At 44.0% G+C, this 72,089-nt stretch overlaps 1 protein-coding gene across 3 annotated transcripts; it reads right to left on the minus strand.

The window, feature by feature from the left end:
- Nucleotides 1-15,708: 15,708 nt before the first annotated feature.
- On the minus strand, nt 15,709-42,806 carry CDC42EP5 (CDC42 effector protein 5). Of its 3 annotated transcripts, none has more exons than XM_083162695.1 (3): nt 42,664-42,806; nt 41,918-42,272; nt 15,709-19,100 (listed from the first exon to the last, which is right to left on the minus strand). In XM_083162695.1, exon 3 carries the CDS (start codon nt 19,085-19,087, stop codon nt 18,164-18,166), a length of 924 nt encoding a protein of 307 aa, XP_083018821.1. In that variant the 5' UTR covers nt 19,088-19,100; nt 41,918-42,272; nt 42,664-42,806; the 3' UTR covers nt 15,709-18,163. The 3 variants fall into 3 exon arrangements, with proteins under 3 accessions (XP_083018821.1, XP_083018822.1, XP_083018823.1); XM_083162696.1 differs by lacking the exon at nt 42,664-42,806 and adding an exon at nt 42,558-42,573; XM_083162697.1 differs by lacking the exon at nt 41,918-42,272.
- Between the last annotated feature and the right edge of the window lie 29,283 nt (nt 42,807-72,089).

A 72,089-nucleotide genomic window follows, 5' to 3' on the forward strand; every position in this document is an offset into this window, starting at 1 on the left:
GATTACAAATACTTCTGGAGCTATTAGCAAATCACTACAACAAAAATATCTATTCAAGGTCTAAGCTGCAGATATTACAATATGCTCTTGGTGGCATATATAGATACAAAACGAATGAAGCATTTGCTTATTGGTACCGCTGCACTATTTAATTGAGCATGGCTGACATGGACAATGAATTCACAATACTTGATCATTTTCCACGTCCCCTCGCAGCAAGCCCCACGAGGGGACGCGGAAAAAGATCCCCCGCGAGGGGACAAGGATTACTTGACGTGTATTCCGCGTCCCCTCGCCATGCTTCGGGATCGTTTTCCGCATCCGCTCGCCAGGCTTTATAAAATCAACTCCACGCCGACGTGGATAGTGGGGGCTTGAACAGGTTGGGAGGACACGTACCGCGTACGCTCGCCATGCTTCGGGCTGACTTGGATAGTGGGGGTGTGCAAGGATGGAATAGCATGCCAATCGGCAGGAAGTCGCGGAAAATCAGGTGAAAAATATGCAGCGAATTCGCATTGCGGATCGAATCGGCCGCAATATCTTATGCGATTTAGATGAAATAGGGCACCATGATAATACACAAGCACCATAAAAAAAAAATAAGAGAAGAGGTGGATCAGTTTGTAAGTAATCTCAATTCATTAACGCACAGTTCAGATAGATTGATGTTTAACATTTACAGATATATCAGGGACTAATCTAAGGAACTGTCAGACGCCCTTTTTACTGTAAGGAAAAACTCAAGGACACTAGTTTAGATTAGAGGAAAGAAGATTGTTCCCTTAGAAGAAAAGATTTTTTACAGTGGCGGGCAGCCAAACTGTGGAACTCTCTTCCTGTCGGCAGACACAATAAAAATGTTTAAAATAAGGTTGGATAAACATCTATTGGTTAAAAACATACAGGAGTACAAGCAACAATCATGGTCTGTCCTTGAATATATCAGTGTACACTACGTATAGCAAGGGAGGAAGCTAATACACCAAGGTTGAACTGGATAGACGCAAGTCTTTATTCAGCCTTAAATACTATGTAACCATGTAATGCACAGTTCAGACAGATCGTATCATTTTAAATAAATGTATCAATTGTCCCCATGTTAGGATGTATTATTTAGCATGTGGACAGTCAGAGCATGATATTATATAGCAATGTGATCTGAGCCCGCTCTGCACTTCCAGAGATCTTACAGGTGCTCCAGCTGGCCCCAAATGTGAGGGCTGGTGCTGCTAAGTAACGCAGACACTGGGATCCTTCTGTGCTTAGTGGCTGGACCTCTGGGTGTGGAATTGCTGGTCAGTGTGCTGGTCTTCTGCTCCTACTGCATCCCAATTAGCAGCTCTTCCACAGGGGTGAGTAACAATGCAGGGTGCATGGATATCTTCTGACTAGGGAGAAGTATCAGACAGTGCTGCTTCCATCCATTTGAACCCAGTTTGCTGCCATTGGGTAAATCATTTATTCATTAGTCATTGCAATGCTATACATTTAAATTGCACAAATAACCAGATAAACCATTTCATGTGTCTTAATATCAGATTTTCCATAATATTTGCTATCCTAATAAAAAAAATATTTTTTTTAATAATAAATATACAGAAATGTTATCATATATGAGCGCCATTATACTCCTTTTTGATCATGTACAGTTGTGGTATTTAATATATTTAGTTTAAGTTATACATACATTGTCTATTTACTGCCAGATCTAAAAAAAAACTAAAAAAAACAGTACATCTTGTACATCATAAAAGTACATAAAGCTATAAAAGATCACTCCCTGGATTACAACTCCCAACCTCATGCATCTTAAGCATTGACATATCTCTTTAAACCTAGAAAAAGTTGGTGGGTATCCTCTACCAGCAGTCTCCACATGGGGCTTCTACAGTATATATTTTCATTAGGAATATATATCTGCATAGTAGCATTTTATTATCTCTGGTGATTTATCACTCACCAGTACTTTTTGAAGCTTAGTGCGTATACTAAAAGATCAGCTTTGCCATCAGACCTGAATAACCCCATCCGTCCGAATTCTGCTCTTCTCTAGATTTACCTTTTTATCTATATTATCCTTTGGATTGCAGTATCATCTGTATGTGGCTTAACCCAAATTTACTTATCCTCTCTAGGGCCCTTATTCTGATCGGATCGGTACGGCCCGCGTGCGGCCGTACCGCCGATGTTTTTACTCTGCACATGCGCAGAGGTGAATCTGCGCATGTGCAGCCCCCTTCGCCGCAGACGTATTTCGTCCGCCGCAAAGGGGGCGTATAGGGGCGTGAGAGGCATCATGCCCTCATTTCCCTATGTGTACGCCCCGCGTTTCATGGGCGTTCCCATGCAAACGCGGGGCGTATGCATGGTAATGAGGCCATGACGCAACTCATGGGGGCGGAAAGCTGACGTCGCCGGATGTCAGCTTTCAGCCCCCATACAAGCTACCACACGGACGATTGTCCGTGTGGTCTCAGCTTGCGGGAGCTGCCGCGGCGTGCGGACCTGCCTTCGATGGTCGACGACCATCGAATGCAGGGGGCAGCTCCCACCATGGTGGAGGCGTAGCCTCCACCATTTTTATGCGGATCGCCAGCCGTCCGTGTACGGACGGCCGTGGCGATCCGTAGGGTGGGCGGGGATTGGTTTGTGCGGCCGGAGCCCCGTGTGCGGCTCTGGCCGCACCAACCAGAATAAGGGCCCAGATCCTCCACCATCTGTTAGCCCACTTTATTGAATGTATTTCTGCCACTTCACCTAATGTGTCCTCTTGCCACCTTAAACTCAATCTTCCAAAGACCAAGCTAATTATTTTACCACCAGCTAAACAGAAGCTACCTTCTTGACCTCTCTGTTGTTGTTACAACAAAACCCTATTCCTTAAACTCTGGACTATATTTGTCTTAGAGATTGCATAACATATCCAGAATATGCATGTATCGCATACAAAGCACTACAAACTATAATTTGTGCATTTCCTGCATTGATTATTGTCTCCTTAGTGGTCTTAAGGCCCCCATACACTATGCGATTTTCGGCCGATTTCATCCCTTTGGGCCGATAAATCGGGTGAAATCGGCCCAAAATCGCATGTGTTTGACATCTGATGCGCGGTCCGCGCGCATCGGATCACGGCGTCTGACCTACAGAACATAAGATATATCGGAATCTGAGCCATCATGGGTGCTTTTTAGCACCCACGATGTTCAGATCCGTTATATCTTTATATACAGCCCCCCTTACTAGCAGCGCCCCCCCGCATTGACGGCTCCCGGTGGAGGTAGTGCAGGCGGGGACCGCAGGCGTCGCAGAGCAGAGACCGTCGACGCAGCGGGAGAATAGGAAGAAATCCTATTCAAAAGACCGGGCGGCCGCTGATTGGCTGAGCTTTCAGCCAATCAGCGGCCACCCGGTCTTTTGAATAAGATTTCTTTCTATTCTCCCGCCGACAGTCTCTGCTCTGCGACGCCTGCAGTCCCAGCCTGCACTACCTCTGCAGGGAGCCATAAATGCGCGGGGGGGGGGGGGGGGGGGGGGGGCGCTGCTAGTAAGACAGGGGGGCGCTGCGGGGGACACAGAGTTGGCAGTAACAGAGCCGGGCAGGAAAAGCTGTCAGCGCTGGAAAAAAAAAGTCCATACAATGAATGGGCAGCCTGTGATTGGCTGAGCACTCTCTCAGCCAGTCAGCAATTGGCTGAGAGAGCGCTCAGCCAATTACAGGCTGCCCATTCATTGTATGGGCTTTTTTTTCCAGCACTCACAGCTCCCGCCTCCCCCTGCCCGGCTCTGTCACTGTCCCCCGCAGCGTCCCCTGCACGCTGCCTTAGCAGTGCCCCCCACCAGCAGCCCTGTTCTGCAGCCCCCCCCCTGCTCCCCGGGTTTACATGTGATAAATCGAGACTATTTATCACATGTAAAAAATGGCACATCAAGTGCCAATCTTATCAAGCTCCCCCGGGGAGCTGCCGGGGAAGCTCAGGGGGAAGTCGGGGGCGACTTGTCCTTAGGACAAGTCGCCCTAGTGCATGGGGGCCTTTACCCTAACCAGACAACATATTGTTACTGTAGATGCTAGCACATATGTATTAACACATGCGCCTAGCATCGCAGTGACGGAGGCCCCCCCCCGCGATACCTGTGATGTGGTGTGCAGGGGGTCTGCGCCACATCCCGGCTCAGCGTGGCTGTCCCCAGCGCTTCCTCCCCCTGCAGCTAGAAGGAAATCTGGCTGCTACATATGCTAGGGGGAGGAGGAGTAAAGTTTCACTGAGGACGGGAAGGGGGGTTGGAGTCTGCGGCGGGCGGCAATAGAAGCACATAGGCTTCTATAGGGTATAGATGGCGATACCCTGCCCTACGATGACGTGGTGACCGGGTATTCAAATTTTGAAAATGCATTTTTCGCTTAGTACATCCTGCTCTCAATGTTCTACTGTTGACTTGTTCCATCAGTTTGCACATTGGTTGCCTGTATTTTACCAAATTCAAAATAAAATATTCTAACATGCAAGCCCACCAATACAACTGCAGCAACAGACTTCTCTTTTGTCTCAAACATTCTTCCACCTCCACCTTTAACTCTGCGCAAGATCTACATCTCTCATCCACACTCATTTTGGTCACTTCAGGTTATAGTAATCTTTTTAAGCTACAACCACTATGGTTACATTTATTTACTTAGTTTCTATATAGTGCAGCAGATTCCGTTGCGTTTTACAATTGTAAACAGAGATAAAAAACAAATCCCACTTTTATACAAGACTTCCCTCTAGTCTGTAGACCTTGACTGAAGCTCTTTCTTGAAAAAAAAAAAACCTCTTTAGGCAAACTTTTCATATCACACACATAACCGCTGTATATTTTACCATGCATACCAACTTTAAAAAAATCTTGTCCCAGGACTCTACAGATTCTTAACTGGTCATGACCTCATGCCCACAACCCCTGGAGCATGATGTTTGCATCACACCCTTGTTTATTATGCTGAGGACTTGCCTCCATTGTCTCCTGGGACAACTTGGATGACGTGAGCGTAATCTAATCACTGCCGTTCTGCTAATGCAGAGCAGTGGTGACAGAGTTCCCCGACAAAACAGTATATAGTGATCACTTGGCTCCTGTCACATGCGGTGGGGCATGTGACACCACTGCACTCGTCCCTGCAGATCATAAAACAGGTGTACTCTTTCCATTATCAAACTACTCCCTGACCCACCAAACCAACATTGCTGTGTAACTGCATAATATAACCCACCAAACACTTTTCACCCTTGCAATCAGGCAAACGCAATATAAGACACACAACCCTTAACCTCATTTATTACGGATAGGTGCCCATACACGGTACAATTATTGTATGCAATTTGGACTAGATTGCATCTCATTGCATTGCAAAATGTATGCAATGCGATCTAGTTTACTTAAAAATGTTACTTAACCCTTTGAGTGCCAAATTAATTTGTCAAAATAGGTGTGAAAACTGCTAAGCAAACATTTTTATTCATCATGATGACCTGTAATGTTTACCTTATATAGGAAATGTCTATTTTCTTTTACACAACATTTGTAATTTATATAACAAATGTGACCAACACTGGCCTTTTTAACGGATATTTTGAACATCTCAGAGATGTTGGCCCTTAACATGGCCGATCTTCATTATGAATGAAACCTAGAGATGGTCTTTTTTTTTTTTACCCCTCAGTTGACAGTTGAAGTTCTAAAGAGGACAGATGGGGAAATTGCCCATAGCTTCTATACATCATATTTTGGATGAAACTTGATATATGCTAACTAGAAGCTGACTGGTTGAAGGGGCAACTACTTCATATGTGCTCTTTAGAAGGTTTGTTACATCTCCCTCTATCTAAGAAATCAGGAAGTTACACAAATTCCACACTGAAAAATAATCTTAATATACATAAAATTGCAAGTGTCAACTCTATAGAGTCTAGAACAAACAAGCAGAAAATAAAACCAATGAAGACTTTAGATGTTCAGTTAAGGTTCCTTTATAGTTCAAGTCAATAAAATGTAAGTTTTAATGTAAAAAGTTACAACTCTACTTGGGCACTGACTGGAAACAAAATACCATCCAATTGAGCAATTCAGTTTGTCCTCTATGTCAGGAATGCATGACCTAAGTGAGGAATCTGGTCAGGGCACACGTAAACCCTCAAACTTCATGTATAACCATCGATCATGGCTACAATACCTTGTTACACAGGAATAGAAAGGTTGTACATTACACAGATTATCTACATTGGTGAAAAGACTGAAGTAGTTTTTGTCAACCAAATATACCCACTGTGCTCTTTTAGTAATCTGCAGCAGATTCCCATTTAGGTTTCTCTTACACAGCAGACAGAGAATGGCTAACAGCTTGGCAGCCTTGTTTTGCCGTAGAGAGGAGTAAAAATTCTGCTTCTTAGTACAGGTTGAGTATCCCTTATCTAAATTATTCCGAAAACCATACATTCAAGAAAGAGAAAAAAAAAAAAAAAAAATGTTCTTACTAAAAGCCTACTGGGGACATCTGTAACCGCACTACTGGTAACTGGCACTATATATGTGAAAGATGATACTGTAATTGCTTGGCATTCAAATTCAGTACCCGAGATTGCACAAAAACTGTAAGTCACCCATATGTTTTATTACTCAGAAAACGACGCAATTGAAATAAAGACTCGGACACAAATAACTGGACTCGTAGACAATAAATAATGACTCAGACAACTGTATAAATTGGAAAATTAAGCTCACAGCCAGAATTTATTAAATCGAATGGCTGGATTGAATTAATTAATCAAAAGTGGCCAAGCAGCATGGCCCCTCGGCAATAGCTTCTGCAATAACTAAATAAATGGGCGTGACCATTACTGAGTAGCTCCATTTCCCCTAAATTGGCCTAGCCTTTGCCCATCCCTCAGATGTTGACCTGGTCCCCCCCTAAGGTAGTGACCGACTCGCCACTGTCACAGGGAAATGCTAGTCAATTTCTGTCACGCTAATCTCTTTTAAACCGAGGAGCCATGCTCTCCGCCTTCCACACTTTACCCGCAAGGCCCTAAGCCTTTGCACTTCTCCTTTTCACCTTGCTCTCCCTCCTTGCAAGGCCCTAAGCCTTTGCAAATCTCTCTTGACCCTCTTGCTCCTTACTTGCCAGGCCCTCAGCCTTTACAAGCCTCAACATGAACTTACACCACCAAAAAATTTTTTTCTTACTTCGGGTGGGTGGGTGGGAATACTTTACCTGCAAGGCCCTAAGCCTTTGCACTTCTCCTTTTCACCTTGCTCTCCCTCCTTGCAAGGCCCTAAGCCTTTGCAAATCTCTCTTGACCCTCTTGCTCCTTACTTGCCAGGCCCTCAGGCTTTACAAGCCTCAACATGAACTTACACCACCAAAAAATTTTTTTCTTACTTCGGGTGGGTGGGTGGGAATCCGAAAATTCAGCAAGAGGAATAATTTACCTCAGCCAGCTCTTAAATAAACTCCTAAGCCCCTCCCCCTGCTCTGCTATTACTGGCTGGCTGCTCTACCTCACACCCAATAGCTTTCCCTGACTGAAACACCAATAAACTATCAGCTAACTAATTCTTCATACAAAAACAGGGTGCTTATCTAATCTCAAGCTCAGGTAAGCTTTCGATTCTATTAAGTCACCCATATGTTTTATTACTCAGAAAACGACGCAATTGAAATAAAGACTCGGACACAAATAACTGGACTCGTAGACAATAAATAATGACTCAGACAACTGTATAAATTGGAAAATTAAGCTCACAGCCAGAATTTATTAAATCGAATGGCTGGATTGAATTAATTAATCAAAAGTGGCCAAGCAGCATGGCCCCTCGGCAATAGCTTCTGCAATAACTAAATAAATGGGCGTGGCCTCGACCACGCCCTGCGTGACCATTACTGAGTAGCTCCATTTCCCCTAAATTGGCCTAGCCTTTGCCCATCCCTCAGATGTTGACCTGGTCCCCCCCTAAGGTAGTGACCGACTCGCCACTGTCACAGGGAAATGCTAGTCAATTTCTGTCACGCTAATCTCTTTTAAACCGAGGAGCCATGCTCTCCGCCAAAACAAGGCCGACCAAAGAAGGCCGAAGTCCGCCACTTTAAACTAATCACCCTCCCCTATCCAGCACCCCCAAGCAAGGCTGTGACAAACAGCTTCATCCCTTCCCTATTCAAATGTACTCCATCTGCTCTATAGAGCTCCACGGCCTCATATTTAATTTCCGGGTGCTTGATCACAACACCCCCAATGCTCCACATAAACTTGGACACGGCTGCATTAATCTTCCTCCTTACCTTGTCCAAAGCAGCTCCTCCTTGTGTCCCTCTCCATACCCTCCTCGGAATTATCTCCGACCAGCACAATCTCACCTCGGGCCATCTTTCTCTCATGCCCTGAAGGTCCTCTTTTATTGCTATAATCAATTCAACGCCCTTGCATGACCCTAAGTCATTGCCTCCGGCGTGAATAACTAGCACATCTGGAGCACCCCATTTTTTCTCTGAGGCCAACAATAAATCCCAAATCCCGAACCAGGAAAGACCCCTAATACCAATCCATCTCACCTTACTATTCCCTGAACTAGTCTCATGCTTTCCTGCCCAATACACGTATGAATGTCCCACAATCCACACCCTACCCACCACATCAGCCGAACCTTATAACAAAATTATATAAAATAGCATTAGAACTTATTCTTAATTAACTTATGCTAAAGCAACTAGCCAAGGTAAGGAAAACTCAGTTTTTTAGGCGACCCAGATGGATGTGAACAACACAAAACCTCAGATTTTAAGAGGAAAAAAGTGAAACGCCATCCAATCCCCCTTGATAAAAGGCAGGCGGCTTATGGCCCTGGGTTACCTAAAGAACAAACTCGCCAGGAGCGCACTCTTTATAACCTATCTTCCCTAATGTAAGACTTAAAAACAGCTGATTTCCAACGCCCTAAGCGCTTTATCGCCTCTTCTGAAACGCCTGCTGCTGCCGCGCAAGTAGCTGCACCTATTCTAAAAGAATGCGACCCATACGCCTCCTCCGGTAAACCTAAAGCCACTAAACACTTATCAAGCACACTACAGAATTGAAATTTGGTCAGCGGCATCCCGTCCCTATGTACTAACCACTGAGCTCCCCCAATCGGCCTAACCGACTCAAACTTCCTCGCCATTTCTACTGGGCATATCTCCTTCTTCTCTTCTGCCTTTATAGAAATCCACCGCCCTCTTCCCAGCTGGTCTGTTTTTGACCTCTGAATCTTAACTAAAATAAGGTCTTCTTTTATTAAAACATTCTCCTTCAAGATTCCTGATGTCAAACACGCCTTACTCCTAGCAACTAACTCCCCTACCCTGAATGCCCCGAAAAAGGCTAAAACAAAAGCTAAACTGAACAAGGCTGCCTCGAAACCATCTAACGCTATTCCCGATACTGCTTTAACTAGGTCCTGAAGCAGACCCGGATCAATTGGCCTTCTCAAATCCCCTACCCCCTTTTGCTCCTTCGCCCAACCCTTCAATGCCCTGGACAACAGGAAAGATTTAGTTGGGTCCTTTAGGCCCTTTAGTTTTGAAAAATAAGCAATCCCCGCTAAAATACCTGACATTGCAGCTCTAGACCTTCCTTCTTCATGACATGACCAAACAAAATCCAACATGGCCTCCTCTTGACACTTACCCTCACCTAACCTTGCAGAAAAAACCGACAATTCGTTCCAAGCCGCTGAATACGTTCTCAGCGTACCTGGTGCCAATGCCTTCAGAGCTAAACCTTCAATGCCGGCTCTATGATCTGCCATAAATGAACAGGACAAATCACTCCCTCTGCATCTGCTGCTGGTGCCAACCTCCTAAATCTATCCCATTGAAATCTAGATAAAGCATCTGCAATCTCGTTTCTCACCCCTGGAACATGCCTAGCAGTAAAGGAAATGTTTTCCTGCAAACAACGCAAAATGAGATGTCTAAGCAAGCGCATTACCTCCGGGCAAACTGACCTCTGGTTATTGATCGAGTGAACGACCCCTAAGTTGTCACACCAAAAGACAATGCTATTATTTGAGATCTGCCCCGCCCACAATTCTACAGCTACAATAATTGGGAACAATTCCAAAAGTAATAAATTGCCCGTAAACCCCTTCAACCTCCACGAATCCGGCCACGATTCTGCACACCAATGCCCCTTAAAATATGCTCCGAATCCCTTTGCTCCTGATGCATCTGTAAACAACTGCAATTCCTCATTCTTCACCGGCCTCTGCCAAATCCTGACCCCATTAAAATCCTGCTCAAAGCAAAGCCACACCCTCAAATCCTCTTTCAATTCCCCCGAAATTATGACTAGATGATGGGGCTTTTTAGCCCCTACTGTGGCCCTTTCCAGTCTTCTACAAAAAACCCGCCCCATAGGAATAACCCTACAGGCAAAATTCATCAAACCTAACAATGACTGCAACTGCCTCAACAAGACCCTCTTAACCCCTAAAAATGACTCTAACTGCTCTTTCAACCTATCCACTTTGTCCCTTGGAAGCCTGCACATCCCCTTTCGCGTATCTATTTCAATACCTAAATAAGATATCTTTTCAGTTGGGCCTTCTGTTTTTTCCTCCGCTATGGGCACACCTAAAACCTTAAATAAGGCCTTCGTTGAAAAAAGCAACTCTGCACACACCTCTGTACCCGCAGGACCTATTAGCAAAAAGTCATCAAGATAATGAGTCACTCCCTGCTGCTTACACCCCGCCTTAATGCACCACTGCAAGAAAGTGCTGAAACACTCAAAGAACGAACAAGAAACCGAACAACCCATTGGTAAACATCTATCAATATAATATCTGCCCCCTAACTAAAAACCCATATACCTAAAAGAATCCAGGTGTAATGGCAAGATCCTGAACGCGGATTCTATATCCACTTTAGCCATAAGGGCTCCCTGCCCATAACTCCGCACTAGGACCAACGCTTGATCAAATAATTCATAGCTCACGCTACAAACCCTTTGATCTAACGCTTCATTCACTGATCCCCCTTCCGGGTAAGATAGGTGTTGTATTAACCTATACTTCCCCGGCTCCCTCTTAGGAACCACCCCTAGCGGAGAGATGCATAGGCCCGCTATTGGTGGCTCCTCGAAAGGCCCTACCATCCTGCCCAACTTCACTTCGCTCTCCACCTTTTTCTCGACCACCTCTGGAAAATCTCTAGCCGACTTTAAATTCCTAGCTGCTGATGCCAACACCCTATCCACTATTGGTAAACGAAAACCCAATGAAAAACCGTCTAATAAAAAGGCTGCCTCCTCCCTAAGAGGATAGAGCCTCAACCACTTCTCTAACTCCTTAACCCTAATTGGAGATTCCGCTTTGCCTAACGTTGGGTCCAGCCTCCCCTCTTCCAGCTGCCTGCCCTCCCCTTGAACAGTCTTTTGCTGGATGACCCCCTCCGCAGAGCAAGCATACATGCCTGTATCTGCAAGCTGCTCCTCTGGCGCACTGTGTATTGTTAAATGCGTAGCACTTTCCTTTCCCGGGTACATTGTACCCGGGTCTACTAAGAAAAGGCTGCTTTCTTACTGCACCCGACTCGAACAAGCCCCTCGTCTGCTGGGTAACTTCCAGCCACACCTCCACATCTTTGTAACCAAAACTATAAACCTTCAACCCATCCTGCTTTTTCCTAAACAGCTCATCATACTGCCTCCATGCATTCAGCTTACCTGACACATACATGCTATGGATTAAATGGAAGTATTTAAACATGTTTAAATGCTCCGCAGGTCTAGACTCCGTGTAACATGCAGCAAATATGTAAGCCCCCGCCAACCAGTTAGCGTATGACCTCCTGGCATCCTCGGCAGCCGGGCCCTTAGCCTTTGCCGCATCCAAAGCCTTCTTCGCCTCATGTGTTATGGAAAACATATCCACAAATCTCCCCCTCCTAATCTTGTCCCTAATTTTTGATCTCAAACCCCTCAAAATAGCCGTATTAGAGCAGTGAACCGCATCACCTGAAGCATCTGGGCCTACCCTGGCTGCACTACTGGCTACACTCCTAGAACCTCCTGTCTCCTTCTTCTTCCCTCTAATCTTCTGCGCAAAATACTTCATAATCTTACGCGGCCTACCATCCGAGCTGGATGAATCAGTAGAGCTGTCAGAATGAGAACCTGCCACGTAAAGCTGCGCCGCTTGCGCCTTCTCACCTGCTCCCGCTGACGAAGGCCCCGCCTGCTCTTCTGCAGCGACTGATGGTCCCGCGTCGCACGGTGCGCCCACCGCGACTTGACTTGCTGACTCCAAAGCCTCTGAAACACTACCCGGTCCTGCCGAAACAACCTGCAAAGGAATGCTGACAGAGGCAGTGTTAACCACATTCTCCCTTACTACACTTGACGCCGGCACCTCTCCGCTCCCTGGCGCTCCCCCATTCTGCTCATTGCCCTGCACCACTTGCTGCGCCGCCGCTGCCGGACTAGGAGGCCTAGCCCCTATAGAATGGGTTGGGGGAGGGGGTGGAAATTGATAAACGCCCTGCTGACCCCCAATGGGCACACCTTGCTGCCCGCTACCCCCATAAAAACCCACAGGTACCTGAGCATAGCCCGAATTTACCCATAGCTGCTGCCCTTGCATACTGGGGCCCACGCCCCTCCATGTCTGACCCGGGGGCTGGTACACTATCTGCTGCGGATTGCACCACTGAGGGCCACCCAACAACTGACCCTGCATGCCTTGCTGGACCGTAGCCGCATTAAAATACGGGGACCAGCTCCCGAACTGGACAGCCTGTACTGACGGTTGATTAATTGGAACCCCACTAAACCCCTGGGGCCCTGTGGGAGGAGCGACTGGCATCGGTCCCTGCCCTAATACCGGGGTAGCCGGTGGCTGTGCAAATACAGCTAATGGGGAGGACCTGACCCTCACCATGGGAGAAAAAGTTCCCCTCCCCGAATGAGGAGACTGCCAGTCGCATACTCTAACCTCTGCCTGGCTGCGCGCAGGGGACAGGTTCACTGCTTGAACCTGCTGCTGCATATCTCCAGCCCCTGAGGCTGTGAGAATGCCCCTTGCTGCATTATAGTCCACAGTGGACAAAATGTCCGCCGGGGATAAGGGGGCAGGGCTAACCGCCACCTCTGTACCCCCACTCACAGATATATCTCCCCTTAATTGTGGGCTACCTTACCTGCTGGGCGCCCCAGACGGCGAGGGAGCCGCGCCCAGCGACGCAATAGGTGCGGCCGCCATTACCGCGTCATGCCCGCCGGCCGAGCGAGCAGCCGCCCGCCCAGCCGATGCACTGCGCCCACGCGCCCTCCCTCTAACCCCCGCTGAAGTACTTGCGGGAGCTGGGGCTGGGCGCGAACCCCCCGCCGCTGCCACCGCCATGCGCGCTCCCCTAGCCGCCTGCGATGACGCGGCTGCCAGTAACGGCCTTGCCGCCTCAGCCAGACGCCGGGGAGGGGGAGCACTGCGACGAGGACGCGACATCACCCTACCTACAGAAAAATATATACCTACACTACCCAACGCAAACCTGCGCAGCTTTAAGGCCGCAAGGCGCCAACAGGCCGCACTGTGAAAGCGCACCCTGACAGAAAAAGTTGTCAGAAATAATTAGGAAAAGCTTGAAAAAAGAAGTTGTAAGATTAGGGACAGACCAGGAAAGGAATAAAAGGTTGAATAATAGAGAAATAATAAAATAAAGAAGCACTTAGCCTTATCAGACTCCAGGGAACAGCTGTCTCCAGGAATCCGAAAATTCAGCAAGAGGAATAATTTACCTCAGCCAGCTCTTAAATAAACTCCTAAGCCCCTCCCCCTGCTCTGCTATTACTGGCTGGCTGCTCTACCTCACACCCAATAGCTTTCCCTGACTGAAACACCAATAAACTATCAGCTAACTAATTCTTCATACAAAAACAGGGTGCTTATCTAATCTCAAGCTCAGGTAAGCTTTCGATTCTATTTTCATGTGTTGAAACCTTGTTTTATGCACAAATATATTACAGAATAATCCATTATCCAAAATTCTTCTGGTCCCGAGCATTTTATGTAATGGATACTCAACCTGTACTGTGGATTGGTGGATTGCTACACCAGGGCGGGATCAGTGATGTCATAGCAAATTAAATAGCTGCCTGATTAAAATGGCAGTCCTAACTCTCCTGAGCATCTATTTTCTAGAGAAACATGTTTATTCATCAATAGATTAAACAACAGATACATTCATTGAGATGAAAATTTTACACAGAGTACACATTTCTTTTTGAGATAATGAGAAATTAAATTCTACGTTATTCTGCAATGCAAAATTAATAACTACTGTGGGGTAGTGGCATATTAACTGGAACACTATTGTAGGAACCTTAACAGGAGCATCTTAATTGGAGCTCAACTGTGATGCAAATTATCAGCTCAAGCAATACTATGGGGGACATATTATTGATTGGGAAATACAATTATTTCTACTAAAACTGTATACAATTATTTTCCTAACGTATTTTACAGCAGAGTTGTAAGCTTCTCATAAGGGACTCTATATAGGTAATAAGAAAAACCACAGCTAGAACCCTGTGTGGGTGACTAACCATAGAAACATAGAATTTGACGGCAGATAAAAACCACTTGGCCCATCTAGTCTGCCCCTTTTTTATCCTTCAGGTAATCTCATCCCTTTTTAATCCTTATTTTTTTGTAAGGATATTCATATGCCTATCCCAAGCATGTTTAAATTGTTCTACTGTCTCAGCCTCTACCACCTCTGATGCGAGGCTATTCCACTTATCCACTACCCTTTCTGTGAAGCATTTTTTTCTAAGATTTCTCCTGAACCTACCTCCCCCCAGTTATAGAAAACCTTAAACCCCTAGGTTAGACACAGATAGAGACCATTATGCAGGGTGATTAGGGGGTTGGTTTATTGTCTTAACTTGTTGCAGCCAATTGTTAATGGATTGAATCAGTTTAAGGATATATTTTTATATACCCTTTCCAGGAAAGGTTCTGCCTCCAGGCCTGATTCAGACCTGGTTGCAGGGTTGCTTTTTTAGCAAATGGACAAAACCATGCTGCACTGCAGGTAGGGCAGATGTAACATGTGCAGAAAGAGTCAGATTTGGGAGAGTTATTTTGTTTCTGTACAGGGTAAATACTGGCTGCTTTATTTTTATACTGCAATTTAGATTTCAGTTTGAACACACCCCACCCAAATCTAACTCTCTCTGTACATGTTACTTCTGCCCCACCTGCAGTGCAACATGGTTTTGTCCATGGCTTAAAAAGCAGAGTCAGGCCTTTTATTCCATGATTTTCTCTGCCTCCCTCCTCCTTGTTTGTCCATTGTTGCTATTTGACCTTTTTTTCTTTTGTGACCGGAAATCACAGCAACAGAAGTACCAGTAAGCTGGTCAACAGATTCACACCACTGCAATATACCTTAGGTTTTAAAAATATCTTTAAAATCAACATTTATTAAGTTGAGAATAGAGTAGACTTAATATATATCCATATATGTTAATATTTTTTTTTAAAGCAGTCATTATAAATGTAGTTGGGTGGAGAACCACCCCAAATATTCCTAAACATGGAACTTTAGTTAGCTTAGCATAAACATTTTTCCCACTTTACGCAGATGATCGGCATTGACCACAAAAAAGGTGCTGCATGATCCATGAAAACCCTCTGATTTGTAGAAAAGCATACAAAATCCTTAACTCTGGCTTTAATCAACAGAAAATACAACAAAATATAAAGAGCTGCAAACTATTTTAATGCATAAAACATATTTATAGAAAAAAAAGATACTATATGAAATACATTTTTGTGAAGCTTTTTTTTTATCATAGAGAGGCTCAAAAATAAAATATTTATAAAAGATGCATAGATCAACTGAAGGTGCCCATACACGGAGCTGTGCGATAAGATGCGCACTCCCGCGCACATCCCATTGCACAGCACATAAAAGTGTGTGCTGCCTGTGCTTTTTGAACTAGATTGCATCGCATCTAGTTCAAAACGCACACTGCTTTAACCCATCGCATGTGTTATGAACTAGATGCGATGCAGTCCAGTTCAAAACGCAGTTTCGCTCCATGTATGGGCACAGGCAGCAAAAGAAAAACCAAATCGGATGTCTGGCATGTTAAAATGATTTGTTTTAATTTGAAATAAGGGGTATACAATGTAGTGAGAGAGTGCACCTTATGTGAAACACCAGTAGTGTGCAAATAATATTGACCATGGCACCAAAATTCATTTCTCCAGCTGAATTCCAATACACTTCTGAAGACTGGCAGTCCACCATTGTTATCTAGTCTGCTTTTTCATTCATAGGTTTGTCCAATGCATAGATACACAAAATATATAGCTCTATTGTAATGCATAGAAAATACTATGTGGTCAATTCCTGTGCAAAAAATAAAATAAAAAATAGAAAAAAATATCAAGGAAAATTGTCTAGAACACAGTGGTTCACCCTAGTGGGAGAAGCAGCCATTGGTACAAAACAAAAAATGATTGGAATCTTTAGTGTCCTTTTCAAGAAATCCAAAAATGCGGAGTCCAGATGCAGATTACGATGCACACTACAGTCAGACATAGAACATTTATTTTCTACTGCCGAGGCCGATATTGATATTAAAACTTAGTGTTTAAAATTAAATACAATAAAAATATGCCCGTCCAATAACCACAAACATTCCCTGTTCCTATATCTTAAATTGGTGAAAATAGTTACAATTATAAGTGACAAAAACCCTAACTTAAAATATATTGTTTTTCTTAATCTAGCTTTGTTCAATAGAGAAACAAACAAAAGTTGTTTTCACTTGAATAAACCCCCCCCCCAAAAAAAAATAATAATAAAAAAAAACCCACACACATTATTGTTACTTTTATGGACTAGCAGGCACTCATTTTCTCATATCTCAGTGATGTGCAGGTCACACAATGATGCACATCACAGAATATTCCAGTACCCCAATATTACATTGTCCTGATCACCCTTATGTGGGGCATGGGAAATGTGCCATGTTTGTGACTGCCAGTAATCACTAAAAATTGCCCCCATAAAATCTATATCCACTACATTATAAGCAATTAGTGTGTGACATTCTGAAATTGGACTAAAGGTTAATAATGGTCCATTATTTGTGCAGTTTATTTTGTTTTATAAAAGGTGGTCTTTGATAGACCAAAAAAAAAAGGATGTGGAACTCTGCAGTAAATTGAATACATGTATATAGAAATAAAAGTGTTAATAAATACACTTTAGAAGGATTACAACAAAGAGATTTACAAGGACAACTCTTTTCTTAGATCTATCTTGGGTATGGAACCTATGTTTCAGCTTTTTAGGTGCACAAGAACACTGCATTGCATCCATATAACAGATGGAGGACAACACTTTTCCAGTATACACTTGGATATTAAAATTTGGTACTTGTTTGGTTTCACGGCGGCAGCATGGCCACGCACTACTTCCGGGTTGCGCTCGCCACACTTTCTAAAAGAAATGCCATGCCAACGTGGATAGTTTATACCCCACTATCCACATTGGCATGGAGTTGCTTTTAGATAGTGCGGCGAGCATAGCAAGCTACCGAGCCCCACAAGGGGACACAGACCGGTAAGTAGCACATGGCCATGCTGCCGCCATAAAACTAAACAAGTGCCAAAATTTCAATTGTGAAACATATGCATTAAAATACACCTAAGTACAGTAAACCACATAACCATCTGTAACATTGTGTCCATTTATAGCAAACAATGGATAAAGGTTTTCTTCCAGCAGTCAATGAGGGCAAACATCATACATAAACCACTTTTTGGCAAATCTCTGGCATTTTCCAACTAAAACAAAATTGCAATGCATCCAACGAAAATATAAGGTTCCAAGTCTTTAGTCCTTAGAAGAATTGAAAAAGGTAAAATGCATAAAATTGCCTCTGTACAAAGTATATTCTTTTAGAATATTTTATTTAACTACAATAGTGTATAATCTTATTGTTTTGAAAGTCCAATGTATAACATTTATACCACTTGCACTTGCTGACCTATGCCTCACAATGTTTATCATAGAAATATGAAAGCAAGGGATATCAAACAATTTTTACAGTATATATTTATATTCCTATACGCCAATCTCGTCATCAAGGTCTTCATCAAATGTGTAACCCTGGCCAACTTCATCTTCATCATCCTCGTCATCATCATCATCATCAAGCTCTGCATGGTGCCGGATATGCAGACTGCCCTCACGTTGCCCTGAACTATCTGCAATACCTTCATAGATGGATCGTTTTTCTTCTTCACTGTCCTCTTCATCAATGGATCCATTTTTGTCTTGATTTTCTGAAGTTATACTTGAGTTATAGTCCAAGCCAGATTTTGTTGGCAGTGTATTGGGTAGACTATAATGGTTACTCTGTGGCTCTATAAAGGAGGAGGACTGTGTGTGTTTTTCATTAATTGTAGTACTTACAGAGGAAAACTTGAAGCCTAAATCACACTGGTCATCTGAATTGCTCCATTCAGAGTTGGGAGGATCTCTGTCCATTACACCTAAAACTTCATCCAGGATGGACGGGCCCAAGTCAAGGTGGAAGGACAAAATGGATTCAGCATGTTTCAACCCACAATCCCTTCCAGGTGATAGCCAGTCAAGTTGATCAGCATTTCCTCCTGCACAGCTGTTGTTCCATAAGCTGTCTTCTTTAGATGACACATTATTGACAGGGCTTGAAGAAACACTCCCTGCACCAGAGCCTATTCCGGACGACTGTGATCGTTGACTTAAAGAGTCTGCCATTTTACCTTCCTCCTGATCTCCTGTACCAGCCAGTTTTACGAGACCATTTTTCTTGGAAGTCGGCGCTTCTACTGGTGGAGGTGAGGAAGGACCATGATTACTAAGGAAGGAAGTGTCCCCAAATGCATCACCTCCTCTTCCAACATGCATAGTGTGTCTAAAATCGCCCAATGGGGCACTGATCATCTCTCGATCAATACGGGTTCGCTTCTTTGAGTGGGAACTGGACTGCTTGAGGATTGGCATCTTGGAAAGGAGTCTGCAAGTAAAAGCACAACATTAATAACTTGTAAAAAGATTTTCTGTTAGCATTAACGTTTTAATGAAAAGAATTGCATCATGCAATAGAAACCTTGATCAACCATGTTTTAATGCTTTCTAGCATTAATAATGATATAAGGATTTGATTTATTTTAGAATAAAATTTCAACCATACCATTTTTTACAGATTATTCTGATTACATCTAAATATATGTAGATAGACTAAACATATTAAAATAAACAAACAAAGTACACTCGGACAATTGAAATTGAAAATAAGAACGTAAATGCTGAATATTGCATGCCAAAGCTATAGAGCCTTTCCTGTAGTCACAGCAGAATTTAAAAAAAAGTGTTTAAAAAAACCAAAAACATTTGAATTTAACCAGCCTAGCCTACATAAATCATAATTCTAAAAAAATAATTGCAAGATAATGAAAAGATGTGTAATTGCTAGGAGTATTATTTCAAAATTACATATCCATTGATGCTTAATCCATCCGTATTACTTTAGGTCAGATGCTATTTATCAGAAACCGCTGGATGGCTTAACAGTGGCCATCCCTGGGTAAAAAAATTACAAACGGAGGCCACTGTGGTTTGTGGCTACACTAAAGCACATAAAACAAAAATGCTTGTTGAATGCACACAACAAACATTGGAGTTTGGATCTTGAGGTCAACAGTAAATAGGTCAGCCCCAAAAGGAGGACACTGGAAAAAGGCCGACAGGAGTCCATGTGGATGGTAAAGTATGACAAAGTCCCCAAAAAATAAGAAAATAAAAAATTGTGAAAAACGCATTACCTCCCTTTTAAGTGCCAACTATAGCCATGCCCTTTAGTCTAGATTGACCTTATGCAACAGTTCTTAAATGTGGATAAAATAAAAAAATTATGTAGCCCATATTACCTACTAGATCTATATATGCAAATATTGTATAAGGTAGATTGGTTCTGCAATACAGTGATTTTAAAATGTGTCAGCCAAAGGAAGAGACATAGGACAGGTACAATGGTTGACCACTAGGAGTATAAAAACTGAAGTTAATTAAAAAACATTTACTGCAAATGCAGAAAGGATACATACTCTTTAATAGCCTACTGTGCCTACATTAATACAAGCATAACCAGAAGTCTTATATACATAAATGGGACAAAGAGGTAGTGAGTCCCCTCCACTGGCGCCAAGAATAAAGAAATGGCTTCTCCCATGCAATACAGCGATATGTCAATTAACTCCAACAAATTCCTTACTGTGTACATAAGTAGTTAGAAAAAGGAGAGCAGAACCCTATAAAGTTATGACAGAATAAAATATTTGCTACAGTGCACTACATAGTACCTATTATACTGTAATTAGGTCTGCAGAATTCACCACTTTGAACATTAACTATTTGGGTTATAATTCCATTATCTTTTTCCCGATCTATAATCAGGAAAAAGATAATAGTTGGCTGTTTGTATACAAGTTGTGTAAGAGCAACATGTACAATCTGTTACATACAGTGTTCAATTTAAAAAAACACAAGTATGTTGCTCAGTACACACACGTCCCAAGCGCCAATCCTGCCACCTCAGAAAACTTCAAAGTGGTGCCTTAGGCCTTATGCTTATGATCAACCTGTTTTTATGGAGACAAATTACTGATGTCAGCTAATAGGAAGATGCGCTGTAAGCATGTAAACAATGAGGGTGGAACTGCTATTAAGAAGGTGTAACTAGAGTGTTGACTAGCTCTTCTGCTACTAATCTAATGCCAAATGAAACCAAGTGGCACAGACAGAACTTTTTCTAGCATTGCAGGACACCACATATTTAAACCATTGTCACTTGCAGCCAAACTAGCCCTGCTTCCTGGCTTTGGTGGGTCATTTGACTACGATGTGGGACATTATTTGAAGTACTCATGTTGACACTAGTTTCTCCTTGATAAAATGTCCAAGGTTTTAGTTTATGATTAATCTGCAATACATTTTTAAACCCACTGACAAGGCGAGTCTCTTTGTATTAATTTCATCATTTTGTATGTATGTATGTATGTATGTATGTATGTATGTATGTATGTATGTATGTATGTATGTATGTATGTATATATCTATCTATGGGGTGAATATGCCATAGAAGGTGGGCCCCAAATGAGAAATGAGCACTCTGTAAAAATAAAATAAAAATATTCCTTTATTCGAGGAGCACACAGGAGTTGTAGAGATATGTTCCAAAACCAAAACCGTGGACCTTTTTCAAGGAGAAACTGGTGTCAACATGAGTAACACCTCAGATCATTTACATTGGGTGGCCTGGAAATGTATTATCTTAATGTAATGGTATTTTGTCTGTAATGAGATTGTAAATTGTTTTACTACAGTGCGAATCACATCCTGAGAAAATTAAAAGCAAAATGTGTGTGTGTGTGTGTGTGTGTGTAGGTGTATTGTTATTGTGCATATACATCTGCAATGTACGGGATTAACAGATCACAGATTCTGATCAAAAATGGATTGGGCATGTTAAATCAGGTTTTTTAAAAGGTTTAATTTCACAGATCAATTTGGGTTCCAGATTGCTACTGTATGATAAAATTCAGCAGATTTGCAGATCATTTGTGCATACACACTGAGCGATTTTCCCAATGGCCAGCAATTTTCACAGGGGGTGGACAACTTTCCATTGCAGTATGCTATGGAAAGCCATCCTCCCCTCCGCTCATCTAGTGGTAATACCAGAAGATTAGCACTTGCCGCCGGCGATAATGCATCTGCGCTAATCACTCATCGCTGGCCCATACACTGGATGGCTTTTGAGCTGAAAGCAGCTCAACTGGTAAAACTGACAGTGTGTGTGGGCCTTAACTTTTAACCTTTTTTTTTTACATTGTGCCTTTCATAGATTTTGAGCTGCATAAGAAAATCTAAAATATGCATTGAAATGGCCTTTTTAAGTATGACTAGAGGGGGCCTTTAAAGGTTAAACAGGTTGACGCTATTAACATACGCTGAAAATGGCTCATTTATCATTGCCGCCGATGTAACCTCCTAAAATGAATCACCAGCATATTTTCAGATTATCTGATGTGACAAGCATACCTAAATATGTTCAGCATTCTGTAGGAATGCCAGAAAGGTCTCAGAGGTGATGCCAGTAACATAAGAAGGATGTGAAAGCAGAGTGACTAGTCCATGTACAGAGAGAGGGACACTTTTACAGACAGACCTGACATTTAAAAATAAATAAACTTTATTGCATATGACAAATCACACGGAGTGACATCATTCAATGTATCTGGTAATGTCACAAGTCTTAAACTGTATGAATCAGAGGCGATTATTTTAAAATCTGCAAGCATATTAGTATTCAAATGCTAATTTATTTAGATTTGCTTCATTTTTTGGGGGAGCAATCCGTCTCGCAGTTGAGGTGTGATGGTTAAATTTAAGATATACAGTAAACCTGTTTTGGCCCAGAAAAGTACATACTGTAGGCAGGCATCAGAACATTATTTAAGCATAACAAAAAAAAAAAAAAAAAACTTGCTACAGATAACTGAAGTTCCAGTAGAAAATAAACTTTATGCATCTCTTAAAATTTATTTGTAAAAGAGAGACACACGTCACATCTACTTGGATTTTAAATTGTTGCTGCAACCAAGTAGCTTAAGCCAACTACAGTAGCATCTACTCCACTAACATCTAACAGAGGCACGTGCCTACAGTATAGCACCAGTAGCAATATACAAATCCATGGTATTAGATTTAAAGACTAATCTAGTTGAAAAGGGGACAAGTAATTTTGTGGTACAGGTTGAGTATCCCGTATCCAAAATACTCGGGACCAGGAGAATTTTGGATAACGGATTATTCCGTATTTCGGAATATTTTAATATTTCAATTATGTCTTTTGAAGTATCTTGCATGTATGCTGTATAAACACATAAAATACACACAAATATATTTTATTTGTTCAAAAAACAAGGTTTCAAAACATGAAACAAAATTTGTGTACTATCTCAGATATTGAATTTGAATGCCAAGCAATCATTTTCTTGCACATATATAGTGCCAGTTACATACCATGTCCTCAGTAGGGCTGTTACAAATGTCCCCAGTGAGTTTTTAGCAAAAAAAAAAAAAAATGTCACTTTCTGGAATGTATGGTTTTCGGAATAATTCGGTTAACGGATACGGGATACTCAACCTGTATTTACACCGAGACCCTCATTGCAGTATCCATTTCTCTATGGTTACTTTGCCAATATGTCAAGGATACAGTTCTTATATTTATAGTTCTGCTCCCTGAATAACAGATACACGATTACATGCTTTGCTCTGCATTTGCATTTTAAAGATGTCCCTTTCTTTTTTTTATGTGAAGGGGCCACCCAATTGGAATGTCTGATACCCGACTGTTTGGACTCATAATAGTGCTGCATATTATATATGCATCCGTGTCTACCCCATATATTCAGAAGCTCTATAACCCCCCCAAACTAAATATTTAACAAATCCTGGCTGCAGCCGAGTGTCTGACACTTGAATAGGGAACAAAGCACCTTCTGTCTGGTTTTGGCTCATGAAATACAACTTCAGATGAGACCAGTCGCCCCTTTTCCGCTTTTCTCAGAAACTAGAAACAAAAAACCCTACCCCGGAAAATGGTGGCATAGCTGGACACACTTGTCTATTCTTTGTAATCGTGCAGAACTAGTAAATTAGGATTAAACTATGTTGGAATCTGACAAGCATCTCAGCAGGACTTGTCTGACTCATGTCACAATATTCGGAACCTTCATTTTCTTCCTCGATTTTGCTAAAATGAAAGGAATCACCAGCTTTTATGCTGTCCTGATCTGTAGGCCTTTCCATTTCTACTCTATAGTCAAGCCATTCTGACTGGGTGTGGTATGTGGGCCCTGGCAGTAGGGATTCCTAGAGTCGTTATACCTACATCTTAATCCTGACCGCTGTTACTCCAATAAGGCCGCGAGCGCAAAGTAGCAAGCCCTGAAATGTCGCTGTCATTAAACTTGCTAAGTTTTTCTGCTAACAAGTCTATGATTATATATACAGTATTATGCATACATACATACATACACACCAACATATATATCATATGTGTGAATAAAAAGCTGAACTCTTTTAAGAGCCCTTCCTTACTGTTTTTTTTAAATATGTGGTCAAGAAAGATAGGTCAATCATAGATAATGTGCTGAAAGCAAGTAAACAGAGCAGGCAACGAAACAGTTACAGTTTGTATGTGGCAAATGCTAGTGGGGTCATTGGAATCAGTAGGGTCTTTTCTTATTCCACTCTCATCCATATTCACAGTAATATATCTGCCTGCCAGCCAGTCTAATTTTATTTTATGAAAAGAAAAAGCACCTCTTCAAAAAACAGCGAATCGTCACCGGCACACTCGCGCAATGCACCCCTGGGACCGGAGATGTCGCTGAAGAGGATCCTGGAGGCCACCGTGGGACGAGGTAAGCATGTCCAGGAGGTCTGAGGGCAGGATGTACTAAACCTTTGCGGCACATCCTGACACACATCACAATGATACTAATCGCCTATGTGCTAACACACGCGATAAGTATTGCAAAGGACAGCTGTTCCGAACAGAGCTTCCCTTTGTGATGTAGGTGCTTATGGGTTGTGGCGGTCATGGAGGGTACTGGGTGGGATCTCATAGGCTTCTATAGGGTAATGCCAGCAAAATCTGATGTTACCCTCTGCAACAAAACTGGGCATTGCCGGGCTTAATACATATAGGAAATGCAACCAAAGCCGAAAATTAACTTTTGGCAGCATGTTCCCTACAGTACACTCCATGCAGAGTGGTATGTGAGTGGCAAATGTGCAGGTCTACAAGGCATGTGGGATCTGATAGGATGTATTACCAAAGAGGTAAGAAGAAGCAGTGCTGGTGAATTACACAAAAAACAGGAATTTCTGAATATGAGCAATGGAGGGTCATAATTCTAATTGTAAAGCACAATCAGTCCCTTTTTTGGTGGGAGTAATTAGGCACATGTTAGAAGTGCTCCATAATGTCATGGTTTTTAAATGGCACTGTAACGATTGGTATTATCTCACTGCTGGAGGTATTCTCAAGGGCGCCGAATGTTAGGGTCCAATTGTCCTGTGATGCAGATGTCACTGTGATGGCAATGCTAATGGTAAATTTCCGCTAGAGGAAGATCGAAGCACTGCATGGATGCCCATTTTCTGTCCTCATCGGAGTGCGGTGGTTGGAAGGAAATTGCAGCCAAATGTCATGTGACTTTCCTGTGACTATACATTGCTCTTATTCAGGAATTCCTGTTTTTATATGGGTATATTGAATACGAATCATTAAACTATACAGTGACTTTTTTTCAGACAACTCTTACATATTTTATTAACCCTTTGAGTGCCAAGTGAAGTTGTCAAAATAGGTTTCAAAATTGACAAGCAAAACATTTTTATTAATCATACTGACCTGTAATGTTTATCTTATAGAAAATATAACCCTTTACACAAAATAATACCGACGCTGGTATTTTGCGCATCTCTCACAGAGATTTTGTCACTCAAAGGGTTAAGTATTCAAATTCACCAGCGCTGCTTCTTACCTCTTGAGATTCTGTTGTTTAATGTGGGATCTGATGACTGATTGGGGCATTTCAGTATGTATGTGTGATTTGGGTGACAAGTCACTATGGAACCATTTTTGAATTACTGAATGGTACAGATGTACAGAGCCTTGAAAAGTGATAAAGTATCAGTCAATCAACCAGCTACTGTCATTTTTCAAATACAGGAGCTGATTGGCTGGTACTGGTACTTTTTAACTCTTTAAGTCATAGTACATTTGTTCCAATGGGGCAGATGTATTAAGCCTGGTGAAGAGATAAACTGGAGATAAAGTGGAAGGAGATAACGCACCAGCCAATCAGATCCCAACTGTCATATTTCAAACACAGCTGATTGGCTGGTGCGTTAACTCTTCCAAGTTATCTCCACTTTATCTCTTCTCCAGGCTTCATACATCTGCCCCAATGTGCAGCCATTTTAAAAGGTTGGAAGACAGGCTGTCCATAACTGATATATTGCATGTTCATTGTATAGAACTTTGAGTTTAAAATTGTTTTTATAAGCACAATCATTAACTTATATGCTAAGCGAATGTTTATGAAGTCTATAGAAGTTATGTTTATTTATTGGTGAGGTCTCTGCTAAATTTAAAGCACTCCATTATAGATCTTAGAACGGATTGCCACTGCAAATTAAGGTTTTACACTTGCCACAAAATCAAGGCAGAACATTGATCTTGGAATTTAGAACCTCTATAAATGCGCTCGATGCGTGTAGTCTAAACTAGAATGTAAGTGATGGACAGACATTTACACCCTTCCAGACAAGCCTTTGCTTCTATTGTAACACTGAGGAGCATAAACGCTCTGTAACACGTAAACTACAATAGGCTATATGGAAATTTCACGATCGGCTGTTAAGCTTTAACTAGAGCTGTCTATCAACACCTGTGCGCATGAGCCCTGGGGTAGCAGACAAATTCATATTATGGATTTGCAATAAGCTGACTATCAATTTGGGGATGCAAGTAAAATGCTAAATGTTTGGTACACTTATGTGGGAAAATACCATAAACAGGTTATACAAAATTCTAAAGGATCTTCAATTATCAGATTATTTGCAGACCAGTAGTCTTAAGACTGCTATAAATAGCATTGTATGCAAAGTCAGCTAGACATGAACGTTACAACAGGATCACTTACACAGAACTTTGCCATTTCCCCAATGCCAGAGACATGTGCACAGAGGCATTTAGACAGTGGTGACATCCCATGGAAGCCATCAAAACAGTTCTAACAGTTCTTATTAAAAGTGGTTGTGTTTTAACATACACATATATGAAATGGTTACCAAATGTATATAAAAATCAGATTTAAGAGTTTAAAAGTAAATTTTAAGCAATAGTCAATACAAAAAAAATAGGATACTTACAGGTCTCCAAAATGTTCAGTTAAACTGTTTCTCATCACATTTTTTTGATGCAACTATTTACTTATTCACTTATGCCCTCCATTGAAACACTACCACATGTGATGGGCAACAGTTATAAAAAGAAAGTCACATGGGGCATTAGAATCAATTCTTAGAAAAAGGAGTATTCCGCATAAATGTATGCGTATCTTCGAGTGTAACATTTTCTCACACTATGGCAGAGCAGACATCTCACAGTGTGCACACTTTGCTTTTAGATTTGACCTTACATTATCTTTGACAGCAAGCACTTAGATCTTCTACTAATTTGCCCTGGCCACTTATAAAGGCAGCTCACAACAGACGAATGAATCTGTGACCGAGAGCAGCTGAAACTTGTCAAGCGTGGCAGACCCTGGTAAGCCGTGTGCCACACATTATCACTGCGTGACTGTTCTAGAGTCTCGTCTAGTGTTCAACAGCTCCAGTGTCATTCTCCAAGATTGGCCATACCCGGTCAGCATGTTAAGTGACCCTTTCATCTACAAGTTGGATGTCTGTGGAGACACGTTTTGTGTATACATGTTGTGGACATTTCTATTGTTCAGGTACATTTTTATGAATGTCTCAATGTACCATTTGCAGCGGACATGAGCTAACATTCCATTGAGACACACCTCGAAACAACATTTTTTTGAAGAAAGATCATGCTATCAACATCAGGTAATATATAGATGTTTAAACAATGATGGCCCCAATTTCAAGTTTCAGAGGTCGGTAAAGCACTTTAATGAGAAAAAAAAAAAAAAAAAAATCACCCATCAGGATAATTGCAAAAGCGATGAAGTCAGTAGCTAGTGAGAACAAGTGAGGAACCTGCCAAATATATTCCCATTTCAGGACACCTGTGCCATAACAGTGATGAGACCTCCTGATGTTATTTGCTCTTTGAGCCCTGCAGATCAGCTGGTAAATCTCTTGAGACTTCAAAAGTAATATGGGATGAGGAAATGTATAACTTCTGACCTTCGGTCCTTCATCTGGATGCTACATGTTTAATCACATTGTATAGATCAGTTGTTCTCAATCTTGGTCCACAGTTCACCTCCCCTTTTTCTTTTCTGTACCCCTCCCCCATAAATCTATATGAATAAAAAAAATTCACAGGAAAACAAACTACATGGGGTCTTGAGGACTCAGTTTAACCCTTTGAGTGTTGATGTTGCTGTGAGAGCCTCAAAATTTTGGCTAAAAATGACAGTGTCGCTCACAGCGACTGGTCTTTTAGTATAAATACAAATACAGCCAAGTCAATTAATTGAAGATTTAGTTAAATATTGCACCGAAAAGAGAACAGTCGCTGTGAGTGAGGCTGGTATATTTAGTGGATATTTTGAGGATCTCTCACAGCAACTTTGGCATTCAAAGGGTTAAGATCCTGTGGTATATAGATGAATGAGCCTCACTTTAGGAAGTTACTATAAAACTTGAAGTGGAAGTTCATGTCTTTATAAATAGCATGTAAAAATGTTCCAATGCTAAAGTGCCAATTTGTGAGTGAGTCTTCCAGGGGAGCTCAAGGGCAATTTGGTGCAACTTGTCCTTGGGACAAGTCAGACTAGTGTATGGGGACCTTAAGAGCCGGCGACAGTGTGCTGTGAGGGCAGCAATGTGATATTGGCACAAAGTAGCAGTGTCGGGACAGTTTGCAGGGTGAGTCATGGCAGCTGCATGACACCACGCGCAGCCACCCAAAACATGGCAGTCCAGCACTATGACCTTGCAAGAAATCACAAAACTACAAGTGAACCTGAACAAGGCCCATAGTCTAATGCTCTTCTACTTTACAAACAGGTGATAGATTACGCTTGCTGAATTTAAAGCCTATTTATTACTTGTATTAAATATATAGAAAACCAAAATAGTAATAATAAAAATAAAAAAAAATCACGGGTGGGACATCTGTTCCTCATTTTGGAGCACATTCCTCATACATTACTCCTCTCTCCACTCCCACTATTAAATTCAGACTTAAAACTGGAACCATTTATATAAAAAGGAGCCCAAAGCCATTAATCTGTTTATACTGCCGTACAATGTATATTCCTGTTCATGCAGCTGTCATGCCCAGCACTCCACATGAAGAACCCATTGCTTATTCTATTAATGGTCATTAAGAGATTGTTGGAATATTATCTGCTTTTCTTTTTTACATTCACCCTTGAATATAAATTTACAGTTGCACTGGAACGAATGGATTTCTGCTCTTAAAGATGCTGCAAACTAGAATTACATTTGGGTAAACATTGTGAGCTCACAGCTAAATGAATATATTATGTCCTAAACTTTATGAAAAATAACAGTACAATCTGTCACTTAATTTATCTCCCACTTCTCTCCCTCCAACTGTTTGTTTCCAGTGTAGACAGCAGGATAATGTAGATCAAGCAGAGGCAGGTGAAAGCAGGAGAAATTGACACCAGAACCTGTTGAACAAGTTTATGATTCCTGCCGTGACTTATCTCTGACTTACAGTTTATTTCTAAGTTCACAAATAAAATCGGAGCGAGACGTCGGAATGGGGAGGAGTAGGGAAGGGGACGTGGTATAAGGGTTGTTCAATGCGTCATTCTTTTATTTGGCTGGAGGGTTTATCCGGACAACAGTAGGGATGACGAGACATAGATCCTCTCAAGCTTAGCATGTTTCTCATGAGTGAACTATTGTTTATAGTATTTATGACAATGGTGACAGTTCCCCTCCAGAACTATCCCATAGTATATAGCAACAATTAACACATTGAAAGCGACTTTATAATCAATGTCCTGCATGACTTAACAAATACAAATGAGAGGAGAAATGTTTTAGCCTCAGTGCAATGTACTTTCGATGGTACTTTCCGCACCCGCCTACCATGGTGACCACGGGTAACGGGGAAATAACCTGTTATATATGTAGCACACACATATTCCTCAGCGCTTTACAGAGAGAGTATTGTGCCATTTGCTTTCGTTGGAAACCACTAGGGGGGTAGCATTGATTAGGGCACTGGTCACTGTACCCTGTCCCGATCAATACAGTGGGAGTGTGGCCAATTTCGACGTAAATTGTAGTAGAATATATCAAAATAGATGAATTCAAAAATGAACTCTTATTTTATTTATTACCACTAATTTATATAGTGCATACATATTCCGCAGCGCTTTACCGAGAGTATTTGAACATTCACATCAGTCCCCCAGTGGAACTCACAATCAACATACCCTACCACATGTACACGTACACACTACCATTCTAGGGTTAAATTTGTTGAGAGCCAATTAACCTACCAGTAATTTTGGGATTGTGGGAGGAAACCCACACAAGTATGGGGATAATATACAAACTCTGCACAGTTAGGACCATGGTGGGAATCGAACCCATGACCTCAGGGCCGTAAGGCAGTAAGGGTGCCGGACGGGGTCCCAACAGTCATTTACCCGACATCGAGATCCCGACCGTTAAAACACTGATAGACGGGTTCCCAACGGCCACTCTCCCTCGTCCATGCCCGCAGTGTGGTGAGCCCGCAAGGGGCTTCGTTGCGTTCGCCATGCTGTCTGAGTACGGCCAGTACCACACCCAGGCAGTAATGCTAATAACATAGGTTAGTACATACGCAATCAGTAACAGATATACTAAGCATGTATGGTACATCCTGACACAAATTTTCCCAATACATCCTATTCTCAGCTATCCCCCCCCCCTAATATATAGTAGTGGATAATTTATCCAATATTCTTTTGGAGGTGTTCCTCTCTTCAATTGAATTGATTTGTTTTGCTATTGACAATGACAATATTTTAAAATAACGGTACTTGTGAGTTATCTGGGCTGCCGATTTTTTGATTGTATGCCTTAAGTTAAGGCATACAATCAGATGCGATGCGATATCGCATCGCATCGCATGCGACCATCGGATGCGATGACCCGATTTTTCCATAGGAATCAATGTTAAAATGGACTGAGTCCATTTTAACATGGAATTCAATGGGAAAAAGGGGTCCATTTCATACCCCTACTATCCAAGTGGGCATGGAGTTGGATATAAACCTGTGGCGAGCGTAGCGAGCCACCGTGCCCGAAGCGTGGCGAGCGAAGCGAGCCCCGCGAGGGGACGGTATTCTGTGTCCGCTCGCCACGCTTCGGGCTCGGTGGCTCGCTACGCTCGCCACAGGTTTATATCCAACTCCATGCCCACTTGGATAGTAGGGGTATGAAAAGGACCCCTTTTTCCCATTGAATTCCATGTTAAAATGGACTCAGTCCATTTTAACATTGATTCCTATGGAAAAATCGGGTCATCGCATCGCATCCGATGGTCGCATGCGATGCGATGCGATGTGCCCGATCCGACCCGATTTAGAAATCGGCAGCCCGGATAACTCACAAGTACCAAAATAACAAATATTGTTCCATCATTAAATTGCTAGCGAATACCTAAATATCTGCTTTCTACATGTCTCATCATCCTGAAATACAGCCACCCCACCCCATAGCATTCTCATTTCAATGCCATCACCATTTTATATAATGTATACGAGGACAGTAAAACGGAAAAAAAAAATTGTTATAAGTTTGACATAATTGGACAGCAGCTGCCGCAGCCAATCTGATCCCTAGATTCATACATTTAAGAATCTGTAACCATATACTTTTCAAACAATAAATTATCCCTTAAATATGGCTTGCTGAAATGTACCTTCAGTAAGCCATCTGTAGCCAATTTACTGAAAGCAAAACAATGGCCTAGAAAGTGACATGTATAATGTAGTAGCTATTTAAGTAAAAAATTTACTTGACTGTACAAAACAGAAGACGCTATCATTTACCATCCTCGGATTACGCCTGTCAGGTATCAGTAGGAGTCAGTGCCCGCCAAAGGACCCATACAGTCGAACAAATATGACACTTGCAGCCTCATGGTACAAGACTTAGCACCAGATTACTTTGCTTCTAGTTATACCCCTTTTACACCAAAATCCCTGGTCGGACCCTGGTCTTTGAACACGGAAGTTTCCAGGGTCGGACCCTGCTTCATACCCCATTTACACAGCACTTCAACCTGGGTCTGCACCATTTACACTGAAGCTGGGTCAGCCCTGCTTTTCCCTATGGATGACATTAAAAATGACAATTTTAGGACTGATAAACTGCCAGCCAACCTTCCCTCAATGATTTAAATAAAAATTAAAAGACATGACAAGTTAGCATTGAAAAATGTTGGTTGGTTTATTTAGCAAAATATTTTGTCAAAAAGTTATATTCAGTGATGAAGCGCACATAGCGGTATAAAAGTGCAGCATCACCCATGTGCTCCCCAGTCCTCTGCCCCTGCAGCAGCAGTCAGTTGGTCGACCTAGAGATGGTCGACAGTCATTAGGTCGACACCACTAGGTCGACATACTGCAAGGTCCAAATGGGACAAGGTCAACAGGTCATTAGGTCGGCATAGGATTTTTCACTGTTTAATGAGCCGACATATACCGACAGGCGGTATTTCATGCCCTAATATCCACTAGGGCAGTGATGGCTAACCTTGACACTCCAGCTGTTATTGAACTACACATCCCAGCATGCCCTGCTACAGTTTTACTATTTGGCCATGCTAAAACTGATGCAGGGCATGCTGGGATGTGTAGTTCAACAACAGCTGGAGTGTCAAGGTTAGCCATCTTTGCACTGGGGAATTGTGGGAGAATAAAATAGTGTGCCGAGTGCATGGACACTTAAAACTATGTCGACATTCGGGTAAAAAAAAAAAAACAGTGAAAAACCTCATGTTGACCTTTTGACTGTCAACCTAGACCATGTCGACCTAATGCTTGTGTCGACATGATGACCTGTCGATCTTATCCCATGTCGACCTTACAGTATGTCGACCTTATGACTGTCGACAATCTTTAGGTCGACCATACAATCAATACCCCTACCCCAGCCCCCCCAAAACAAACATAAATGATTTCTGTAGGTAGAGTATATATCCCTTAAAAAATGGAGTCACTGGAGTGGGAGGCACATCACGCACCCTCCTCCTTTAAGCTCTTGGTCCCACTACTGCATCTTAGTGCCAGATAGGGTTGTGGCAGGTCCACCTGTGGAGTGACAGGTAGCAGCCTGTGTGCACTGTCCGCACGGGTTGCTGTCTTCTGCTGCTGCAATGCACTGTGGAACGCATGGTACTGACTTACGGAAAGGCGTCCCATGCTTCTGGTATCCTTTCAGCACTACCCAGATGTCCCGACCTGGGTTTGACCATTTACACAGCTCACGACCCAGGTCCGACCAGTGTTCAACCCTGGTCAGGACCTGGGTAGGAGACCAGTGTCAATGGACCTGGGTTGGTCCCATTTACACCAACACTGACCTGGGTCCGACCTGGGTTTTTCGTTGGTGTAAAAGGGGTATAAAATAGAAACATGAACACCAACAAAACATCAATAAACACTTAAGGCCCATACACACTAGACAATATTGGTCACAATAAAAGGATTTCTAAACGATATTGTTGACAATATCGCCTAGTGTGCACGCTCCTAGCGTGTATGCTCCCATGCGTCATTAATGACCCCTTCCCTCATCCAGCAGAGGGAGGTCATCGTTAACGAAGGCCAAGCCAAGGCCGATTGCAGGAAAGCACAACGGGCTTCTGCTGGAAGTGGGGAAGCAGTGAATTCCAGAAATGGAGTCCTGCGATGGACCCGTAGAGCATGCTAAACATTTCCGGCCATGTGAATGTGATGACATGGCCGGAGACAGTGTGGCATTAAACATGACAACGATTGGATGGACTTTCAATGTGTACAGGTGCTGCACGGACTTTCATAGGATGGGGAATCCTAATTGGATACTGGGGGTATTTAAGGACTAAACTGAATACATTTGAGTACATGCCTTGATAAAGACCTTAGCATATAGGTTGAAACGCGCATGCTACTGTACAGGTGATTGACTACAAAGAGGCGTTTCCCATTTGGAGTGGGACCGTGGTGACCCTACCCGGGATGCTACCTGGTGATACAATCTACCCAAGACTTTTTTTGAACTGAGTCTATTTTCAGTTCCAACATCTATGGTAAACACACACTTTGCACTCATTTTGCCTAAAAACACTTTTATACAAAGTTTTATTGAATTCCTGTGCATGTTTAAATTGTATTGCATTAAACTGTATTGCACTATGTATCCTTTGTGTTGATTCCCCCTATGTATTGAACCATAGCTGAGTGGCTGAAGGGGCACAGAAAGTGCGGTACACCCTAATACCTAAGAGGAGAGTAATTATTAATACAGTGCCGGCGAAGGGATCTTCATCATTCTTTTTTCTCTTTCCGATGCCTGCCCCCACGCCGGCAATGTCAGTGGCAGGGGGACATCATTATATGTGTTTTTGCCTTTATGTGACTGCTTCACAAATTATCACCACTGTAGAAGATAATAGGAAAAATAAGTGATTGGTAAAGAAAAAAAAAAAGATGGTTAATAATAACAATAAAAAGTTCAAATTGTATTTTTGGTAATTGTTTGCTGAATGTATGTTATTGGCAGTTTCAGCGTGTGTGCAAAAACACCAATACTATCTTATTTATACAGTGATGGCCAAAATATAGTAATACTGTAGCAGGGCATTCTGGGATTTGTAGTTCAACACCACCTGGAGTGTCAAGGTAAGCCATCACTGTCCTAGTAAATCTGTGGGAGGCATCTCAGGCAATAAGCAGTCAGAGCCTTAGGGGTCCATATATCAGGGTGAGTCCCCGGTTCAATCACTGCCTACATTTTGCAAATCTCACAGTGAAAATCATCAACTCAGCATTTCCGACCAAAATGGGATTGGGGTCTGAGATTTTTAGCACTATGGGGGGGATGTTCTAACATCCGCACCCCAGCTCCGTCCCCCTTCGCATTCATAATTATCGCATATGCACTTCGTGTTCACTCTAGGATGGAGACCGGGCAGGGCACCGGGGGCGGACCGGGCCACAGCTGGGGGGCGGCCCCGGGCCGCTGGTGTCATCAAAGGGGCGTGCCCGGGCCACCGGCGTCATCAAAGGGGCGTGCCCGGGCCGCCAGTGTCATCAAAGGGGGTGGGACCGGCCCCTCCGAAGCCACTATACTGCCGGGGAAGCACCGGGCGACGCTGGGCTTCCCCGTGAGGCTGTTTTAGCGGGGCGCTGCGAGAGGGGCAGGGTGCATTTTGCCCTTTAAAAATCGGGTAGGGCGCAGCGCCCCGCTAAAACAGCCTAGCGGGAACACTATGCACTAACATATGCGATAATTATGGCAAAGGACAGCTCTTGCGGTGAGTCAGCGGCTCTCCCCTCCCTGCACCCGGAAGAGGATGATAGCGCAGAGAGAACAGAACTGTGCTGCCTGGACACAGGTGAGGGGTGTCGTGCGGCGCGGCGGTGAGTCGCGCAAGAAGCCCATAGGCTTCTATGGGGCATTGCCAGATTTTTCTGGCGATGCCCCCGTCACAATAACCCGGCGGTAAAAACCTGATAACATTTTTAATTTCACATTTTTAGTTTATAGAATATACCCCTATGTGTTTTTCTCCTGCCCCAGTAGAGCTTACAATCTATATTCCCTACCACATGCACACACACACACACACACACACATTTTTGTTGGAAGCCAATTAGCATACCAGTATATTTTTGGTTTGTGGGAGGAAACCGGAGTACCCAGAGTAAACCCACGCAAGCATGGGGAGACTATACAAACTCCACGCAGTTAGGGCCATTGTAGGGATTGAACCCATGACCTCAGCACTGTGAGGCAGTAATGCTAACCATTACACCGTCCGTGCTTTTTATATCAATTTGTGCCTTTAAACCATGATATACTGAATTACATTTAAACATAACCTTATTTCCTTACCTACCCTGGCATCAATATCCTTATGAAGCCGTTATGGCCCACATCCGCTAGTGGGAGGTACCGCAAGTAGTACCTCGCATGGGGTAACCCGTCAACTCACCTGGCAGCTGGATCGTATACGATACATAATGAAGGGTATTCTGACTGACTCGCAAAGCTGCGAAGTGCGCAACATTGCGAGTCAACTAAACGCCACCCGCAACCTGCACAAATAGCCACCCCCCTCGCATGGCAAATATCCCCGCACACAAATGAATGTTTTGCATAAACATCCATTCACAGCTTTGCCGACCATCGAATGGGGCCGCAATCATTTGATGGTTGCTGACCATCAAATGACTTCTAAATCGCATGGGCAAATGATCATGAAAATGCTGGGCGTTCCCATGGACGTGACCCATGCCCGCGGCCCCACGCCCCCGCTGCGCTATGCGAACGGGCTGGCGACTATACACGTCACCACATCTGTTCACAAACGAAGCAAAACATCGCTGCCTAGTGCGAACGCGCAGGGGAGCATACCAACCAGAATGACCTCCTATATGCGGTCTTTTTTCATAAGGGGCCTGATTCTGGTTCACTTGCATGGAAAAAAAAACATGTGCACTGCAGGGGGAGCAGATGTAACGTGCAGAGTTAGATTTGAATGGGGTTTATACTTTAACATTGATATTAATATTGCAGTGTAAAAATAATGCAGCCAGTATTTACTTTAGCATAAAAATTAGAAAGAGAATTTGTTTTTGCAAGTGAACCAGAATCAGGACCAAGATGCATCGTATGCGATCCCAGGAAGGGCTACGATAAGTAGTCATGGCAACCAGTCTGATCTGCGATTGCGAGGCGCATGGGAACACGCCTCACTTTGCAAGAAAAGTACCTGCGATATGACACTTTATGAAAAGTGCCCTTATTGCACTAGTAAATGGCAGCCTTTAGTCAGCTCTGCTCAAAGGGACTCTTTGATTAAGTAATTCTTTTCTTTCTTGTTCCTCCTTTCCATCATACAGAGCATATCTTCTAGATAAAGGGCTTCCAGATAAATGATTCAGCCTGGTACACAGATGTAGCCAAGCTAATCTTACCTGCAACACGGGTGCATAGGCACTCGTGCTGCACAGAGCCGCGGGTGCGGCTTGGTATGTTAGGCTGCAGCTAAGCATGCCGTACATGCACACACAGCATAGTTGCTGGCCCACTTGCACAGTAATTTATGACATGAACAAGACACTTGTGGCAAAAAGGTGGCTACAGCTAAGTGAGGTTATGTCAGCTTGTATAAAGTCTGCATAAAACTGTTGACATACTAACATGTTGACAGTGGCTATTTTGACATTTACTATGTTATGTTGCCATGAATAACTGCTCCCCTACTCAGTAGTGTCTCCAGCATATAACCTTCCAGGTTCCATCACAGATGTCTGAGGAGAGGTGAGTTCCGGTGAGTGTTGTTCCCCTACACCTAATCTTCACCTTAACCCATCCCATAGTAAATTTACCCCCCCCCCCCCCCACGAACCTAACACTTTGGCGATGATGAACCCTAACCGCCAGCATTCTGAGGATGTTCTTGTGGTACCTGACCCACAGCACATGGTGCCTGTACCACAGCACAATACCATGAACTCTGGCATCACCCAGAGAGGGTTTTGTTTATGATTAGATACTGATATAGCGCAAATTCTCTGCAGCACTTTACAGAGAACAAATTGCCATTCACATGCCCAGTCCCTGCCCCAGTGGAGCTAACAATCTATACACGCACACACATTCACACTGGGATTAAATCTGTCAGGAGCCAATTAATCTACTAGTATACTTTTGGATTGTGGGAGTAAAACTGAGTCCCCAAAAGGAGACCCACAGAAGCGCAGGGAGAATCAAACCCATGACCTCAGTGATGTAAGTCAGTGATGCTAACCATTACATTGTCTGCGCTGGCTGGACCACAATGACGGATTCCACACTGTTCCCACAGTGGCCACCTGCATCTCTCACTGGGAACCATTCCTTCAAGAAAAAGTAGGGGTGCATGGTATAAATTGAGGAAAATCCATGTCCTTTCGCATAGGTAGATGCCAGGAGGTAGGTAATCATTGCAGCTTACACTTTAAAGATAATTAATAAAAATGTCCAGCTGTCTCAATACAGGCTACTTAAGTTATTTTCTCCATTAAGGGTGCTGCAATTGAATTTGAAAAGGAAAAAAGTTCCCACCTCTATAACACAAGCATCCCGGATTGCATTTCCTTATCACCAACAGTTCACTCCCCCCACCATATGGCAGTCACACCCCCTGTTAATCTGGTTCCCATGGAGGGAGCTCTGCATTAATTTGATTACTGTAAGTGGTAGAATAATGATGATAGACAATGGCTTCTTTCTCATGTTCTGGTGTAACTGAAACGTAAAAAGCCAGATGGCAAAGATTTCACTGTGACATTTTGAGAATAACATTCCCCGCTTTCAAGTTTAATAAGAACTCTGCACAGAACTATTACCCTGGGTCGCATCCTGTGAGCAATAACTCAGCGAGCAGCTATGTTTACATGATACACTCTGACAACTAGCTTAACTATGGGATTTGTTTATGAGGAAAGCTATAGCAGCAATACACCTCCAGCTGACCACAGCACGGAATGAGGAGACATATTCCCTCCCAGAACATGTAAAAAAAAAAAAAAAAAAAATTATAATTGAAATATATGCTCTGTGTAGAATAGGAACAGAGTCTTCAAAATACATCATTGACTTTGGGATCATTGATCTCTATAGTCAACAGATTTACTGTGCTTAGCAGCTTTGGGTAAAAACATAAGGGAAGATGGAGTGGCGTCTATAATTGCTCATGTATTGCATGCTCCTCCGATTATGACAAAAATCGCTGGTCGTTGGTGCACAATGCGCCATGCACCAGCAATGTCTAGTCAAAATGAGGTAGAGACAGAATGAGACAGAATAGCGTGCAATTTTCAGCCAAAATCGCTGGTCGGTTTTAAGCCAAACTCGATCAGCTTCCAAATCGCACCGTGTGCCAAATACAGACTCATTTCTGTGCCTAATCCATTGCCATCTACATGCATAGTGTCATAAGCATCGTCATTACTAGCGAGCACAACAGTTATCCATCTGCAAACAGGCAGCAATACTGCCTCACAGCACTAAAGTCCTGGGTTCCATTCCCACCATGGCCCTAACTGTGCGGAATGTGTATATTCTCCCCGTACTTGCGTGGGTTTCCTCCGGGTACTCCGGTTTCCTCCAACAATCCAAAAATATACTAGTAGGTTAATTGGTTCCCAACAATGTCTGCGTGCGTGTGCATATGTGAGTGTTCAAATATTCTCTGTAAAGCGCTGCGGAATACGTGGGCGCTTTATAAAGAAACTGTTAAATAATAAACAACCGGAATTATTTGAATGTACAACCCACAATTATGTGAACGTCCGCCCTGGCTGTTTCCTAGATAATATTGGTCGACAGGACATGTGTCAACACATGAAAAAGGTTCACATGTTTAAATGGTCAAAACCAGCAATAGGTCGACATGAATTTTAGGTTTTTTTTTTTTTTAAAGGACTGGTTTCATACTTTACCATCCAAGTGGACAGAGTTAGATTATATGGCTGCTTACACCAAGAGGATGCACCATAGCACCGCTGTGCGAACACGGGGAGCGAATGGACAAGAATAAGGTCCTCAATGTATTATACCCATCTAATGCAAGTTCAATATGAGAACCAACACACTGATGGTATGGATTTGGTGAATATTTGCATATTTTATTGGCATTCCCTTATAAAAGCTCAAAGTTTTTCAGAAACACTGTAACGACTGTAATACAAATATCCAATTACTATCAGTATTTTCATAATGTGGTCCAGGAAAGAAACAAATCTCCCTTCTCATGTATTACACAATACACAAAAGGACCAGAATCTAGACATCATCAATTATTACCAATATTAATTTTTACATGTGATCAAGGAAGGAAACGTCTCCATTTGTTAGGTGTTACGCAATATATGCAAAACGATTGTAATCTAGACACCTTGTTCAGAATTCCAAAACCTAAAGCACATAGCTATGGAGATTAGTACACTCCCTTTTCGTAGCATGTCACTTGTCATGATCACAGCAATAACGATTAACTATCTCAGCAAGATTGCATAAGCAAAGGGAAAAATGGGCTGGAGTAGAGCTGCTTGCAAGCAGATAGATTGTAGATTAGATAGGTAACTTCTGAGAGGCCACATGGTGTACAATAAACTAGTACATAAAGGCTACTGCTGCCTATACTCTGCATGCTGTTAGTTATAAAGTAACTATGCCAGAGAACACTGGCTTTCTGTATCAGTGGCAAACGCAGGATTTTCAGAAGGGGGTTTCCAGAGGGGCGGAGCAAAGCACAGAGATGGACACTTAGGTGACCCAGTATATGCCGGGTCAGTTAAAGTATTATAGATAGACCAAATGTATATAAATAATAATAAAAAATATATATATATATATATATATATATATATATACACACACACACATATATACATACATATATATATATATATATACATACAGGGGCGTCAACAGCAGTGTAGACCCCTGGGCATAGCAATGTATTGGGGCCACTACTGATCCTCCAGCGGTAGGGGTGGGGGAAGCTTTGATGTCCCCCGGGTGGTAGGGGGTATTATATCAACTGCTTAGCATGTAGGGCCTGGATCAGTAATTTCCATTAATTACCCCTTTACTGCACAGATGGTGGGAGATGGGGTGGGAGAAGGGGGCACTGGGCTGAATGAAGGGGCCCTGATACATAACTTCCAGGGTGGTAGAGGATGTTTAATATGCAGAGGAGGGGTGTATAGTGGAGTGGGCATATTATTCATTATTTTCTGGTGGGAGGACAGCTTGCTTGACTGCAGATATCTCCAGTTCCCAGAAATACATTTATTAGATTGTAATGGATTTAAAAACAAGAGAATCCCACCTACTAATGGTACTGGGGACTAGGGGATCAGAGTTCAGGAGGCCGAGCAATCTGCCAACGAGAATATAAAACTACATACCAGGTGTGTGTAGCTGGAGTAGTAACCAGCTGCTGGAAGGCTGATATCTCTGGTTCTGGGAATAGTAGAGACAAGCTACTAGTGTCCATCAATGGTAGAGAAAGTCCCAGCTTTTGGAATATACCCTCAGAGAAACTCTGAGTCAGACAGAACCTGAAATATCTGACTCGGAAGAGCAATTAACAGGCTTGGATGGGGACCACTGCTTTGAAGTCAGATATCTCCGGTTCCCAAGGGCCGATTTTTAAAATTCTTGTACCCATGGAAAGAGGGGACCCTCAGCTTTCAGCCTAGGGCCCTTAGACTCCTGGGGGGGTTTCTGGGTACCCAGAAACCCCCCCTGCGTGCGCTACTGTGTATGTATGTATGTATGTATGTATTCACAGAAGCACATCAATCAACCATTTCTGTTGGCAGAAACTGACACCCACTCCTCACCATAAGAGACCCACTACAATAGATGCCCATGTGTGATCCCCTCCAGGATAGAACTAGGCTGCCTGGAGCTAATTAGGACACAATAAAACCGCACAGGGACACATGTTGCACAATTTAAGCCATTGAAGCTAATACTATTACCAGCTTTACAGCAGCAGCAGTCAGTCCCCAGCCCCACACTTCCCGTGCTCTCCCAGTCTGACTCCCTGCGCCGGGCCCCAGCGGGCTCCAAGAGCCCCCCTGACTGAGCCACAATATCCAGCACAGCAGCACGCGGGACTGCCCTGCTCCCATACATTATTTATTACAGGAACTGATCCTTCTCTCCTTTGGGCGCCCCACCAGCCCTTCTCTTACAAACCGCATGCGTTAACTCTCCTCTTCCCAATGTATTAAAAGATCAACTCACCTTCCCTAAGGGGTTATTATCTCAAATCAGGTTATTTTTCCACCCAAGACTCCAGTTCTCCGTTTTGTAATCCAAGGTCCCCCCCGAAAAAAGTGGCAAATAACAGGGGGTGGGTATTCCAGTGCTCTCTCTCTCTGCAGCTCCCCTCCTGTGCAAGCTGCCTGCTGTGCTGTGTGTCCCGGGCAGCAGTGGTGTAGTAGTGTGTCGTAGTAGTGTGTCTGTCACTGGATCAGCCAGCAGCGAGTGTATCAGCCGGCAGTGAGTGTAGCACTGGATCAGCCAGCAGAGGCGCCTACTACTGCTATCGCTTTCCCTCCTGATCCTGGGCGGGGGCTTCAAGAAGTCTCTCTATGGGCTGGAAAGATAACTCTTTTACTACAGCTTTCTTACATGAAACAATAGTCAGGAAATCTAATCAGACACATTAAACTGGATAGAATGTAATCCACCCCCAAAACCATTGTCTGATATGAAAACAATACCAATGCTCACCAATAAAAATGCCAATTATTTAAAGACTGCTACTAAACATACATCTGGCAAATACATATTTGTATAGTCTGGTAATATGACTACTATTACTGCTGATGATAATAATAATAATAATAATAATAATAATAATAATAATAATAATAATTACCAATAAAATAAATTATTTTGCTGACACGTTTTCTATATAGCAAACTCCTTTTATCAGCATTGCCTTTGTGTTCTTTTGACTTTGCATAGTTGATGTGATAACGTACCTGACAGTCACTTAAGGGTCAGAGTCCATCCTAATGGCACCTTTGCCACTGTTCCTGCACTGTGAATGTGTCACTACCAAGGTGTGGAAAGTTAATGCAATCCTCACTGTATGGAGTGAGCTGCACTCTGTCCTCCTCCCCCTTCCTGCCCAGGACAACAGGAGAGGGTTAAAGAGGCGGGGTGACGTCACACATCCCGAAAGTTTCCCAACTTTAGCTGGCAATGTGTGTCTGAGACTAAACTCAGCCATACAGTCAATGGCAGTATCCAGCAAGACTCACAAACAACTGTCTGTTTGTGCTTCTGTATGGGTTGCATAACTGGAGAATGATTTGCACGTCAAAAAATGTCTGTAAATTCAGATGGAAAAATAATAGAAGTATAGAGGAAATGATAGAAATTCCTAAATGGGTTTGTCGACCCTTGCCCTCCAGACCATTGTTGGAATTTCCTGAAACTGTTTTTAGAGTAATTTCTTCCAGATTGAGAGATCTGCATTGTGATGTGTGCCTTGAGGTTTTATAGCAGAAAGTCTTTTTCACAGGGCTTAGAAAAATCTAGCCAGTTAGAAAGCTACATTGTGCTAAATGAACCCCAAATGATGTATCCGGATTATAGGGACTGAAAGCATGCTCTTAATTCTAGTGATAGCATCTGCTATTTGTGTATTCTACACCTCTATTGAGTGGAAAAATGCTTTGTAATTTGAATACAATTAATGCCACAGGCACAGGTACACAATAGGCGAGGAAATACCTGCCCAGAAATGGATATTTTATATAGGCATAACCAGTGCTATTTTTCAGCAGGAACTCACTTCCTGAACCTCTAATTAAATATGACATCATCAGGAACTTAAAATGTACTTTCTATAAGATAAGTTTTATTTTATAGTCCCCTGTGAGTGCCTTTGTTTCTAAATACAATATATACATCTCTCTCCCTCCCTCTCTTTATTATATATATTATTTTTTATTTAATTGATCCACCCCCAGACCTCCAGTTCCTGGACCCATTTTTCCAGAAAAATAGTACTGGGCATACCTCCCAAATTTGAGGAGGGACGCTGCTACGCGCCGAAGGCACGCCTGAAAATTTTGGAGGCATGGCCTAGTAGGAAGGGGGCATGGCATATGCTCACGATGCTCCCATGAGGCCACTCCACCAGTTTGGCTGCTGTAAAGGCACGAATAGACACTGTGCACATGTGCACAGCGTTTATTTACAGGTGACAGGGGGATTCCCAACTGCCCCCACCGCCGGACACTGCCGGCCCCGAGTGGGATGCAGGAACGTCCCCAAAAAACAGGATGTTCCCGCAGAAAGCGGGACAGTTGGGAGTTATGTATAGGAAATATTGAGGGGGAGAAAATGTAAGGAATAAAAAAAAAAAAAAAAACACACACATATTGGCTCCCATGGGAAGAACATAACACACATTTGCCCCCAACACCTTTCTCAACCACAGCCTCCATCAACATCATCACCAGCCACAGCCCCATCACCTTCCTCATCCACAGCCCCCATCACCTTCCTCAACCACAGCCCCCATCACCTTCCTCATCCACAGCCCCCACCACCATCCTCAGCCACAGTCCCATCACCATCCTCAGCCACAGCCCCATCATCATCCTCAGCCACAGCCCCATCATCATCCTCAGCACACACCCCATTACTATCCTCAGCCAGGCTCAGACTGGCACGCCAAGATACCGGGGATTCACCAATAGGCCCCGATTATGTATGCCACACCCACTTTTTTAGGGGGCGGGTCTGACACAATCATTTAATAAGTTAATGCTTCTAGGCAGTCATCGGCTATTGATTATCCTGGTGGCGGTGGTGGCTGGAGGATGGAAGGTTGATTTTGGCTTGAGGAGAAACACTATCCCCCAGTGGGTCCTTAACGTTCCAGTCCGACACTGTCCTCAGCCACTAGCCACTAGCCCCTGATCTTCCTTAGCCATGGTCCCATCACCATCTTCAGCCTTAATACCATTCTTAGACCTCAGCCACTTCAACATCCTCAGCCCCTCACCTTCTTCAGCCACAGTCCCATCACCTTCTTCAGTCCCAATACCTTCCCGGCCCCCAGCTCATCACCTTCCTCAGCTCCCAGCCCCATCACCATCCATCTCTGCATGCCTCAGTGCAGATGAGGCTATGTGTGGCAATGTGACCTGTGATGTCACTCCACCGCACCACCAACTGTAGGACGCATCTGGTAAGAGCCTAGCTCTGGTCTTGCCAGTCTATGAAGTAGCTGTAAGGTTCGTGGCCACTGCCTGCACAGCACCTTCTGAAGTTTTCGTTGCCTGGAGCTTTTTTCTACTGGAACCACTGTTGCTACACCCCTGCTTACAGATCAAGTAAACTTACTATATTATTATTCACCTAGTATTTTGTAGCTAACTGTTGTTGCTGAGATTAAAGGGGTTTTACTGTCCAAACTTCCCATCTCCATCCTTCCATCTCTCTCCCCCTATTCTCTGTTCCCCTCCTTCTCCCCCACCCTTTCATATCACTACAGATAGCATGACATTATATTGAGCTTGTCTGTGCAGTGTCAAAACAGACTGTGGAATATGCCCAGGAGTAGCTGCTTCCACCCAGTCAGCAAGCACACAAGGCCTCACGACACCTTTCTGGCTGTATTTAATTTTATATATTGTGTGTGCTGGTTATGCACTTCCATGTCATGTGGTACAAGAGCATGCCACACATGTGTGATCACAGCGGTCCAGACTATTCTAGATACATTAGGCTAGTAAGGCATTTAATAATTCTGTATTGCATAGTGCATGGGGGTCTTTGTAATGACTTTGGCGTAGTCTGTCCTGGTACCAGTGATAGGGTCTCCCCCAGCTTTCACCATGCATTTGGTAGGCTGGAAATTGAATAGAAATGTACCACTTGGACCAACTAGTCTGCCCTAAAAATAATATTTGAACACGAACACTAGAGTTCATTTTTTTGTTGGGAGCCAATCAACCTAGAATACATTTGCATACCTACCACCGAAGCATGAATAGAGGGACATTGTGTGTGCCGTAGGCATGACCTAGCGGCAAGGGGGGATTGCTGTGTGAGCTGCTGGCCATGCCCCCAGCCCCTCTATCTCTGGCTGTGCCCCCAGCCCCTCTATTGTGTGTGCCGTAGGCATGACCTAGCGGCAAGGGGGGATTGCTGTGTGAGCTGCTGGCCATGCCCCCAGCCCCTCTATCTCTGTGATTAGACATTGTGCACAGGATCTATTCAGCGCCAGGCAGGAGGGACTCCCAGCTGTCGAGAGACCTCCACTCTAGAATCCTTCAAAAACAGACTCAAGACTTTCCTGTTCACTCAAGCAGTTCCATAATTCCTTTAAGTAAAGTTTATAAAAGCTTTTCTGTACTTCATTGTTTCTGTACTGTATTACATTAATTCTATCTGTTAATAGCCTTGAGTCCTATTGGAAAAAGAGCACTATATAAATATATAAAAAAAATTAAAATTATTATTATTATTACTAATAATCATTCGCTTAGTTGAGCCCTGCCATTCTTCATACAGACAAGGGATCTGTGTTATTATCTCCCAAATACTGCCTACTTCAGTAGGAAGTGGGTGGGATGCCGAAGATCCACCCACTCTTCTACAAAAGTTCAGAAATATGATGTGGAAGAGAGAAAAAATTCTAAAAATCACAAAATCAATTATATAAATATGGGGGTTAGAGGAGAGTAAATGGCACACAATCAAAACAGATGAAGTGTATGTAAAGTTGGAGTGGCACTCTTTCTCTTAGCCATTGTGCTAAAATGTTAAATATACTAAAAGTAAGATTTGGGTACTGCCCGTTACGCAGTTAGTGTAGCGGCGCTGTCAGAATCAGCGTAGTGTTCACGCGCCCCAGCACAGGCAGCGTAGGCAGCGTAGTGTAGTGTTCCTGCCCGTTCGCGCCTAGCCAGAGCTTACGTAGTTAGCGTAATCAGGCTGTTAGTATCAGCGTTGTGTTCCCGCCCGTTCACGGCCAACCGGAGCTTACGTAGTTAGCGTAGTCAGTTAGCGTAGTGAGTCAGAGCTTATTACATTGTGTGGGCACCATTGACAATTTAAACCTGGGTGACATGACAGGTGTGAATGTGTTCCTGAAACACCCCCACTATCCACGCCAGCCCGAAGCGTGGCGAGCGTAGCAAGCCCCACAAGGGGATGCGTTACGTGTCCTCCAAACCTTTTCACACCCCAACTATCCACTTCGGCGTGGAGTTGATTTTATAAAGTGTGGCGAGCGTAGTGAGTCACCGAGCCTGAAGCGTGGCGAGGTGACGCGGATTACTTTACATGTGTTCCGTGTTTCCTCGCGGGGCTCATTGTGCTCACCGCGCTTCGGGCTCGCTGCGCTCGCCACAATTTATTAAGTTAACTCCACGCCGACGTGGATAGTGGCGGTATGAAAAGGTAGGGAGGACACGTAATGCGTGCACTCGCCATGCTTTGGGCTGGCTTGGATAGTGGGGGTTTGAAATGGAGGCATTTGCCAGATTAATCCCAAATTGATGGACAATAATTGAATTTTGCAGTTTAGGTACTCAGGGGTAGATTTATTAAGCTTGGTGAAGTGATAAAGTGTCTGGTTTTTATCACCGGCCAATCAGCTGCTACCTGTCAATTTTCAAACCAAACCTGTAACTTCACAGTTAAGAGCTGATTGGCCAGTGATAAAAACCAGACACTTCATCACTTCACCGAGCTTAAAAAATCTGCCCCTGTGTCCGTAAAGCGGTATCCTTTCTCAGAATTAAGTACTTAAACACACTTAAATACACCAGGTCTAATTAGTATACGAGACTTATAAATTTGCACGCCGCAGGGAGCCGGGGGATGGCGGCAGGCAGGGAGATGGAAGCCTTCCTGCCTGCGCCGGAGTCTGGGGGGGAGGGGGGGGGGTAGGAGGGCTCCCGGGGACACAGGCAGCACAAGCCCCCCCATGGGAGAGCTGGCAGGGGCACTGTGTACGTTGACTACGCAGGGCTGCTGCAGAGTCCCTATGCTTCCTACGCTAGGCAGCCGTTGGGCGACGCTGACAACACAGCTTAGCCTACGCTGAAAACGTAGCGTAGCCGGGCACCGTGATATTACACAAGTACCAAGTTTTGTGTCACTAACTTTGTGACTTTGTGACTATGTGCAAGAAGTGCTATTTTCCAGATTCTGAATGTACAATAATTACCATTCACAGTTCCGGAGTTTCTCTGCACATATTGCACAATTTTACTTCAATACATATTATGGCAGTAGATAAATTCATTGCACACATGTGAAAGAACTTCTTTGTGTCTTACATTGATACGCATTTGCTAAATGAAATCTGGGCTAATGATATGACAAGCAGTTGCCAGAATACAACACTGTTCCCATGATGCACTCCTGTCGTACCTTTAAGCAATTCAAAATATAAAAATTTTGTTACAGTTCCAATCTCTTGAGGCCACCAATTGTATGCGCAATCCGGTCAGCCATGATCTTTTTGCCCAGTAAGACTGCATTGCCAGTACTATTTTTCAACTCATAGAACTTGTAGTTAGACGGGCGAAAGTTTATGCTTATGCAATTCTCAAAAATTGTGAATTTTTTTCAATTTGATGGACCCTTATAGGCTTTTAACCCCTCCACTGGTATGGCCGGAAATTTCTTGGGCTGAGCTGCTCTGTAGGAACGGGTTCTCCCGAGACATACCACTGTAAAGAAAGTGTGCACCAGTGGTGCCTCCAGCGGTGAAACACTGGCGCACCACCATCCCCCTGTCACTGATTCTCCTCTCGTTGTCACCACCCCTGTCGCAGATCCTCCCCGTAGCTACTTGTGTGTTTGGGTGTCCAAACACAGGAATTCCCGACCAGACAAACGACAGAGAGCCCACACCCGAGCCCTCCCGAGCCCCCTCAAGGGGTTAAGCATCCACTTAAGGAAGTCTGTTTATTCTGTCATATACAGTGCTATCGAGAGGGGGGGGGGGTACTTTTTGCCCAGGCCAGGATCTAGTGGAGGGGCCTGGGTCCCGCACCCCCCTCCAGAGACCGGGCAGTGGGAGTAGAGAGCAGAGACTACCACAGCAGCACAGACTCTCTCCCCGGCTCAGCACACGTTGCTCAGTGTCATTTGCTGAGCAGGGAAGAGAGGCAGCAGCAGCCTGTGCTTGCACCCCTGCTAATTTTTTTACAGGGGCGTGACCACACCCCTCCCATTGACCAGGCCCCCTATTTTAGGTGGAAATTTCAGCTGCCCCGGTTGTATTCCAAAAGTCATAAGCTTTCCAACGACATATCAAAATGCATGAAAACAATAGAAATAGCATGGACCCTTATGACCGCACCCTTAAGGGGTCTTCCGATTAAACCCATCTTCAAACTTAGATTCTCCCTTAAGATGATAAGGTGGTGTGCAAAGTCTGAAGTGCTCAAGAGTTAATCGTGGAACATCCATACAAACACACAAACATAGTTATGTAGATACTGCATAAAGAAAACAAACAAACAACAAAAAAAACAGTGAACATAAGAGTGTTATGGAGCCCACACACGCACCGATCCCAGCGTGCGTTGTGGGCTTAACTAGCACACATAGCATCGCATCGTATGCCTTGTGCATACGATGTGCATGCGATGCGATGCTATGCTAGAAAAGGCTAGTACAAAAAGTATGTGCAGCACATACTTTTTGTACTGTACGATGAGGTGCCGAGGGAGCACGCACCCCATCGTACAGCATCGCACCGCCGGCAACGGTGCGTGTGTGGGCTCCTTTATTGCGAAGTACACTGTAAAGTTGGGCCTTTGTTGAATAGTTTCTTTCTTTATTATTTATTAACAGTTTCTTATATCGCGCACACATATTTGTTTACAGAGAATATTTGAACACTCACATCAGTTCCTGCCCCAGTGGAGCTTACAATCTATATTCCCTACAACATGTACATGCACACACACACATTATAGGGTTCATTTGTTCAGAGCCAATTAGCCTACCAGTATATTTTTGGGTTGTGGGAGGAAATTAAAGTACCTGGAGGAAACCCACGCTAGTACGGGAAGAATATACAAACTCTGCACAGTTAGAGCCACGGTGGGAATCGAACCCATGACCTCTGTGCTGTGATGCAGTAATGCTAACCATTTTCACCTTTGCTGCCCCAGTAGTTTACTACAATATTACAAAATATAAGGTGCTTTATGTACTAAGCAATAGCATATAACATCTGTTCAATACTAAACTTTTAAAAAACAATACTTTGTACATAGTGGTGGGCCTTCAAACGGGTCGGGCGAGGCCACGCCCCATTTTTCCACTGCTGCCCCTCTGCCTGCGGAGAATATCCTCTATTCCCCGCTGACAAGCAAGTGGCGACTCCCAACTGCCCCCCCCCCCCCCCCCCGCCACAGGACACTGCTGGCCCCGGGTGGGCCATGGGAACATCCCCAAAAAACTGAACATTCCCGTGGTAAACGGTACAGTTGGAGGTGCGCTTTTTATACCCTAATAATGATCCCACCAGTTTTAATGGTATGATTATGGTCAGTTACATTGTTTGGGACCACTCTCTGCCCAACATTGGTGCATGTGCATTGATGCAATTTAATGTCATTTTCTTTTTAAACATTAATATTTATTTTTATTTTCAAGTTTAAGGAAAATGGTTTCTTTTATTGCTCATTCATGAATGATGTCATGTATAAGATATAGGAACAATTCTAACTTTAAAATAAACACACAGATATAAAAGTAACACCACAATCCATGGGCTAAACTATAGTGGATGCAAGGGGTGCCATTATTATGGGTGATATGCTCACTAGGTCGACCACAGGAAGATCGACATACTTTTGGTCGACTGCTGAAGGTTGACATGCCTTAGGTCCACACACTCAAAAGGTCAACATGGGTCTAGGTTGACAAGGTCATTAGGTCGACACAAACATTAGGTTGACATAGGGAAGGTCGACAGTCAAAAGGTCAAAATGGTATTTTCAAGTTTTTTTGAGCTGACATGGGCTGACAGGGGGTAATTCATGACCTAACATCCACTAGGGCATGGAGGGAGAACAAAAAGTGTGCCTCGCATAGCATAGCGAGGCACCGTGCCAGAAGCATGGCGAGCACAGTGAGACCTTTTGACTGTCGACCTAATGCTTGTGTCGACCTATTGACCTGTCGACCTACACACATGTCGACCTAAATCCATGTCGACATAGAACCATGTGGACCTTTCCCCATGTCGACCTAACGGTGTCGACCTAATGACTGTTGACCAACTTGCTGTTGCAAGCGATCCCAACCCCAATCAACTTTGTAGTCTGTGGGGCTGATGCACAGTTGGGAAAGGTGAGAACACATCCTGTCACAGGACTAGCTAGTATTACTGTAGTATTTATGTTTCTGCTGCTATGGGTCACATAGTAGGCATCTACAATGGGGGTAATTCAGATCTGATTGCATGGCCACCAGTTTGCACATCAGCTGGTTATCGATACACTGCACATGTGTACAGGCCATAGTACACATGCGCAAGGCCGTAATGCGATTTGCTGAGCGAACGCAATGTGATTGGCAGGGGGTGGAAGCCGGCGGTTTAGTGGGAGTGCTAAGAAAAACGCAAGCGTGCCTTGGAAAACTCTGGCAGTGTCCGGGAAACCATTAGGCGTGCCTGATCGTTTTAGGGGTATGTGTGTGACATCAGCTCCAGGACGCATATGCCTTTTGCATTGCACCGCTGAGTAAAGGCCCCCATACACTATGCGATTTGAGCACAATTTTGCCAGATTCGGATGAATCGGGCCGTAAAATCGGCCCAAATCGCATGTGGAGACATGCCCTCTTACCCGATGCGTGGCCCCGTGCGCATCGGATCGGAGTCGGCAGGTCAGACGGGCTGCACATAAGATTTTCTAAATCTTATGTGCTGCCCGGAGCCGTGCAGGGACTGCAGCTGGCGGGGGGACCTACCAGAGCCGGGCGGAGGGATCAGGGGGGCGGCGCAGGGAGCCGGGCAGAGAAGGAAGAAGCTGCCGTCAGCGGGAGCAGGGGGGGCAGCGCAGAGCACCAGAGAGCCGGGCAGGAGAAGACGCTGCAGCGGCAGCGCGAGTGGCGCTTGGAGCAGAGCACTTAAAAAAAAAAGACCATACAAACGCATTGGAAGCCATTGATTGTATGTGAGCCTCCCGGGGAGCTGCCGGGTGGCTCACAGGAGAATTGGGTCGGACTTGTCCTAAGGACAAGTCGGCCTAATGTATGGGGGCCTTTAGTCTCTGGCTACTCTGAACTGCCTGCGATGAACTAGTGTAAAGGCTCACATACAATTTGGCACTTGATGAGCCAAATTTTACATGTGATAAATCGCTTGCGATTTACCACATGTAACGGGGAGCTGCAGCGGGCGGTGAGGGGCAGGGGGCGGGCGGTGAGGGGCATGGGGGGCGGTGGTGATCAGGGGCAGCAGTGGGGCGGGCAGCAGGGGTACTGAGTGCTGACCTGGGGGCGGTGTGGTCAGCAGCAGGGCTCATCAGGGCGACGCCGGAGCGGGCAGCGGGTCCTGACGCTGTAACTAGCCGGCCAACGGTCAGTCATTGGCTGAGAGCTCTCAGCCAATCCGAGAACGGCTAGTCATTTGACAGGTGTTTTAAAAATATAATACCCACCACTGCCCGGCCCCGTCCTTCCCGCAGCGCTGCTGAATGATATATGTGAATGATCACAGCGCCCGGCCAGATCATCACACACAGGCGCCGCCGGCTAGTTACAGCGTCAGGACCCGCTGCCTGCTCCGGCGTCGCCCTGATGAGCCCTGCTGCTGACCACACCGCCCCCAGGTCAGCACTCACCGGCGCCGCCAGCTAACAGGGAGGTCGGACGTGATCGTATGTACTGACCGTCCGACCTCCCTGATATTCACGGGACCGCGCATCGGATCGGATCAGATGTCACAGTCCTGCGATTTTGGGCCGATTTCACCCGGTTATCGGCACAAAGTGCCGAAATCGGATAAAATCGGCCCAAAATCGCATAGTGATGGGGGCCTTAAGAATCAGTCAAAGTTTAGCCTGTTATTTTGGACATATTGCACAGTTGCAAATAGATTTGTAGCCGTACACATTCATCCGCACAGTGATCACATTCATCCGCAGTGATCACATTCATCCGCACAGTGATCACATTCATCCGCACAGTGATCACATTCATCCGCACAGTGATCACATTCATCCGCACAGTGATCACATTCATTTGCAATTCAGTATTTCACTATAGTCGGGCGGTGGCTTAAATTGAACGTTGAACACCAGTTTTCGGGGGTTAGCCACAGATATTAATTATCACTGGAATCTATGTAGGAGGGACCGCAGCAGGAATCTGGTATTCTATGGGGGATGTGAAGCTGGCCGATGTATCAACATAGGGCAGCAGCGTTTCGCATCCCTCAGCTGAGATGGCGGTTGCCCATTGTAGCCCATAAAGTGTGGATCACAATGCCGCCGGTGCAGTGCGTTCTGCGATAACCGCACATGCGCAGGCCCCCTGGCACCCAGCTCAGCACATTGCCCTGTCCCTGCGTGTGGGGGATGATATATCCCGCAGATAGGATTTACAATGCAATCCTGGGCGGTAATATTCTTCCCAGATTGCATTGTAAATGCGATACTCTATAAATGGACCCTTTAGTAAGCACCAGGCCGTAGGTGCCTACGCTCCTGCATTCTGTAGGAGACTCCCTGGAATTCCTAGCAATCTCCCTGATTTCACCTAGCCCACATTATGCATCTGTTGGGAAATAAAAAAGAAATTAGAAATATATACATTCAAATGGAATCATCAGTGTCATTTCAATGCACTGGTTATAAAGCACAATTATACCTATTGTATTATGAATAAGATTTGTGACCACTTATATGGAGCCACGTGTACAAAACAATACATGAACAAGCCCTGACACGTATCAGTGTCTTTTCTTTAACAAGTATAGTTGATCTTGCTTTGGGGCTCATCTACATTTGTATGTAAATAATTCTATTGCAGGTATTCAATGCTGTTTGCGAGTGGTGACAGCGAGCAGGGCTTCCTGCTCACTGTCACCACTCACCCTGACAGCATTCAACACAGCCTCCGCATCAGCCAATTCCCCCTCGCTCCGTTTTTTGAGCGAGGGGGAATTGGCGGATGCGGCTCCAGAAGCAGCGAGACCCGTGGCTAAAAACTGCGAGTTTTCTGCAGCAGCCGCGGGTCTCGCTGTTTTGGGGAATTCTCGCCGTCCTGTGACGGCAAGGATTTCCCCAGAACGTTGAATAGAGCGAGCGGCCGGCGCGGGGGTTAAACAGCGAGGATCACTGGTTTTCTGCAATCCTCGCTGTTTAACCCCCTCGCCGGCCGCTCGCTGCGGCATTGAATACCCTCCTTTGTTTGACGTGCCTCTTAGAATTAGCGGTACATGTCCGCGCTTCTAGGAGTCACCTTCACAGTCTCCCTGAAATGCTATTTTTTTAAAGTAGGCAAGTATGCACCAGGCCAGATGAGAAGGCATAATGGGGCGATTCATCGAAGTGATTTTGAGTAGTCCATGAATCGGGCCGTGTGTACACCACACCCCCCTCCTCCCGTGGAGAAGGCCAGTGGCAACCGCGGGTGGCACCCGCTCCCCCCCCCTCCCGATGAAATGACCGTATAGCACCCCCCCCCTGGAGCTGGATAATGGCACCCCCCCCCCCGCAAAACTGGATCATTGCCTGTATCTTTGCCTGGGGCGCCGAGATGCCTTCCACTGGCCCTCATGGCAGCGGCTGGGAGATTTTGACTAATTCAAAATCTCCCTGCTGCAGCCCGCGTGTAACTCTTTAGATCGCACACAGTATACATTGTGGGGGGATCAAGTCCTGCTACTGCCAAAGATGCAGGAGTCACCTGGACTTCATCCTCCTATAAATCTGGCCTTTTGTACACATTTAAAATGAATAGCTGTGCACTTAAGGTAGCAGATCAGCATGTGGGTGCACTGTGGGCCTTATTTTGGTTCATTCTTTCTGAAAAAATCCTTCTTAGATGGACAAAACCATGTGCACTGCAGGGGGGCAGATGTAACATGTGCAGAGAGAATTAGGTTTGGGTGAGTAATTTTGTTTCTGTGCAGGGAAAATACTGACTGCTTTATTTTTACACTGCAATATAGATCTCACTTTGAAGTAAAACCCCACCCAAATCTAATTCTCTCTGCACAAGTAACACCTACCCCACCTGCAGTGCACATGGTTTTGCCCATCTAAGAAGGATTTTGTCAGAAAGAATGAACCAAAATAAGGCCCTGTGAGTGGTGCTTCGCTGTGTTGGTCATGTGAGAAAATGCAAAATGTAAAGAAAAAAAGCTGATAACCGACACCTCTAGGAGCAGCCCAGTCATGCCTTGTGTCTCATATGATGTATAGATGCTACAGGTATGAGGACACATCATCTTTGCTACATTTTTCCCGGTGCCCTCTAAAAATGTCTGTTTTAGGCCAATTTCCTGCAATTTTTTAAATTTAATATGCCCTTAACTCTCTGTGAGCCGCAAGTGTGTCTTTTAAGTAAACAGAAATTAGCTATTTGAATAGATTCTTTCTGTGTTTTAGACAAGCCTTTTGTTTATTCACTTGGAGAACCCGTGAATAGAACCATAACTAACCCCAGACTTATGACTGACTGCTGCAAATGACTGCTATCACTACTGTGACTGAATGCTATCACTGTTCTTTGATCCAGGTCTACCCTCCCTGCCTCCTGTCAGACCCCCTATTCTCTTTTAATCTACATTCATTTAAAGGCAGATTAGAATGGCTTCTGGGCAGCCACCCCCTACTGTGAAGAACATAAGTCTGGATGTGTTACAAAATGAGCTGTAATGCTTACATTTTAGCATAAGGATTTTTAATTACAACACCTAACTTTATACCCATTTTCCACTAAAATCCTGGGGTGAAATGTAAAAAGGGCCAACTTCGCACATTTTCCGGAAATCGCACATGTAATAGGATGCGAATTGCAGTAAAAAGCACACTTTTTGCTGCAAAATTCTTACATTTGGACCTGTGTAGGTGTCCCCCATATTTCAGAGACCAGCACCAGGCTCTTGGACTGGTCCTGGTTCCAAAAATAACCAGGGAAAAAACGGAGGGTCCCCCATATTTTGGAACCAGCACCGGGCTCCAACAGCTAGCGGTGTCATGCCACATCCAGGGGTCACTTTTTACGTAAGATACCCCAGCCGTACTATGCGCACCATAGCTGGTGAGCTCTGGGCGGGCTACCTGTGGGAGTGGGGACCCCCAAATAAAGGGACCCCCAGGCTGCACCTGTCCAGGGCTGAAGCCTGGGACCCGGTGTCCCAAGGTGGTGGAAGTCGGGCTGATATGTGTAAAATTACTTTAAAAAACATTGCTTTTTACAGTTGAACTACAAGTCCCAGCAGGCCTCCCCCGCATGCTGGGACTTGGCAAACCACAAGTCCAAGCATGCAGGACATTAATGGGCCCCCTTAGACTTGTAGATTTGTAAAAATAATATTCAAATAGACACACATACCCAGATTGGTACAGCTTTATTACATTCATTAGATTTACACCCCTGCCTGCCGGAGATGCAGTGCTCCACCCTGCGAGCGGGAGACACAGGGCTCCTCCCTACGTTCCGGAGACACTTCCCCAGCACCCATCTCCCCTCCCCAGCTCCGCAGCCAGATGGAGTATGCTCCCGACCCAGGCCCCACTGAATAATGAAAGCATATGAGGGCCGTCTGCGGACCCGCTTCTCGTCCAGGGGAAACCACAGGGCAGAGCAGCAGGTACTGTTCCTGTCCTGAGGGAGGAGGAGGAGGGTGTTAGGCCTATGGTCTCTGTGTGTCAGTGTGCCTTTACAATAAGTGTGTGTATGTCAGTGTGTCCCTATACCCTGTAAAGTGTGTGTGTGTCAGTGTGCCCCTATGCCCTGTATAGTGTGTGTCTTAGTATGCACCTAGACCCTGTACAGTGTGTGTGTGTGTCAGTGTGCCCCTAGACCCTGTACAGTGTGATTGTCAGTGTGTCCATAGACCCTGTACAGTGTGTGTGTGTGTGTCAGTGTGCCCCTATTCCCTGTACAGTGTGTGTCTTAGTATGCACCTAGACCCTGTACAGTGTGTGTATCAGTGTGCCCCTAGACCCTGCACAGTGTGTTTGTCAGTGTGTCCATAGACCCTGTACAGTGTGTGTGTGTCAGTGTGCCCCTATTCCCTGTACAGTGTGTGTGTCAGTGTGCTGTGCCCCTAGACCCTGTACAGTATATATATATATATATATATATAAAATACTCACGCTGCTCGACAAGCAGCCACTGCAGCACACGGCATGCCTGATGCCGATTATTAAAATCGAAACGTTGCATTAAATCTCCTGCTCCTGTGATCCTTCACTTTTATCCGTGTGCTGCAGTGGCTGCTTGTTGAGCAGCGTGAGTATTTTATATTGGCCCTCACTGTGGGGTTACTGCTGGCACCGGGACTTTGCTACAGTTCGTGGGGTTGTGCCTGACCGTCTGGACTCATATATATATATATACCAAAGCAAGTAATGAAGTCACTCTAAGATTTTTAAACTGCACGGCGGCAGTAATCAATGAAGAGGCAAATAGACACAAGAGTAGTGCAAATCGACGTTTCGGGCGGGTAGCCCTTTATCAAGACATGTCTTGATAAAGGGCTACCCGCCCGAAACGTCGATTTGCACTACTCTTGTGTCTATTTGCCTCTTCATTGATTACTGCCGCCGTGCAGTTTAAAAATCTTAGAGTGACTTCATTACTTGCTTTGGTACATTTCCCTCTCGGGACTGAAGAGCACCTAAGTTGTTGCACAATTACTGCTGGAGTGCCGGGACCCCGATCCTGCTATATATATATATATATATATATATATATATATATATATATATATATATATATATATATATATGTCAGTGTGCCTCTATAACCTGTACAGTGTGTGTGTCAGTGTGCCCCTAGACCCTGTACAGTTTATATATGTGTGTATGTCAGTGTGGGTGTGGTATAATACTCCGACAGTCGGGATTCCGACAGTCATTAGTCAGACTTCGGAATCCCGACTGCACAGCGTGGGGAGCGCAATGAAGCCCCTTGCTGCGCTCGCCACGCTGCAGTGCGGTGGCGAGCTGTGCTCGCCACCTATTTTATTTTCCCTCTAGGGGGGTCGTGGACCCCCACGAGGGAGCAGTCAGGATTCCGACGTCGGAGTACTGACTGTCGGAATCCCGACTGTCGGGGAGCCGTCCGGCACCCGTCAGTGTGCTCCTATACCTTATATGTTTTTTTTTTTGCCTAGGGGCAGCCTGACCCCTAAATCCACCTCTTACATTTCTAATACCGTGCATGAATATTGGTCTAGCCTCAGAATGAGACCATTGGGGAATAATGCAAATGTACAATATTGCTCTGTAAATACTGATTAGTGACATTAGGGGCATTAGTAGGAGACATGGATTTGTGGGCCAAAATGTGTACATTCCTAGTGGTGAAAGAGTTTGCTTAAACAGAGGAAGGGGTTGAGTGGGTTCCTTGCTAAATGTGGATTAGGCACATTGAAATGGGAAAGTCCTCATGAAGGGAGCACTGTTTGTAGCTCATACATTAACCTTACAGACTTTGGTGAGAAGCTTTTCAGCTGTCCCAAATCTCTCTGCAGAGAGATAAATGTGCTGTGCTTTACACCCTCTAGGCAAAACCTCACTCAATGGGACCATTAACAATAGCACTGGAGGAAACCAAGGGCCTGATTCTGGTTAATTCACTCCCCCGCACGTTCGCAGGGGGGGGGGGGGGGGGCATGTTTTGATAATGCGCATGCACATTTCTGCACATGTGCATACACTGGGTGCGAGCAGTTCGGCATCCAGTTCACACCCACCAGTGCGGGCGTGGGGTGGCGGCGGGGGGACTCGCCCATGGGAATCTCCAGCGTTTCATAGGTGTTCCCATGAAAACGCTGGGCATTCTCATGGAAATTAGGGAGTGACGCGGCTGCCGGGGGTGGGGGTGTGGGGGGTGTGTCAGCTCCCAGATGTCAGCTGCCCGCCCTTTTCCCTTACAGGGAGCAGGCAAAGCTAAGGCACTTGAGAGTGTCTTAGTTTTACGTGTACGTTCCAAATCATTCGATGGTGGTGACTCGCACACAAGGCACCGAATGAATGTTTATACAAAACATCCATTTCAGTCATGTGGGGAACTTGGCGAGTGTGGAGTGTGAATAAGAATAAAGTCGAAAATCACAACAGAAGATGTCTCATGTGAGATATGGAAGTTACAAAAAGAAAATGATGTAAGACTTCTATGCTATAGCTACAAATCTTGAGCAGGACAATTTGTAGTAACGTATATGGTGGAAAGATATTATTGAGTGTAAAGCATTGACAAAAGCCAAGAAGATGAAAGTCACACTGGGCACTAATGTTAGGCAGAAGCCTAAGGCAACGACACCCTGAGGTGCAACACTGAGCCATCTAGGACTTAAAGTGAAGGTTTTGTGTCTCTGAAAGTAGATTAAATTCTACTCAGTGTCAGACAAAATGAATGGGAGATGAGCACCAATCAGCTGCCCCATGTAATCTCTTCTTTAAAAAATAGACACTGAATTATCAAATATAGCCTTTTTAAAAAAGATGTTATGGGGTCAGGGGCTATAAGATGACGCTTTGCTCGGAGCACCTAGAAACACTGCATTAGCCAAGGGCATAAATATACAACTAATGTTACATGGTATCTAAAGGTGATCAGTCTCCCAGTCTTTTAAACAGGTGAACTCTACATTAGTGCCAGTTGCTGGTCCAGTCTTCCACAGTCTAAGCTCTGGGCCTGATTCAGATGTGGAGGTAGGTGCGATCACTGGAGCAGCAATGCACTACTATGCTAAAGCAGCAGGAGCATACTTACCTACCCTCCCAGAATGGCCGGGAGGGTCCCGAAAATCGGGTCCCCCTCCCGGCCCCCCCGGAAGGGTGGGCAAGCCTCCTGTATTAACGGGGCCCTCTGCATCGGCCCCGCACCCACTCCCTGTGCCGGTCAAATACCAGCATTTGTGGCTCTTTCGGGAGGGGGCAGGGCTAAAATTATGCAAATCATGTCATTTAGTTATACCCCCTCTCCGAAGAGCTGTGAATCAAGGCATTTACAGAACTAGGGGCGGTACTTAATGCCGACAAACGTCGCCTCTGGAAAAGCTGGAGCGAGTCTCCTCTCCGGGCTTCTCCCAGAGTGGAGACTCTAAAGGTAGGCAAGTATGAGCAGGAGACATCTGATATAGGTAGACACCTCCTACTTGTATCAGTGATCCGTGCTGCATGCACTCCCTAATCCAGGGCCCAAAATATCTGATGGCAACCCTAAAGCTGGGTACACAATGGCCCTTATTCAGATCTGATTGCAGTACAAATTTGGGTACTTATATATTATCTGGGCTCCCATGTTAAATGCACTACATTTTTTCATACCATTACTATCCAACTACGCATGGAGTCTTATATAGTGTGGCGAGTGCAGCGAGGGGACGTGGTCTCATAAGAAAAATGGGAGCCCAATGGGTACCCAAATTTGTTCTCAAAATGGGCAAAATCATGTGCACTGCAGGTGGGGCAGATGTAACATGTATAGAGAGAGTTAGATTGCAGGGTAAATCCTGGCTGCATTATTTTTACACTGCAATTTAGATTTCAGTTTCAACACACCCCACCCAAATTGAACTCTCTCTGCACATGTTACATCTGCCCCACTTGCAGTGCACATGGTTTTGCCCATTTTGAGAACAAATTTGTACTGCAATAAGATCTGAATAAGGGCCAATATACAATATGCTCCTTGAGCAATATCTTTAGTGATGTACCTTGAATTCCAGGGCAAATGATCTAGCGCATACACACTGAACGATATTGTTAACAATGTCTACTATCGGGCAGGGGCGGATTTAGGGATGAGGGCGCCCCTAGGCACAACAATAATGTTTACTAAGTAGGACAGTTTATAGGGGCAGTATCTGCATGTCCTATCCATTTACACTCTATGTAAGATTGAATATAGTACAGTACAGTGGATATTTTGCAGTTATTGGTACATTTTGGGCTGACAGTACTATCACAGGCATCCAAGTGCCACCCCCAAAAATGTGCCGCCCCTAGGCATGTGCCTCACGTGCCTAATGGGAAATTCGGCTCTGCTATCGGGACCGTGATTGCCGTACAGTCTATTGTCTCCCGGGTGCTCGGGTACGGCACATCTCAGATTGAGTAGACAGATGGTTGGGAGGTACAGATGACCTTAGGGTATGGGAAGGAGTGAACAACACAGGACGAAGTTTCAAAACTGTAAATAGGTCAGGCAGTGGGCATAGTGGGGAGGACTGTACAGAGTCTATTGAGGGAGAGGTGGGTACGAGGAAGTTAGTAAGAAATACAAATAAGTCTAGAAGAGAAATTAAACACAATGTTAGGGATGCAACTAAAAATAAACATAAACTGAAATGCCTCTGGCTAATTCAAGAAGCTTAGCAGGTAAAATGGGGGAACTAGAAACTGTGGTCACTATGGACGATTATGGCATTATTGGTATTACAGAAACATGGTGTAACGAGTCGCACAACTAGGCATTAAGCATGGAGGGATATACACTCTACAGAAAAGACAGGGAAAATAGAAGGGGCGGGGTGTGTGCCTATATGTAAATAATAACTTAACATCATGTGAGAAAGAAATGAGCACAGGTACAGAAGAAGATTACACGGAGGCCGTGTGGGCAGAGATAACCGACAATAACAAAAAACCTAATAACAAAATTTTAATAGGGGTATGCTATAGACCGCCAAACATAAACAAAAGGGACGAGTCTCTTCTTTTAAACCAAATCAAAGAATCATCAGATGAGGGGCAGGTATTAATTATGGGGGATTTACCGGAGATTGATTGGAAAAACGAAACATGTAAAACAGCAAGAAGCAGTGGGTTCCTAAGCTTTCTTAAAGACCAGTTTATCACACAAACGGTAGAATCTCCAACTCGTAATAAGGCATTATTGAATTTGGTATTAACAAATATCATAGATCTAGTTTCAAACACAAAAGCAATTGAACATCTAGGGAACAGTGACCACAATATGGTTTCACTGGAAATCAACTTCAGTAAATGACATCATAAAGGATCGGCAAAAATACTAAACTTCAGAAAAGCTAACTACGAATTAGTCAGGAAAGCCCTTAAAGGAATTGTGTGGAAAACGGTTTTTGAGGAATGCTGAGGAAATGTGGGATACTCTGAGAAATGTACTCGAATCATTAACTATTAAATACATTCCTAAAGTAAATAAGGGTAAATTCAATAAAAAAAAGCCACCATGGTTAGACAAAAAAGTTAGGTCAGCAATCAACAATAAAACAAGAGCATTTAAATTATATACAAATAACTTAAATGAGGAGGCATTCACCAAATACAAAAAACTCAAGCAAAGGGGTAATCAAAGTAGCTAAAAGCGATAATGAAGCGGGCATAGCCACTGAAAGCAAAACTAACCCCAAGAAGTTTTTCAAATACATAAATAGTAAATGTATAATTAAGGACAACATAGGCCCACTAACCGATATCAATGGAAAAAGTTTTACGGAGGATAAGGGAAAAGCAGAACTGTTAAATGAGTTCTTCTCATCAGTGTTTACTAAGGGAAAGCAGACTGTGGAACGCACACATACCACAAATGGGATGAACAAGCCAGATCTCAATATTGATTTCTCGACCGAGGAAATAATATTGAGGCTAAGCAAAATCAAAACAAATAAATCACCTGGGCCAGATGGGATTTATCCTAGGGTACTAATGCAATTAAGAGAGAAACTAGCTACCCTTCTACACTATGGCCCCCATTTATCATTGATCGCATTTACAATGCGATCTGGGCGGAATATTACCGCCCAGGATTGCATTGTAAAATGCGATCATATCACCTTAATGTATCATCTGCCGGGCGCAGGGACAGGGCTCCGAAAGGAGCCCGTCCCTGCGATGCCTGGAGCCGGAAGCCGGGGGTCTGCGCATGCACGGTTACGCGCTGACCCCCCCCCCGCGACCCCGCTGACCGTACTGCCGCTCAGGTAGTGCGATATGTAGCCATAGGCTACAATGGGCTATCGCCATATCAGAATGGTGATAGCCCAGGGGTGCAATGCCGGGCTGCCCGATGTTTATACATAGATAGATTCCTGCTGCGGTCCCCCTTTAATACATTTCAGTGCTACTTAATATTTGCGGTTCACCCCCGAAAACAGATGTTTTCGGGGATTTAGCCGCAAATATTGCTTGAAAAATGGGCCCCACTATCTTTGCTAATTCATTATCATCAGGAAAGGTACCAAAAGACAGGAGAATAGCAGAGGTAGTGCCAATATTCAAAAACGGAGAATCCCGCTAAGTACAGACCTGTTAGTTTAACATCAATAGTGGGTAAACTATTTGTAGGATTTTTAAGAGATGGTATCCAGGAATATTTAGACCTTCATAGTTTACTCAAAAATACCCAGCATGGCTTCGTGAAAAATCGTTCGTGCCAAACTAATCTACTTGGTTTCTATGAAGAGGTTAGCAAAAACCTTGATAATGGAAATGCTGTAGATGTGATTTTCCTAGATTTAGCTAAAGCCTTTGACACAGTACCACACAACAGGTTGATAAATAAAATGGAGGACCTGGGATTAGGGGCAAATATCTGTAGATGGGTAGAGAATTGGCTGTGTAATAGAGAGCAAAGAGTGGTTGTGAACAGTGCCGTATCAAATATGATAACAGTACTAAGTGGAGTGCCACATGGTTCGGTTCTATTGCCCATTCTATTTAACATTTTTATTAACGATATTGGGATCGGGTTACTCAGCAATGTACCCATCTTTGCTGACAATACAAAACTGAGCAGAGTTATTAAATCACCAGAAGATGTCACCACGCTTCAAAATGATCTTGACAATCTAGATGAGTGGGCAAAAAAGTGGAAGATGAGGTTCAATGTGGATAAATGGTCATGCACCTTGGGAGGCATAACGAGTGTGCGAATTGGGTACTCGAAAAGGATCTAGGAGTCCAAATAGACAACAAACTGGGATGTAATGCTCAATGTAATATAGCAACAAAAAAGGCCAACAAAATTCTAGCATGTATTAAAAGGGGCATGGAAACTATGGACTCAAAAGTAATTATGCCTCTGTACAAATCATTGGTTAGACCGCACCTCGAATACAGAGTACAATTCTGGGCCCCACACTATAAAATGGACATCATAGAATTAGAAAAAATCTAAAGAAGAGCAACAAAGCTTATTAGGGGATGGAGAATTTAAGCTACGAGGATGATTAAACAATTTGGGACTATTTACACTAGAGAAGAGACGTTTAAGGGGGGACATGCTCAATATGTATAAATACATTAGGGGCTAATATAAGGAACTGTCAAATACCCTTTTTTCTGCTAGACAGGAATCTAGGATGCAAGGGCACAAGTTTAGTTTAGAAGAAAAAAGATTTTGTTCATCTAGAAGAAAAAATTTCTTTAGTCAGAACAGTCAAACTTCCTGGAAAACTCTCTTCCTGGAGAAGTGGTGTCGGCAGACACAATAAATACGTTTAAAATAAGGTTTGATAAACATTTATTGGTTAAAAACATCCTTGGGTACATAAGAAACATAATCTGTCTTTAAAATATCAGAACATACTATACAACAAGGGATAAACTCAGGGCCGGCGCCACCACTAGGCAAACCTAGGCATTTGCCTAGGGCGCCAGCCACTGGAGGGCGGAAAATGCCGCCCGGGTACCTGTCCTAGCTACGGCGCTGTCTATTTAAAGCTGGCGGCGGAGGCAGCGGGGGTCCCTGCAGTCTATTAAAAATCACGAGCGCTATCCGCCGGGCTATGCGGAAGCGCTTCTAGTGTGAAAACTCTGGCAGCCAATCAGCGTGCTGCCAGAGTTTTCACAGTAGAAGCGCTTCCGCATAGCCCAGCGGATAGCGCTCGTGGTTTTTAATAGACTGCAGGGACCCCCGCTGCCTCCGCCGCCAGATTTAAATAGACAGCGCCGAACGCCAGGTACCACCCCCCCCCCCCGGCACCGGGGCGCCCCCAGCCCGACTCGCCTGGGGCGCTCCGGTGCCTTGCACCGGCCCTGGATAAACTACTATAAACATAGGTTGAACTAGATGGACGCAAGTCTTTATTCAGCCTCACCTACTATGTAACTATATGTAACAATATTGTTCATTAACATCATTGTGCATGGCTCCAAACATGATGTTGTTGCTGACCTGATTGCATGGCTGCAAATGTGCAGGCCGGTCGCTCATCGTTAACAATGCAGTGCGTACAAACTAGATGATATGCATAACATATCATTAAAAATATCGTTATCATGCATTTCGTTAATGATAACCCGTGCAGTGTGTACGCACCTTTAGAACCTTTCTGCGTTTTATTGTTGATAAGTAAAGATGCATTCTGCAAAGTACCATATATACTGGAGTATAAGCCTACTTTTTCAGAAAATTTTTATTGCTGAAAAAGCCCCCCTCGGCTTATACTCTACTGAGGGTCCCACTTGAGTCAATAAGTTTTCCCAGTTTTTGTGTTGTAAAATTAGGTGCCTCGGCTTATATTTGGGTCGACTTATACTTGGGTATATACGGTATGTCAAAGTTAAAATAGCCCCAAACGTAATTCATTTACTTTCTTTCTACCTGTAGATTTCATGAGAACTCTCTCCTTGTTGCTAATTACAGGAATCGTGCACTTATTATTTTAACCTCTGCTAATAGATTATGTGCATATAGAGAATGTCTATAAGTAAATGCATTTCCTTCAGCAATGTTTTTGGTCTCCAGGTACCAACATATATTACTTATCCCTATTTATATAAATATTTAACTGCAATAGCAATGACATTGTTCTCTGTAGTAGGTATCTGGCCTAAAACCTTTCACGGTGGCATGCCAAATACTTTTGAGCCATTAGAGGGTTAATGAATATCAGTAGCTACTTGGCACAAACTAATCAATTGTACTTTATCATTAGCCCTAGTACAGGGATATGCAGTTTCTGTATGAAGATAAAGTGAATAAATACATACATAGTTTGTATTCAAAAGTTGACTGAGAGTTTTTCTTCAAGGGCGAAAGGAGACTGACTGGCAAAAAACTTACAGTTTGCTACTGATTTAATCTTAGAGCCAGCACAGTTCTTTGTTGCGGTGTAATGGAGACGTATAAGTAGGTAAAGGCAGATCAGTGGCGTACTGAGAAGGGATTAATCATAAGATTGCCCCAGCTGGAAACTCTCAGGATTTACCTAAACCTGAGATTCTGCAAGATATAATAGCCCCTGTGGTGCACAGCTGCAGTCGTATCAGGATATTATTTACACCAGAATAGCGTCTCCTATCAAATCATTATGTGTAGCTGGTTGATTGAGTTAATATCAACACCATGCTTAGTAATTACAGGCTAATCAATGTTGGCCCTGCAGATAACCACCATATGCCAATGAGTACGTGATCCATACCTCCCAACATGCCCGCTCCCGGAGGAACACAATGCTCTGTTTCTGGACTTCTCTCTTAATTTATGATTGTCATCACCTGTGTTGAAGCACCTTTCTTATCAATAAACCAATGTGAAACAGGTGATGGTAACCATACATTTAGAGGGAAGCCCAGAAGCAGAGCACTGTGTCCCTCTTGAAGAGGGTCGTGTTGGGAGGTATGTGATCTACCAGCAGCATTAAAAGACTTTAATGCATAGCTGAAGCAGGCAGGGCCATCATGAATAGGGATCTGCCAAGGTACTGTGTGGTATGACCAAATTGTTGCAAGTGTGGCAATGTGTCCTCCCCCCTCCCCCCCCCCCAGAAAAAAATCGTAGCTGCGTAGCGTACTCCAGACCCCACCTGTCTCAGCCAGGGTGGATAAAGTGGGATTACACTGGAACACCCCCACCTCTTTCCTGCAGTCTACGACCAGCTGTCGTATTGCACATCATGCAGGAAAAGAGGGGAGACTGCTGTGCAACTGACCTAGGCTCTCTCCAACAAGGACTCCTCCGCACCCTTCAGAGTCTGTGGAAGCAGCCAGATCATTACCATGTCCATGACCAAATTGGAAACTGATGCTCAAAGCTCAAAGGCCTGCTGGCAAATGACTAGTATAACTTATGTAAAATGCAGCTTTCACTGTGGTCCACCCTCTACAACAGCATGGAGGAGATGTATCAGGCAGTGTAAAAAGTGTAGAAGATAAGTGGAGAAGCTAGTGGAGATAAGTGGAGATAGCAAACAATCAGCTTTGAGGTTGTATTTATCAAGTACATTCCAAAATGGGTAGGTAGATAGAAGCTGATTGGTTGATACAGCACACTGTGCCGCCATGCCCCACCACCAAATTACATCATGATGTTATGCTGAAGGGTGGGACCGCAAGCTCAAGGCTATCCTTCACTGGCTGTATGCAAGGTGATTGACAGGCGCCAGGCGTTTGGGGGCGGAATGTCAGCATTTTCTGGGAGGAGGGGGTGCTGATGTCAGCAGCGGACTCCTTTTTCCAACGTCCTTTCCAGCACTGATTATGTCTAGATTTACTCAACACTGCAGGGGGAAATTCATTCAATCATGACTGAATCCTGCACTTTGGAATCCTGGTATCCACATCCGGTTTAGCTCCTGCTTGCCTGATTTTCCTGTTACCCTGTTTTGTGGAAACTTGGGGTAATCAATTCCCCCTAAAACCAACTCACCTGACTTGGAATACACTGAACAGCCAGTATTTATTGCTATACCTGATCATCAGGGGATTGCGAGTTGATTCTTCATTTGGGAAATCTGGTCCCTTAATTGCAAGAATCCTATCCACGAAATTTGCTTTTGTGTGAAATCTGTCTGTACAAATCTGCTATAATGCCCCTGAGGAAGTCAAGTTTTTGACGAAACGCGTTGGGCTACCGACATCTTGCCGAAGACACTTTTGAATTAAAGTTGTTTTTTTAAAAACATTTTATTGTAACTCATTGAAGTATTATTTGTGATTGTAATTTGAGGCGCACTCTGAACTCCCTTCTATCTCATATATATATATATATATATATAGTATACGATACGGCGGCACTCAGAAGAAAAACACGTAGGCTGATTGATATCCAACGTTTCAAGGCCGTGTGGCCCCTTTATCAAGGCAGAGAGATAAGAAGCATAGTACAAACACAGATTAAATACCTTATCAGACTGTTCCCGTCCATCCATCCACGCCACGCCACGCCACGCCCACTGATGACGTCACACGCCGGTTCCGGCCTGTCAGGTTGGGGGAGAGTCCGCACCACGTGACATTTACTAAGTAACCAAGGAAACATAAACAAAAAGAGCATATGAATGAAAAAGTACAAAAGGTTAAAAATACTCACATTTACACATTATTTGGACATATAGTTATAAACTTAGAACACAGGCTCTACAGATGATAACATTGCTTAAACTGCCGACTGCAATCTATCAAAATGTAGACGCTAATCTCTCTAATATACGGCAGCAGCAAATAAAGTTAATATAACAATAATGTTACTACAATGCAGTGTTCAAAGATAACCTGTTAAGCTGTTACAAGAAACAAGCCAACCCGAGATTTTCATTGAGGCCGCGTGGCGCTAAAGTGTCAAGTTTGAAAATCCAGCGACTTTCTGCTTTGAGGAGACAAAGTGAGCGATCACCACCGCGTTTAAGCGGGGGGATATGATCTATGATTTTATATCTAAGGGACGTCAATGAATGTCTTGCTTCCAAAAAATGTCGAGCCACAGGTTGGTCACTAAATCCTGTGGCAAGCGCTATTTTGATGGAGGAACGATGAGCAGCAGCACGTTCCTTAAAGGAGCAGTCCGTCTTGCCGACATAATGTCGGCCGCACGGACAGCTAATAAGGTAGACCACAAATTTTGAGCTGCAGCTCAATCGATGTCTAATATAAAATCTCTTTCCCGTGTATGGATGGCAGAAAGAGTTGCTAGGTACAAGAAAACTGCACGTAGTACAGCCGCAGCATCTGAAACAGCCCAATTTTGGTTTGCCCAAGAAGGTAGCTGATGGCGGTGGATAAGAGACAACATTTTTGACTAGCATATCTCTTAGATTCCGTCCTCGAGTGTAAGAACACATAATCGATTTATTTTGGATTGAATGTAAAGCGGGGTCTGTGCTTACTATCGGCCAATTTTTTTTGGCGATATGATTGATCTTAGCGCTTTTAGAATGATATGCATTGACCCAAATCAATTTCTCTTTGGTTTTTGCAAGGGCAGAAGAAACAGGAATTTTATTACGATCCATCCTCAATATTTTTTGTTTGGATGCTTCCAATTCAAATGCATCATAACCTCTTTCTAGGAATTTTTGAATCATCTGATCAAGTTTATGTTTCCTTGGTTACTTAGTAAATGTCACGTGGTGCGGACTCTCCCCCAACCTGACAGGCCGGAACCGGCGTGTGACGTCATCAGTGGGCGTCCCCCCGGCGTGGCGTGGATGGACGGGAACAGTCTGATAAGGTATTTAATCTGTGTTTGTACTATGCTTCTTATCTCTCTGCCTTGATAAAGGGGCCACACGGCCTTGAAACGTTGGATATCAATCAGCCTACGTGTTTTTCTTCTGAGTGCCGCCGTATCGTATACTATACATAGCTGTTCTACCTAGGATCGGCTTATCGGAGGGCACCGCATTACAGTGCACCAGAATTCGCTCTGGCAAGCAAACTCTGCAGCTCTATTGGAGTGCCGCCTCCAGGAAATATATTTGTGTGTTCTACGTTACTGTCGCAGACATTGGAAGGCACCCGCAGCCAAGTTGTCCTGTTGGACCTTATTTGGACTTCGAGAGACGTTTTAACCTCTTCTGCACCTGCACTTCTTTTGGTGAAGCTTACACTTCTGCTGTATGCAAATACTCTGAGAACATTTTTGCACTTTTATTGTGACCAGGTTCTATAACATCATGCAGTCTGACACAGCACCTGCTATAGATGCCCCAGCATCACAGACGCGAGTGGAATTGACATTGGGTGCTATTTTTAGCTACTCAGACAGTGACTACGAAAGAGTCCTGTTTGGTAAAGATTCCTCTGCTGCTACTGAAACTCCAGATAATATACAACTTTACCACGAATGGTTAAACCTGAAACGAAAAGAGACTGACCTATTCTTTCATGGTACTACTCTCTCGGATTATGTCAGGGAGAGAAAAATTCCGCGTGGTTTTAGAGTTAAAAATATACCTACAATTGGACGTTATAGTATACCATTTTGTAAAACTTGGACCTCTATATTGAATAAATGCTCGTTCGATTTGATGGTGGCAGTAATTGAGGAGGTGACTAAAGAACTAGCAATTGTTCGTACTAAGCTTGCTACTTTTGAAGAGTCCAATAAATCGATTTTGATATCAGACACTTCGACGGATTGGCTTAATAAACTTTCAACTCAGGTGGATAAATATAGGAAAGATTTAATAGCCTATAAGAAAAACAAGAAAGAACGTGTAAATATGGATTACAATAAACATCAAGTGTACCCCTGGCTCACGGGAGGTGACATCGTTCGTGGTAAACCAGCTCGCCGACGTCCATATACTCGTTTAAATCGCTTTGGCCTAGAGTCAGAATCCTCTAGGGATGAGGCATCCTCCAATAGCGAAAGAGAGGGAGATGAGGTAACACATCAACTACCCCCTTTAGGGGTGCGCCCCCGGAATACAAACCCAAATTTAGGAGACAATTCACAAGACGCGGGGGCCAGAACCAAAGGACGAGGACGAGGCTTAAATATAAAAACCAGATACCAACCGTCCCGCAACCCAAGGAAATAGTGTTTAATCTGTCTGGACGTTCACTCTCCATTACAGAGATCGAGGTTCTTTCAAAAGGACTTAACTTCATTCCAACCACCAAACCAGATCCTCTGCAGATTAAAGTTGAACAACTAAAGCTAATACGACAACTTAAACGTAGAGAATTTTTCCAAGATAAACCAAATACGCAATCTGAACCCTCTTCAAAAAACTTGCCATCTAAAATCAAACCTAAATCAAAGTTTGATCCTCCCTCTATGAATCCATCAATTAAAACGTTTGCAAGGATACTAGAACAGGAGACCAACAACATTTTATCCAAACAATTTATTGGACATTCCAATTTTTCCACTGCCGAATGGACAGCTGTTAAATCATTGAGAGAAGACGCCTCCATCACTATTCGACCGGCTGACAAAGGCGGCGGCATAGTGGTATTAAACACATCGGACTATGTCGCTGAACTGGAAGGCCAACTGTCAGATGTCGAGACATATGCCCTTTTGCCAAATGACCCAACCCACACCTATAAATCTGAACTGGACAGTATTGTTAAAAGTGCAGTTGCCAATAAAATCATTGATAATACCACCGGAGAAGCGCTATGTACTAAATTTCCTATCACACCAGCGCTTTATGCACTGCCTAAGATACATAAAAATGCCCAGCATCCCCCCGGTCGTCCGATAATCTCGGCCCGGGGTTCCTTGTATCAGCCAATATCTATTTATTTAGATTATTTTTTACAGCCATGTGTGCAAGCAAAAGAAACATATCTTAAAGATACCAACTCCTTATTGACCAAATTATCAACTCTGACTGCAGTACCTGCCCAATGCGTGCTTAGTACTATTGATATTGTTAGTTTGTATACATGTATTCCGCATGATCTAGGTATTGCAGCCGTACAGTCTTTGATACAAGATAATGCTTTATACACTGGTCCAGCAATTACTTTCTTTTTGCAGTTATTAAGTCTAACTTTAAAGAGAAATTATTTTCTGTTTAACAACAAATATTTTTTACAGCTACGTGGGTGTGCGATGGGGTCCTCAGTGGCCCCATCGTTCGCCAATTCATTTATGTTTTTGATTGAGGATCAATTATTTTTCGGAGACCCCATCACTAGAGGCTCACTACTGCTATACACGAGATATATAGACGACCTCTTGGTCTGTTGGTTGGGTCCACAAGAAAATCTCATTGCACTACTTGAGACACACAATTTGTCCTCTTCTCCAATTAAATTTACTTTTACCATTGATACTCATGAAGTCCAATATTTGGATGTCAACATTAAAATTGTCGACAATAAATTTGTAACATCCCTTTACGCTAAACCCACAGACAGAAACAATATTTTACTAGCTTCTAGTCACCATCCATCCCCTCTGAAAAAGGGTTTGCCCTTTTCTCAGATGCTCCGTGTATTTAGGATCACAAGTGAATACACTCAGTTAGAACCTGCACTTGATCAGATGATTCAAA

The sequence above is a fragment of the Crinia signifera genome, chromosome 19, assembly GCF_055691185.1.
Source record: "Crinia signifera chromosome 19, ASM5569118v1, whole genome shotgun sequence".
In the NCBI taxonomy this organism is placed as follows: domain Eukaryota; kingdom Metazoa; phylum Chordata; class Amphibia; order Anura; family Myobatrachidae; genus Crinia; species Crinia signifera.

What these genes read in the sequence shown, in the direction of transcription:
- CDC42EP5 (XM_083162697.1), bottom strand. Translation starts at nt 19,087, where the DNA reads ATGCCAATCCTCAAGCAGTCCAGTTCCCACTCAAAGAAGCGAACCCGT.